General features: G+C 33.0%; 2 protein-coding genes across 2 annotated transcripts; both read left to right on the top strand.

Annotated features, from left to right (window-relative positions):
* Positions 1 to 10,362: 10,362 nt before the first annotated feature.
* On the top strand, positions 10,363 to 27,149 carry LOC132731784 (dynactin subunit 3-like). Its single transcript, XM_060718038.1, has 6 exons — positions 10,363 to 10,412; positions 22,468 to 22,552; positions 23,155 to 23,241; positions 24,524 to 24,607; positions 25,376 to 25,494; positions 26,575 to 27,149. The coding sequence occupies exons 3-6, from the start codon at positions 23,199 to 23,201 to the stop codon at positions 26,662 to 26,664; spliced, it is 336 nt and encodes a 111-aa protein (XP_060574021.1). The 5' UTR covers positions 10,363 to 10,412; positions 22,468 to 22,552; positions 23,155 to 23,198; the 3' UTR covers positions 26,665 to 27,149.
* Positions 27,150 to 41,722: 14,573 nt separating this feature from the next.
* Positions 41,723 to 47,418, top strand: LOC132731790 (iron-sulfur cluster co-chaperone protein HscB-like). The gene is made up of 2 exons (XM_060718048.1): positions 41,723 to 42,176; positions 43,251 to 47,418. Exons 1-2 carry the CDS (start codon positions 41,760 to 41,762, stop codon positions 43,632 to 43,634), a joined length of 801 nt encoding a protein of 266 aa, XP_060574031.1. The 5' UTR covers positions 41,723 to 41,759; the 3' UTR covers positions 43,635 to 47,418.
* Positions 47,419 to 50,587: the final 3,169 nt, after the last annotated feature.

Here is a 50,587-nt window from a genome sequence, read left to right as displayed (position 1 = left end):
ACCCTAATGTGAAAAAAAAATCTTTCCTGTTTCAGCGACATAGGACCTCAATTGTGTTGGTGCGCTGTAAAACCAACCAAACCAAAAGTTTTATTTCATTAATTACAAGCCTTATACATACAGATACTTAAAGAAACTTCACTGAGGTCCAAAAGCATAAAAACTTAAGATTTGAATTTCTGAAATGAATCAACATCAACTTGGGGCCACATAAACAAAAAAGATACACAAGAGATTTAAAGAAATTATTCTTAACATGAAATTGAAAATTTTATTCATGGTTCTATTAGAATCTAATTTTAGTTTAAAGCTGCATAAATATGCTTTTCAATATCCGGCTATTCTTATAGTTCACATAATTGCTCTGGGAAAAAACTTAGCAAATAATCTGAAAGTTTTTAACACCACAATTTATTTGTACAGACCCGTCATCAAATTGTACATAAATCTCGAAAATATATTTAAAGTCCCATGATGCCAAAATTGGAGTCCCTTTAAAGAATAAGGAGCAAATTGTATTAAAATATTATAAAAATCTTGGAATTTTAAACGGTGGGAGATCTTGTTTCATTCAGTATTAATAGATTACTATGATTTATAACAACAAAAACAACACAAATTGTCTTGTAAATAATTTTTATCACAGTGAATTATATGATTTAAATATTGTAATAAAATCTTTTTGAAAGGTTAATTTACTGTTATTTTTTAATTTCAATCTTATATGACTATGTAGAGATAATATAGCAAATTTAAACTTATAAATGTTTCCTTGAAAACAAAATACAATTAATTAAGAGCCTTGGATTTACAATTCTGCAATTTTGGGGCAAACAAAAATGGGTAAAATGTAGGAAATATTAGTATTTATGAATATGCCAGAACCTAACTTAATATCTGCAAATATAACAATACTGAAATTTATTGTATTGAAATTTAACATAGCAACACTGTGCTAACTAGAGTTAGTACAGTGTTATCATCCAATAAGTAAAATTTTAATTAGCAAAGCAACACAGTTCTAACTTGAGTTAGCTCTCTGTTGCATTTAAGTTATAATCACATTTGAGATAGATCAAGATACCAAGTGGTAAATTAAAAGCCAATAAAATTTACAAACATTTCTAATATTTTATTTACTGATGTATTTCATGCAATTAGACTAAAAAAAATGCAAAAAAGTTTCATTTTTGAAAAAAAATCAAGTTAGACCAGTGTTGCGTTCAGCCATCGATATATATAACTTGGCACAAATGTTCACTTTTGTGAGGCGGAATGTATGTGTGCAAAATTCTGCGGCCAAGGTCACACATAGGGGTCCAAGTTCAGATTAAAATCACTAGAAATGATAATATATCCAGATATTTTCCGGCATATTGTCCAGAGAATACCTTCCTATATGCAATATCTTTAACGCCCACATCTCTGTCAAAAAGCCTTCTGTGACGGGCGTATATTGCGACAATGTTGCCCTTGTTTGCATATTTATGACCCTTTTTCGACTTCTTCGTAAAGTTTTTGCATGTAAGCTGGTATCTCCATTACAGCTGATTAGGGTTTTTGTGCCTTTTTTTGCGACAATTTTTATGCATTTTCATAAAAATCAAGCAATGATTTACTCCATAAAACATCTTAGTAACAAGCCTTTGTACATTTTGGGACAATTTTATGTTTTCATAATTATATGTAAGCATTAATATACTCAATGAAAACCCATTGACATTTTTTTTTCAATAGTCGTCAGAGTTGCTGTCCACCAAACAGCTCTTGTTGTCAGAGTTATTAATTATTGTTATCTGGACTACTCTCTTATACCACTTATGCAATTTTCAATTAATTTTTTTTCAAGATTGAATGGAAACTCCAGTTCTTGCGCATATTACATGGGTTTTCCGGATTGAATGATTTTTGGCTGAGTCATAGCCCTTCTATAATAAAAGGTAGTTTCTTTGTGCTGCAGCTACACAAATTAAAGCTTGTTTGGACTACTTCTAAGAAACTACTTGTGCAATTTCACCAAAACTTTACAGTGAATGATCAATATCATGTCTAGTTGTGCATCTCATCAACAAGCGAAAAGTCGAAAAATTAACATGTTAAAATAGTGGGCAGAGAGAAAACACGCTTATTTAGCAGGGTGTGTAGAAGCAATAAATTTAATAGATAAAACTTTGCCCCGCGGGGGAAATTAAAAGAAATAAAACGGCGGGGGCGTGGAGCGAAAAACACACCTATTATGGCACCTGCTAATTACATGTTTTCGCTCCGCCGCCACCGCCATTTTAACTTGTTCAATCTCGATTTTCGCATGACAGGGTTGCGGTGCGAAAACACACTAACTAGCAGGGCTAGTTTTATCAATTTAACTTTGTACCGTCCGCCATTTTAACTTGTAAATGTTAGACTTTTCACTTGGCAGGGTCCTCGGGGTTAAAACACGTATAACCACAAATCAGCCACCATAGTTTTAAATGTTATCTGATTTATCTTGTAAAAAAATATAAAATAGCATGAAGTGAATAACAACTTTTTGTTATGTAATGCAATTAACATAATCAAGCAAACGATTTAAATTTTCCAATTAAAAAACTTAAGAATCTGCATTTAAAGGAACTTTCACTCAGAGGTTGAAAAGGCATAAAAACATAAAAAAAAATAATTCTTAAAATTAACAAGTAAAGCACTTAAATGGTAAATTCTGGCAAATGATAGCAAAGAAATATACATATACTTAGAATTTAATTGAAAATCGATTTTCTGTGCACATTTTAAGTTAGTCCTTCATCAAAATGTACAAACTATCTTAGGGGAAAAATGTTTCCAGTCCCTACATGTAAAAAACAACTCAGTTGAGTCCCTATAATTGTTGATATTAATTAATTACTATCAATTTGTTAAATTTTGTTAGTTTATTTACATGGAATGTCACCAACTTTATCGAAAAAAGATGTCATTACAGTAAGTGTCATAATTCAATTAACCTCTTATTTTTAAGTCCTCTTTGTTTCATGACCTTGGGATTGTCATGCAATGAATTTATAACTTCAAAACATTTTTGCCAAGAGTTTTCGCTGAAAAAAAAAAACATTAAAATTTTTCAGTGTGTGTGCCAATGGAAATGATTCCTTTAATATGATTATCTATATTTCATGTTAGCTTTTGACTTCAATGAGTAAACAGCTTACTTTTAAAGGCATTTTTCTTTTGATTCTTACAGATGGTCCATCCAACTGTAGAAATGCATCACCCTATTCAGTATTGATTGGCACCCCTGCTGTTTTGTAATATATCACATTTCCCAATATACAGCTTTTTTTACTTCAAATATATTTAGTGCCAGCCCCACTGTGTGCATAATTATAATCCAACTAATTATATGATTAGGGCTATATCCTACTGTTTTTATTAGGGGATTAAATGAGAACAGTAGATGATTTGTCTGCTATTTGACACATTAATCTATGTTTTAACAAGTGACTGATTCTAATCACAGTAATATCTGTATCTTTTGCACCTTAGCCCATCGTCTATCCAGTGTGTTTTTAGAATTTTTGTTAGTTCACTTTTAGTTGTTGTTTTCATCTAGTATTTTAGCTCACCTGAGCAACAAAATGCTCAAATTTTTAAGTTAATACTTTTATTTTCAATGAAACAATTTTTTTGTAAGTAGTTTGGTGCTTTAAAAATGTTTGATTGTATCAAATACATCTTTATAAATCACTGAAACATTTATATGTACAAAAATAGAGATATGTTAATATATAATGGTGGATCAAGAATTCAACATAAACCCATTGAAAAGAAAAATCGTGCAATTTTAGCCTGTAAAATGTCTGTTTCTTTCTTAGCAAAATACTTTCTATTAAAGTTTCTAGGCACAATTCCTAACTTTGTGTAAACATAAGAAAATGTAATGGCAATTGCAATATATTTTTGTAAAACAGCATGCAATACATATTATTTTTTTAAATATAACTTTTTACTGTGCAGCCACAGTAAATGACAATATGCAAAAGTACTTACCTATTATAGAATTATGTTCCAAAATCCAAGGAAGTTTTCTACACATGAACCCAGCCTGTCAATCACATAAATGAAAGTTAACAAGCACATTTTACAAAAAAAATATCTTGTGCAAATTTGTTTAATAATGCACATTTTCAATTTAACACAAAAACATTTAAACTGAACTTTCTTTACTGTAGAGATGTAGATATATCTCTGTACTAGTGCTGTTAGTCAGGATAAAGCACTTTATAAATATCTTTTCATTTCATGAATTTATCATGTCTGTTTGATTGGTTCCTTATTTAATAAGGCCCGCCTCCAGTGTTTTTTAAGGCATTATGACAGTGGTATATGACCACCAGAGACCCAACAAGTTTATTAGGGGTCTGTACTCTCAGTGCCTGAAAGGGCAGAGATACACATACACACAAGTTTATTATCAATAAACAAGCTAATGAGCCCCTTTTCTGTTGCTGTACTTTCAATTCCTTATCAGACAAAATGATTAAAAGAGATAAGAAGTTAATTCTGATGCAATTGTTACACAATTATAATAAAGTAAATTAATGTAAATTATTTTTTGATTTTTAAAATTTATGGAGTAAGGATATAGAACCTTCATATTTTCATAGAGCTAAATATGGTATATATACTATAATTTGTATGTATTCATAGAAAGCCAAAACAGCAGTTCATATAAAATGTACAGTTTAAAGTTTTGTAAAACTTTTTTGGTAAAAATTCATAAAATATGTCACACATAATGTTTTGTTTCTTTAAAGCTGCATGCAAAATGATGAGCAAAAGTGTTTCAGAAATTTAAACTTGACAAAAATATCTGGAGATTTTAAGAAAAGTAAAATCATTAAAAATTCAAGTAATAATTTACAATCTACATGTTATCTACAATTAAGGACTGAATTTGCAGTATGTATCACCATATTTCTTCCACAAGACTAACACAGGAAGGGGTTGGGTTTTGGGTCAATTTTTGGTAGTTTATATGGATTGCTACAAGTGCTGTTTGCAATGTGTAAATTATTTACTTAGTTCACTTCACATAATTTTGATTTAAAATACAAAAAAAGACAATCATGAAAATTAGCCATATAAATCTGGAGGCATACTGCTTTAAATTCATTTCTATGAAGGAGGCAGACATTAAAAAATTCAAGGAGTGTGAAATATATGAAGGCCTATAAAAATTTCTTTTTTTCTACAATGTTTTGTTCATGTCAATCATGTAAGAGTAGATTAAGGGTTCAAAGGTTGGTTTAAATCTTTAATTAGTAAAGTGTAATTGGAGCAAAACAGAACAGGACATTATCTATATGTGTTTTTTTTTCATAATAAATTTTAAGCTTATGAATAAGATAACTTCAAGAGATTTCTAAATTTTTGATTTTCAGATAATTTACTACAGATACTGATCCAAACAGTGAATAATTAAGTCACATAACCATACAAGATTATATTCAAGCATCATCTGCTTTCTTAAATATTTCAAGAAATATGCATACAAATTAATATACTGTTCTACCTTCCATTATCTTTACTTTTATGTTATCAATTGCATTAAGGAGTGAATTACTAGAAAGTGTCATCTGGGTACATTATAAATTTTTAATAATAAATTTTAATAGTTACATTTTGAACATACTGAAACTAAAGTTAAAGGTTTAAGAATTATCACATTATTCCCAGGAAAAATACAACAAGAAATAATTTAACTCACAGTTTTTAAAATTTAGATAGATTGGATGGACACACTTAAATTTATTAGTATAAGTAGCAAATGGTTATGCTTATAAGTTGAATCATTATCCTAACTAAATAAAATGTATCCAATGTAACAATTCTCTAAAATGCTGAATGAAATATTAGTACTTACCAATGAAGGGAGGCTCTGTAATCCAAATTTTAACTGTCCACTTCATTTAACAAAAAACAGCGACCATTTATTAATAAGTTCATCACAAATGTTTTTTAAAAATACAACTTACTGGCATGCAGCCCTAAATATGGATCAAATATTTAAAAATATTATAAGAATTAATTAGAATTAAAAAAAAAAGAAGAAAAAAAACATGAACAAATAACTTTAGCTTTCTTACTTAGAAATGAGAAATAAGCAACAAAAAATCTTAATATCCTTAACAAGTGCTTTATGAAATTGTGATAGATGATCACATTAAATCCTTTTTTTTAAAAAAATACATTATTTCTCAAATAATATAATCTTAATTATTTGAGAAAAAAATATTTTTTTTCTTCAGAAATAAACATTGATATTAATAAAAAAGTAAGAAAAAACCCTACAAACAAAATAGATGTCTTATTCTACAGCATATGAAGTACTTTATGAAATTGTGATTTATGATCTATGGTCACAAGAATTTCAATAAACAAGCGTAAGCCTTAGGCTATAATTCTCAAGTTAACGAGGCCCTTTGAAGTGGTGATATACTGATAATGATCTGTGATTTGATTATTAGTAAAATCTGGGAATCCTGCATTATAATTATATCTATATTATTTCCAAATAAAATATGATCTTTTTTCTAAAAATAATTTTATAACATTAGTCACAAAATATCAAGTTTTTGTTATCTTTCTCAATAAATAATTGGTACCCACTAAGGCCATTGCTCACTAATTACTCAGCTAACAAGCCCCTTTGGTGTGGTAATGTTAATGGATTATCGATTATAAGTAAAATTACATCTCCTTTTTTAATTCAAATAATATCTCTAGGTGAAATAAATAACAAAAAAGTCAAAATCTAATTTTAAAAATATCTGTAACATGATGAAAATTCACTGTATCCCACTGTAACCTTATGTAACCCTTGTATCCCTGTATCCCTTGTCATGTGGGGGTGAAAAATAATTGTGTTTTTGTGCCATATATGGAATTTAGGGCACCCGACGATATAAGAATTTAGTTTTGCCCCAACCCAGAATAAGAAAAAAAAAATTTCACCATCATTCTACTGGGGTCCTACATATATCCGGTCGGTCTATTCACAGGCACGAGTATCGGACCTGGGATGAAAAAATATGACCAGATTGATAATAAAACCTGTGTTCATCTTAAAAGTGTCAAAAACCAAAAAAAAAATGTAAATAATGACCCCCTTTAAAATATACTATAAGTTAAGAGAAGGCCGGAAACTCCAGATTCGAGCCTACGAGCAAGGGATTCATTTCCCGAGCCGTTGTGAAAACAATTGGCCAGACAATTAAAAAAGACCTTTATCACTATTTCACGTTTGTATTAAGCTTCCAAATGAGACCGACCCCAAGTCTCTAGCCCTTCCCGTTCATGAAATATCTATCGGGAAACGAGCGAATTCGTGCTAAAAATCCTTGGTAGACAGAATTGCGGCACAACGATTCGGTACGTAAACATAGACTAATACATGTTTGTCAGCCGAGTACGGGTCAAAATTACTTGAGTTTACTAAATAATATTACTAAATACATTAAAAGGGACCACTCACAACCGTCTGTAGCATCTGATACACGCGAAATCTAGTTTCAAACCTCTACTCGGTCTTTCGATTGCTTTCTACGCCATTAGGCATCCTTGTGCGAAACGTTTCGGTTTCGATGCTATTGGCCAATCTGTAGACTCCTTACAAAATAACGAACAGCTGATTGACAATGGCGTTGAAAAGAATCTAAATACCGTGGAAAGGTTTGAAATTCGAATTTTACGTGTATCAGATGCTACTGACGGGTGTGAGTGGTCCAACTTAATGTATTTAGTAATATTATTTAGTAAATTCAAGTGATTTTGACCCGTACTCAGCTGACAAACATGTATTAGTCTATGTTTACGTACCAAATCGTTGTGCCGCAATTCTGTCTACCAAGGATTTTTAGCACGAATTCGCTCGTTTCCTGATAGATATTTCATGAACGGGAAGGGCTAGAGACTTGGGGTCGGTCTCATTTGGAAGCTTAATACAAACGTGAAATAGTGATAAAAGTCGTTTTTAATTGTCCGGCCAATTGTTTTCACAACGGCTCGGGAAATGAATCCCTTGCTCGTAGGCTCGAATCTGGAGTTTCCGGCCTTCTCTTAACTTATAGTATGTTTTAAAGGGGGTCATTATTTACATTTTTTTTTTGGTTTTTGACACTTTTAAGATGAACACAGGTTTTACTATCAATCTGGTCATATTTTTTCATCCAAGGTCCGATACTCGTGCCTGTGGGTCTATTTACCCCAAGTCTACCCAAAGACACCCCAAGACTACCCCTTGATACCCCAAGATACGCCAAGACACCCCAGACCACCCCAAGACACTCAAAAACACTTTTACTGACATGTTAATATGGTCTCAATTTAACATTGTTTACATGAGGTAACTATGCGATTTCACATGTAAACATTGAATTATCTCCCTTCATTTATTTCCCTGTATTATTTAATGTAAGATTATAAATAATTTTTGTGCAAAAAAGTTTACAATAATGAAATAATGCCAATGTTACCAGGTTTTGGTGTAGTGCATGTTTAATTCTGCGACAATGTCATTCTATGAGTAGCCTGATTATTAAATTGATCATATTTTGTTTCATAAAATAATTTTTTTTATCTGTCCCGCATTTCATTAGATTAACATAGACTTATTGTTTCATTAAAGTTGATTTTAAAAAAGAAATATTTTTTTTATAAAGAGCTTATCAAAGAATATTTCACTGATGAAAAATGTCCATACATAATTGACCATATTTGATGTATTGATGACATGTAAATAATCAGTCGTCATATATAATAAAACTTACGCAATATATCAGTTTCTTGGGGTGTCTTGGGGTAGTCCTGGGACTGAATATGTGTATCTTTCTGTCCCAGGGTAGTCTTGGGGTAAATAGACCGACCCCAAAATATGATGTTTTTTATCTGTAACTTTTATTTAAAATAATAAAAAAGAATGGAATTTACCCAAATAATTTTGGGTTCTTAATACATGTAAACATTCCTTTATCAAACATGAAATTAAACATTTGACCATAGAAATGTGTCTTTAAAGTAGGGCATTATAAGAAAGACAACTCAATTTACCGGACATTGTGTTTAATAATTTTTTGAAGTTGTGAATTGAAATTAATCTTTAAATAATCAACAAGGAAACTACGACTATTGAATAGCAAGATTAAGATATTTGAAAAACCCAGTATATCACTAGAAATAGACACGGCAGCCATGCCTGTTACGGAGAGGCCAATATATAGGTTGTACAGTAATTGAAATTAACACTATTAACCCATTACACGATATACATGCCCTTTAACGCCTTCCCCCCCCCCTTTATTTGTTGTCTCAAATGGTGAAAAAATGCCTTATTTAGGCCCTCAACACTTGTTTTTGTTTGAGAAATGTTGTTTAAAAAAGTGACCACTTTTTCGGCGCGGCCCCCTATCCAAAAGATGCATCAGGGGGTTGCTGGAAGGGGAATGTGCCCCTTTCTGTTTGGGGGGGGGTTGAAGAGGGGGCAGCAGTCCCCCTCGTCGCCAAAAAATTTTTTGACTTGTGAAAAGCTAGCTAAAAATGACCCCAGATCGATCATAAGGTAACATGTAACCAACGCTGAAAAGCTATTTCATTAGCTTAATTAATTCAGCCTTTTTACAGCCAGTTTTTTCTATGGTCAAATAGAATGAATTATGTATTTAATTATATTTCATGAGTAATTTGATATAAAGTAAATGGACTGTAAATTCTGTAATTATTTAATTGTGATCTTTTGATGGTCTGTCTTTTCAATCAAATAAAACAAAAAACAGGTAAAAAGTTATTTTCCATTTATTGAAATCCATTTTTTGGCAGTCTAAATATTTGCAGTGTGTAATTACCTGTTTGACATCAATAAAGAATAAATAAGTAATGGTGCTGGTGTCAAAAATGGCCCGCCCCAATTTAGTTAATTAACTTATATCTACTATCTAGTGATTTACATGTAAGACTACTATGACCCTTTTGTTGCTAACAAATTGTTAAACTAAAAGAATGTCTTTAAAAGTTCCAAACTCAAATAAAATACTTTAAAAATGTAGTTTACAAGCACTATTGACTTAAGTTATTTTATTCATTCCAACATGCAGTAAAAAAGAAATACAGTGTTAATAATTTCACATCATATTTGAAAAAAAGTTTAGTCAGTTTGAGTGACCAGGATAGGAGAATTGCCTGTGCATGACAAAGTCTGAATGTGTATGACTGTCCATGAATGTGATAAATAATGTGATTTGTAAAAGAAAAGCTTGTTTAGTTTGATTGTAGTGCTTTAATTACAAATGTATTATGATCTGTATGTGTTATTTTGCATGCTACATGTATGTTATGATTTTATTTTTTGTCATGTTTGAATATAGGAGTCCAAATCCTGCCAGGTAAGTGTGCAGTGTAGCAAACTAATCCTTCTTATAAAGAAACCTTCAAAGTGCTTGTAGAATGATGTCTAGATTAAAAACAAAAACTACATAATAATTGATTGGCATTTAATTCTTTTATCAGCTCTCGTGATATATTTCCTTCTGAATAGAAGTCAGAGGTAACCTTTTGAGATAGTACATGTATTATGTATATTATGTGTTGTAACATATGGTACAATATAAATATAGACCACAAGAATGATCCATATATGACTAGAGATTTATATAATACATGTATGGTAATGTAGCATTTCCTGGTAGACATGTTCATAATTCAACAAATCACACTGTAAAAAATAAATAGCCTTCTGTTCTATTGACTTACATAGAAAAGCAACTTTAAAAACCTTTTCCATGTATACTTCAATGCATTTCACATAATCTTCTTGCCATCTACAAAAGTTATATAATCATATTCCTAGATTGAAAGTAAGCCCAACCTTTGGTGTCACCAACATGTATATTATAGACTTATATAGGCATGCACACAGGGCCAAAAAACCCTTCTTTGTAGAGGCTGAATATAGGCTGCTTCCCCAACCAAACTAGCCTCTTTTTTCCCCAGTTTGGTCCTCAAAATTCCCCAGTCTTGAAATTTCCCATAGAATTTAGAACAAAATTAAATGATGGTGTTGAATTAAGGTCTTTTACTGCCTTATTAGTATTTTCCACTGCTTTTTGCTTTTCTGTTTTGAAGAACTTGCTAAAAGTTTGTGTTAAATTTGAGACCCCTTTTCCCAAAGTAAGTCAAAATCACGCATATTTTCCCCAAGATAAAGGCTGATGCCCCTTCCCCAAAAATGGTGTTTTGGCCCTGGCACATTTCAAATTCAGTGTTTGAAAGCGCTCTGCGTAGAGCTTAGATATTTTGTATTTGGCGTTATAAATGGCCCTCTGCAAAAGATATAAGACCCTTAAGGCCTTAGGGTAAAAAATAGCATGGCCTGAATCAATGTATCCCATTGACCGTCTTCTTTATGGATGAATTATACAAGTATAACATTTGATTGTAATGGTATCAAGTTTCTACATTTACATGTATGGCCATTATTATCACCAGGCCTCTTTGTTAATTACTCTGAACAAATTTACATAGTAGCAGTCAATACCATGGATCACAGGTAAAGGGCCTAGAATGAAATTTTCTTTCAAATGAGATGTGTTTTGCACAAGACTCAAGTCCAAACCTTGAAAAGTCGTGGTCACATATTTATATGCCCAAATATTCTTCGGGATATACCGGTATTATGGTAATATTAGCATTGTCTATCAGACAAATGGTTTCCATAGGATATCAATGGTTGTGTTTTTTTGCAGGTAAGTATAAGTAAGTTATGTCAAAATTACAGGTCAAGTTAAATTTTCTTTGCAATCAATTAATTATAAGAAATTAGTGCTCTGTAAGGAAGGGGTAGGACTATTGAGCTATTTAGAACCATCATAGCTGGTTGAAATATTAACAAATTGGTACTTTTTAGAAACGACAAAAAATTGCAATATCCATATTAATACTAGACATTTATACAAGCATTTTAAGGTCCAAAGATACTAATTATCGCAATTAAGTTTAGACAGCTATATCGAACAAGATCATAGACATTGACAATGTAAAAGAAAATGAAGCAATACAAATATTGTATGTTTATACAGCTTTTTGTGCTTTTGTAATGTATGTATATGTGTCTTTTATTTTGAAAAATTTTGCTTCAGCGTGAAATCTCATATAAAAAAATCAAAATTTTAATAATAATATGCTTAAAAACAATTAACAGAAACTGCCAAATTTTCTTATCAGGTCAATGATATTACACTACTTACTCTTGTTCCATAAATCTGCATTAAAGGAAGTGATAAAAATGAACAAATATTGCTGGCTGTACCAAAACTTAATTGAATATTTTAGCATTTACTTGTTTGTTGTCCCATTTACTGCTGAATTCTTCTCACTGGGGAAAAAAATACAGTATTGATGCATATAGTTGTGGCTTTGTGTGTCCCACTTACAGTATTTCTGCACTAAAATTTTCAGAGGATATTTAAGGTATTAGGGTTTATTAACAAGTTGTCTATTTTTGCAACTCAAAATTTTGTTTGCACTATTATTATCATGCTTGAGTTCATAGGAAGGCTTATTTGCTTGGCTTCCAAGAGGAGGTGTGAATATTTGCACCATGTATTGGTTCAAAGTTTTTTTCCTTTAAGAACCCTTTTCTCTGTACTGTATTGCATGCTAATTAAACATTCAAACATTGTACTGAAGACTTGAAACTTTTTGCATGTTTTTGAGATCATAATTATAAATTACACTACTTTGCTTTGCTTTTGTACTGAGCCCTTTATGAACTAAGAAACTTTCTTGATATAATATGTGAGATGACAATCTTCAGAATATCAAATCACATGAAGCTTAACCAATGTTAACCAATGTTACAATTTAGGATAATAATAGATTAATTGTGGACATGTATTACAATATGTTATATACTAGTATTTTAAATAAAATTTTCCTCTTAGGGATTTCTATTTTATCAAGACTCTTGTTATACTTACTATCAAGCACTGAGTATAGTCAAACAAGCTGCCCATTACTGGCACTTTTTGTACATTTATTTATTCTTTCTTTCTTTTAGGATTTCAAATATTCAAATGATATAATGGCATTCGAATTTTCATTTTACAATGTTAAAATATATTTTCACCTTGCTTATTAAATGCATAATTATTCTGAATGAATAGATTGCAAAGTATACCTTCCTCATTGAAAAATTCTCCCTTTGTTTGATTCTTATTTGCTATTTTTGGGAGCATTTTGAAGGATGTCCATGTTTAAAATCTTTGTTGAAATACCTATGTTTACTTAGATATTAAAAGTATTGTAGTAAATCAAGAAAAATAAGTAGATCTGGGACTCCAAACAAGTTTTCTCCCACAGCTTTGACTCATTAATTCCCTCTGATGAAATCAGAAGTGGGATATTGAAATGGCGTTGTCTTCTTGACATTATGAGATTCATTGTTTTCAAAGTTGGTGGTCAAGTTTTTACAATGTAGGTCTAGTCAAAATGTCTGTCCATTTAGACCTTCAAGTTCATCCCAAACCTATGGATAGGGATGAATTAAAAGATGAAAATTGTAATCAAAAGAGTAGTATACTATTTTGAGCTTTTGTTAAGTGATTTGTATCATGCAGCCAGCAGCGGATATTTATTCATCAAAATTTTATATGCTTGCTTATTTTATGTTTATATAATACTAGTACATTATATACACTGTAGTTCACTAGATTTGCTACTCAAATTTACTAATACCTTCACTGTAGACCCTTGTATTCCATTTAATTTGCTCGAAAAAAATTGTGTTTGAATTTATTGTGAAAAACAGGTACTTAGGTTTTTATGCCCCTGTTTAATGGACACTTGATAGGATCATTTTCAAATCAATAACGAATTGAGAAGGAATAAGCTGTGGTTTATTCAATTTGGAAGGGACATTGTCCATAGCTAGTAGATGACCCCCATTGATTTTGATGTCAGTAGGTCAAAGGTCAAGGTCACAATGGGTTTGACCACTAAAAGCTTGTCTAGTCAATAGCTAGAAAATAAAATGACCTACAGTCTTAAGCTCTTGTGTGTAATTTGGTAATGACTAGAAGATAACCCCTTTTGATTCTGAGGTCAAGATCACCATCTAAGGCCTTAACCACTCAAAGCTTGTCCAAGCCATAACTAAAGATGGCTTAGGCCTACAGTCATTTGATATTGAGATGGCTCATGGCTATTAGATAATCCTGAGTGATTTTGTTGTTCTTGGCCTTGGCCTTTAGAAGCTTGTCTTATGAATAAACTCAGAAGATTTTGACCTGCATTTTTGAGATTTAGTGTGGAGGTTAGTCATGACAAGTAGATTACCCTATCTATTTTGAAATCAGTAGGTCAAAGATCAAGATCAAAGTGACATCAACAACTAAAAGTTTGTCTGACTAACAACTCTAGAACATTTTGTCCTACAGTCCAAAAGATTTAGTTTGTAGTCATGACCAGTAGATGTATCTGATTGTTTTGAGCTCATTTGGTTGATGGTCAAAAGGTCACAGTGGCATTATGTGGACAATCCATGTCATATTTAATGGTTTAAGAAAGAATAATGGTTTAAGAAAGAATAAGGTTAAGTTTTTAAAACTAAGTAGGGACATTGCACATAACCAGTAGAAGCTATATGGATTTTTAGGTCATTGGGTCAAAGGTCAAGGTTACAGTTACACACCTTATCAATAACTTTAGAAGTAGTAAGTCTTAAGTTTTTGAAACTTTGTGTTTGAGGCCATGAGATGAAGGTCATGGTAATACTAATCAGAGCAAGAGTTTTCTCAGTGATAAGTTTGTGGAACATATCAGTTATATATAACATATTAACACAACACTTGACTTTTATATGCATAAGTATGTGAATATGCCACTGTGACAGCAAACAAAGTAGAGACATAATTATGTGTCTTATGGATACATTTCTTGTTCTCTTCCTTCAATTTAGAGTTTCAAGTAGTAAAAATAACTAACAAATTATTAACTGCACGCATCTACGTGTTTCTGTTTGAAATTTGTTTTCACAGCATTACCTTAATATTTAACTCGTAGTATAGTCTGATTTTATTGACCTGTCATTATAGCACTCATTTAAATATTTTGATTCCACTTTGGTTCTGTCCATACAGTTTATGACAATAAATATGTAGTTTATATAACTAATGTTTAGAAAAGTCACACTATTTTAATGTATAGCTTGTCATCAAATCCAGAATAGCACAGTTGGTTAAGTGATTGCCTAATATATGAGAGGTCTGTGGTTCGATACCAGTACTTTGTCACCACAACCACGTGTCACCATCACCACCACGTGTCACCATCACCACCATGTGTCATCATGTGTCATCATCACGTGTCATCATGTGTCACCATCACGTGTCATCACGTGTCACCACCACGTGTCACCATCACCACCAGCCACCACCAGGTGCCACCACAACCACCACGTGTCACCATCACCACCACCACATGTTACCACCACCATCACATGTCACCACCACCACCAGTGTCACCACCACATGTCACCATCACCACCACGTGTCACCACAACCACCACATGTCAACACAACCACCACGTGTCACCACAACCACGTGTCACCATCATCACATGTGTCATCATCACGTGTCATCAGGTGTCACCATCACGTGTCACCACCATGTGTCACCATCACCCACCAGCCACCACCAGGTGCCATTATGTGTCACCATCACCACCACGTGTCACCATCACCACCACGTGTCACCACCACCATCACATGTCACCACCACCACGTGTCACCACCACATGTCACCATCCACCACCACATGTCACCACAACAACCACGTGACACCACCACCACCATGTGTCACCACCACCATGTGTCACCACACCACCACGTGTCACCACCACCACCACATGTCACCACCACCACGTGTCACCACCACATGTCACCATCACCACCACGTGTCACCACAACCACCACATGTCAACACAACCACCACATGTCACCACCACCATGTGTCACCATCACCACCACATGTCACCACTATCACAGGTCACCACCTCCACCACATGTCGCCACCTGCCACCACAACCACACGTGTCACCACCACCATCACGTGTCACCACCACCACCACCATGTGTCACCACCACCACCGCGTGTCATCACCACCACCACCACCACTTGTCACCACCACCACGTGCATCTATTTATAGAATTTTCTATTTATAGAATTGCGTGTTTCTATTTATAGAATTGCGTTTTTCTATTTTTATATATATATATAAATTAGTATATTTTTATATACAAAATATATAGACAAAACTGATTTGACAAGACAGACGATTAAATTTATAAAAAGGAAACGTTAAGATTTTGTTCAAACATTTCTTTGTTTGCTTTTAGAGAAAGTAAAAAGTCCAGCGTAGCCCCCGCCCGGTGGTGGTTATGTCCCTTTCACTTTGAAAATAATATGAAATTTTCAGTTTCCGTTCATTATCTCCTCTAGGGTATTACACATTCAACTCATATTTGACATATGGAACCATCAAAGAAATGCACACTGGTCAAGTTTGAATTTTGTCATGGTTTGATGATTTTTGGCAGAGTTATGCCCCTTTAACTTTGAAAAAAGGAAATTTTCAGTTCCCATTCATTATCTCCCCAACAGTTGTACATATTCAACTCAAATTAAAGATATGATAAGAATGCATTGGTCAATTTCGAATTTGGTCATGGTTTGATGATAGCTGACAGAGTTATCCCTCTTGAACTTTGAAAAAAAATCAGAAATTTTATGTTTCTGTTCATTATCTCCCCAATGGTTGTACACATTCAACTCAAATTTAACATATAGATACATCTTAGGAATAAGCAGTTTAAGTTTGAATTTGGTCGTGGTTCAATGACTTTGGTCAAACTTATCTTTCCTGAATGTTGGAAAAATTTTGAACTTTCAGTTTCAGCACTCATACTTTTGTGGAAATGTATGTAGCAATTATATTGGCAACAAATATGCAATGTGCAATTTTACGAAAGGTTATAAGACTGAATAATTAAGAATAGTGCCTTGAACATTGTATAAAAATGGTTTGTGTTGACATTGAAAAGTTTTAAGGGCTTTGAATTTAAAATGAAAAAAATAATTTGTGCAAACAAATTTGTAACTAAATATTATAACATCTGAAATTTTGGCTTCATGCGGGGGCATCCGTGGCATGATGACACATTTCTAATTTTTAACTATATTTAAATGAAATGGCCAAGTACTTGCAAAATTGTCAACACATTGTATTGTATTTAATGTCACTGAAATGACATTTATTGATTTTAATCCGAATGAATTTTAATATCTTAAACCATGTTATTTAGATTGACTATAGTCTTTACCAAAGTATTAGTGCAAAACAAATTAAAAACAAAAACAAAACAACATGAAAACAATCATAGTTTCAATAATGTTGAAACTATTTATAAATGAGAGAGAAAAAAAAACAAAAAAAAACGAGAAAAACATGGACATTTGGGGTCTCGATCTCAAGTACAGTAGGACATTTAGAAATTACAAGCCCGTAGTTTACACTTTAATTGCACTATAACTGTCAGTGTAACTTATTCACAGAAACAATTTAAATCAATCCCATCTTACTGTTATGTCTAGAAATTTACCCAAAATTTATGGAAGATTAATATATTGTGTGCATTGACAGGTTAATAAAAACAAACAATAGATTATGTTATTATATATATATATGGTATGTCTGTCTGCTTAGCTCAATGGTGAGAGCATCAGATTTGTAATCTAGAAGTTACTCAGGTTTGATCCTTAAGTGAGGCATAATTTCTCCATGACAATTGTTCACGGACATTGATTCTAATGGTCATTTGTCTTTAACTGCTGATTCAAAAATCATTTGGGATAAGTTGTCAGTCATTTGTGGAGATATCTGTAGTTACTGTTAGTTATCTAGGAAAGGTTGGATTGGTTTCTGTGCTAAATTCAGCATAAAAACCAAATCAATAAGTGACTCATTCTTTATATAGTAAACTTCACTTATAGTGACTACTGTTATAGTGAAATTCAAGTTATGAGAAACAAATAATTTTGAAAGAATTTTGCCCTTCTTTATTCATTTTGAAAAATATCTTTTAATATAGTACACATTGTTATACGGAAAAGCAGATAAAAGAAACTTACATTTTAGTCCTACAGAAAGTTGCCTCAGGTAACAATGAAATCTAAAACATTGTCACTCTGCTAACAGTGGTAAACATAACTTTATTGGTTGCTTATCAATAGCCCATCGGTGATATTGGGGACCGTTGCTTTTTGTAAACTATTTTCACTGCCTGTTTCTGGTTAATGTTTTGCATATTAAAACTACTGAAGGTATTTTCTTGAAACTTAATAAATCTGTTTAGATTTGGACGTCACTATCCAAGGCCCATAACCCAAGCCTGGATTTTGACTGAATTATAGCCCCTTGAACTTGGAAAATTCTTTAGTAAATTTCCTGCTTGCATCATCGATCTTGAAAACTACTGAAGGTATTTGCTTGAAATTAAATACATGTAGATATGTTTGGGATCATAACAAGAGTTCCATAATTCTTACGCAGATTTGGACTGAATTATAACCCTTTTTGAACTGAGAAAATTCTTTGTTAAACTGTTGCATGCACAATGAATATTCAAAACAACTGAAGGTATTCACTTAAAACTTAATACTTATCCACTGTATCTGAGTTGCAGGTCACTATCCAAGGCCCATATCGCTGACATGATTGTTGACTAAATTTTAGCCCTTTTTAAACATAGAAAATTCTTGGTTAAAGTTTTTTCATGCAAAATCAATCTTCATAACTATTAAAGATATTCCCATGAAACTTAATACATGTCTTTGGGATCACACTAAGAGGTCACTATCCAAGGTCCATAACTCTGACATGGATTATGCCTGAATTCATGCTCTTTGTAAATTTAGAAAATTTTCAGTTCAAGTTTTGCTTTCAGCATAAATCTTTAAAAAAACTACATATCATAGTATTCACTTGAAACTTGATTCATGCTTTTTGAATTACATTTCAAGGTCACTTTCCGAGACCAGTCACCTCTGGCATGAATTTTGAATAAAATAAGCGATTATAAGGTCCTTTGAGAACTTATCAAAATTTTTTGGTCAGTACTCAAAATGTTGTGCACATTAATTGTATTTTTGTGAATGAAATCTTCCTCTTTGTTAATAAACCAGGATCTTGTTGGAAATAGTTGAGTGCTGTCATAGTGTCAGCTCCTGTTCATGCTTAGTTTTTATCTGAAGCATAATTTCAGTATTATAATAGAGGTAGTTGGATTTCATTCAGAGGTGCAGTGCTGAAGAACCGAAAATGTCTTGCCTATTATTTAATTTTTGTGTTCTTTGACACACAGGGTTTTTAGCTCGACTTTTCTATGAAAAGGGGAGCTATCCTACTCGCCCCGGCGTCGGCGTCGGCGTTAGCGTTGGCGACACACCTTGGTTAAGTTTTTCGTACCACCCCACTTTATTTCAGAAGTATTACAAGTATGGCTTTGAAACTTACCATACTTGTTCACCATCATAACCTCCATCTACAGACAAGAGTACATAACTCTGTCAAGGTTTTTGACAGAATTATGGCCCTTTTTTGACTTAGAAAGTGTATTGAGCTTGGTTAAGTTTTTTGTACCACCTCACTTTATTTCAAAACCATTGGAGGTATTGCTTTGAAACTGACCATACTTTGTTTACCATCACGACCTTCATCAACAGACAAGAGGACATAACTCTGTCAAGGTTTTTGACAGAATTATGCCCCTTTTTGACTTAGAAAATACATTGAATATGGGTAAAATCCACTTATTGACTTAACCCTTTGAGATATTGCTTTGAAACTTTTAATGCTATTTCACATCATTACCCCCATCTGTACGCAAGAGAAGGTAACTCTGTCAAGGATTTGTTTTAAAAATTAAGGCCTTTTATCGACTTAGAATCTTGGTTAAGTTTTTAGTACCAGTCCACTTTTTGACTGAACTGTTTGAGATATTAATTTGAAAGTTGGAATACTTGTTTACCATCATGGTCCCAAAACATGGGCAGGAGAAGGTAATTCTGTTAAGGATTTTATTTGAATTATGGCCCTTTTTGACTTAGAAACTCAGTTAAGATTTTCATTCTTGTCCACTTGTTGACTTAACCATTTGAGATATTACTTTGGAAGTTGGAGTTCTTATGTGCCATCATGAGACCTATCTGTAAGCAAGAGAAGATAACTCTGTGAAAATGTTTCTTGATTTGTACTTAGAAATTCCTAGTTAAAGTCTTGTGTGCCCTTAACTGTCAAAGTTTTGTTTTATAGGCAAGCACTAAAAAAGTCGAGCGCGCTGTCCTTCTGACAGCTCTTGTTATTTAATCTGTTGGGTATTTTTTAATGACATTTTTGTATTTTAATAGATATAATTTTGATCCCTTTTATATGTCTTAACAGATGGTGCTAATGGTTTAATTTGTTGGTTATTTATTTTTAAAATTATGTTTTGGTTATTTTGGATCCCTCACCTATTTGGAGTTTAATGAGAATTGGGGTTTTTTTTGGTTAAAAGTTAATGATTATTAAGAAGTAATTTATCTATGTTAAGCACAATGAATTGCACATATTTGTAAGCTTTCGTGATAGTTTAATGCTTTTTGTCTACTATTTAAAGGTCGCATTGTGCTCAAAAATTCTGTGCTTTAATGGTCAGTGACTGTCCATCTCATACAGTTCATAATTGTTTCAAATGACATCTATGCTGAAAAAAATACAGATAAAAAGAATCCATTGATTTTTTAGCTCGACTTTTCTATGAAAAGGGGAGCTATCCTACTCGCCCCGGCGTCGGCGTCGGCGTTGGCGTCACACCTTGGTTAAGTTTTTCGTACCACCCCACTTTATTTCAGAAGTATTACAAGTATGGCTTTGAAACTTACCATACTTGTTCACCATCATAACCTCCATCTACAGACAAGAGTACATAACTCTGTCAAGGTTTTTGACAGAATTATGGCCCTTTTTTGACTTAGAAAGTGTATTGAGCTTGGTTAAGTTTTTTGTACCACCTCACTTTATTTCAAAACCATTGGAGGTATTGCTTTGAAACTGACCATACTTGTTTACCATCACGACCTTCATCAACAGACAAGAGGACATAACTCTGTCAAGGTTTTTGACAGAATTATGCCCCTTTTTGACTTAGAAAATACATTGAATATGGGTAAAATCCACTTATTGCCTTAACCCTTTGAGATATTGCTTTGAAACTTTTAATGCTATTTCACATCATTACCCCCATCTGTACGCAAGAGAAGGTAACTCTGTCAAGGATTTGTTTTAAAAATTAAGGCCTTTTATCGACTTAGAATTAAATTTATTTAAGGCTCAACTCAGTTTTTTTTTCTTTCTTACCAGCCCTCTTTTGACTTAAACATTTCAAACTTTGCTGCAGTGTTCAAGGGTATCACACAATTCAGTAAAATAATTCTTCACTAAATATCTTAATGCTCATGGCCATTGTTCACTTTAAAAATACAGAGATTCTTGTATTGCCTTTTACTGCAAAAACTTTTTTTATTGGCAAGCAATAAAAAAGTCGAGCGCGCTGTCTTACGGACAGCTCTTGTAATAAATTTTTATCACATGGATGATGCTTTTTTACATGTAATATAACCAATTTGTATATAACTTATATTATACATAAAAGGGCACATGTCCAACTAAGTTTGTGCTCTTTAATTTCAATGCTGTAAATTATCAGTCTCCTAGCATCTCACATTCATTATATTAAATTTTATTGAAATCATCTGTGGTCACTGACTTTACATAGACCTATTTAAGAAAAATAGTCTTCTATAGAACTAAATAGCTATAATATTTGGCATATAGCATTGACTTAGTTGGACCTCTACAAATATTTTACGAATCATTGAAACTGCACTATTACTTATATAGAATGTGGCCTAATTACTAAAATTCTTTATCCAAAACTTTACTTAATGACAAATTCTTCATTTAAAAGAATTATGACCCTTTCAGGCAGGTGATAGTTATAAGGTTCTGCTCTTGTTTCAATGTTGTCGCTACTCCTAAAATCCAAAGTTGATATGTGGGTTGTATATTATGTAGTTTATTTCAGTGTACTGATGTGCTTGCCAATGTACAGTCAAACCTTACAAAGAGCATCACTGGGGGTTGTATATTATGTAAATGAGTTTATTTCAGTGTACCGATGTGCTTGCCAATGTACAGTCAAACCTTACAAAGAGCATCACTGGGGGTTGTATATTATGTAAATGAGTTTATTTCAGTGTACTGATGTGCTTGCCAATGTACAGTCAAACCTTACAAAGAGCATCACTGGGGGTTGTATATTATGTAAATGAGTTTATTTCAGTGTACCGATGTGCTTGCCAATGTACAGTCAAACCTTACAAAGAGCATCACTGGGAAGAAGAAGATTAATAAAATATTTGATAGATGTAAGTTTTTATATTGTACAGACTTGTCACTTTAATATTATCTCATTTTAACATGATGTATTTACATATTTACATGACTAGCTAGCAAAATAAGAGAATGAAAGCAGAAAATCGGGGTTTGTTATAGTATCAAACTACTATGCCTAGAATTGAGATATGTGCCATATAACATGGTTAAGTTGATATCTACAAAAACTTTCTTCTGAAATTACACTGTCAAGAGGTAAGGTATTTTGTTTGAAGCATCACAGGGCTTGCGGTGCTAAACAAAAAAGTTCTTTAAATCATGCCCCTTGGGTCAAAACTGGCCCACCCTGGGGGTCAATTAGTTTATATAGACTTACATAAACAATAAAGTCTACTTGTGTGAGATTGCAAGAACAACTTAGATACTTGTCATGAAGCATTTTATAGCAGATATCTACAAATATTTTGAAGATTATTCAGCCTAGAGTCTTAGAGAAAAAAATGACAAACTAAATGTGACTTTAAAACTTGCTTTACATTTTTCCAATATGTTAGGTGAGCAATCCAAGGTCATCATGACCCTCTTGTTTTGTTGATGTTAAACATTTTTTGGCATTTTTGTATTAAAATTTCAGTATCAGAACTGAGAGAATGTTTGGATCCTGCCAAGGCAGATGAGATGACTTTATCTGAGGCTGCTAAAACGGAGATAATACTCGCTGGTAACTGCACTTATTTATTTTATATTAAAATATGTCCAACACACATATATTTTCAGTATTGTTCTTTGTGTCATTTAATGAAGGTATCCATCAAGTTGGTTCTAGTGTTTAGATATTTGACATGAAACGTAAACTATAAGGCCTTTACCAAGTTTGTTTAAATTTTAGCCATGGGGTCAAAATTGGACCTGCCCTTAGGGTTTTTAGGTTTTCCCTTTTTTGTATATGATAAGGTCTTTAAAAACATAAGTTTGTTAAAACAGAAATTAGCTTTTGGTGACATCTATACAACCATGCTTCAGATTATTTAATGAACCTCTACATGAATGCTCTTTAGGTGGTCCTATACAAATGCTAAAATGATTTCATGCTTACATGTAGTACAACAATAAGACTAAAATCATATCTCCTACCCCTTGAATGATTTTGAAAGAAACTAAATTAATAGAAATGCCCAGGTAATTAAATCTTGTCCATGTGGACTATATTCCTGGTGAGCAATTAAAGGCTATCATGGGCCTCTTGTTGGTTTATACAGAATTCATTTTAATTTGATTGTGTAGGAAGCTATTAGCTTAAGGACACACTTCCTAATCTGTTCCTGGAACCAACTAGTACTGAGCAATGTGTGTAAAGTTTCTTGCTCAAGGAAACAACGACTTGCCCCTGATCGGGTTTGAAATCGTGCACCTAGCAATCATTAGATTACTAGTCCAGCATGTTAACCACTCGGCCATGCCACCACTTGATGTGATTGATGTCTGTCATGCCAGATGCATTGTTATTCACAATTTCTTCAAATGACCACTAATTTACTTGTGAAATTTTGACCAAACTTAATAGGAATTTTATTGTAGATGGCCTTATCCAAACATATTGTAAAGAGTACATTGCATTGATGGGGGTATAAATTGCATTCAGCAGTTAGTCTTTTCATTTCAAGGTTTTTATCACTGGAAATTATATGACCATGACTTGAGTCCTAGTTTCCTCTTTAAAATGTTAATAATTAACTGTAAATTTTGGTTTTTAAAGTTGCTTTTTTTTACATGTAATATTGAGATTAGTAATTATCTATCTACCTACTTTTGACTTCTGTTTTTAAATTTGAACTAATGGTAAACTTAATATAAAAATATCAAAATTTCACTTTCATGACTTTGAATGTTACCCATGTTAACTTACTTGCTTTCTGCATTTTTTGCAATGCAAAATTCATGTTCTCAGGTGAGCCGTCTAGGACCATATTGGCTCTCTTGTAATATTACTTGTTCTGTTACAGAGGAAGATTTTCTTTTACAACAATCAGCAAGACTGGAAACATTGGGACAGCTACAGGATACACTTGACAGTGAACATATTAAAGGTGTTGTAGATCATGATTTATTCCATCTATCATGTCTATAGAGATTAAAGTTTTTGATATACTTGTAGACTTTGTCATCTAGCACTCTTTAGAATAAAGACAGGGAATATATTGATATATTACTTTGTAAAATGTCAGATGGAGCTTTATGTTCGTGGACTTCTTCATTTATGCTCTTGTAATTTACAGTAACTTAATTGTATCTAAATAATTTCCTTCAAAAGTTAAAAACGGGGTATGTCCATAAATTTCATAGACATATAGAATATGAAGAACATAATGCAAAACATACTTGTCACTACTCATATACAAGGTTTATAACTTGTGCATCAATATTTCAAGAATTATCTTTCTTTTATGCACCACAAAGCATTTCGGAGGATGTGTTTTCCCAATGGCTGCCTGTCCATAAGCAAGTTTGTGTTGTCTTTTTTTTGAACACATAGAAAGAGAAACTACTAGACAGATATGTTTATCATAATGATGTGCTGAGGCACAGGTTTAGGCTTCCTTAGATTAAGGTTAAGTCACACGTAGTCATTCAAAACTTTGTTTAAATGATCATACATGTACATTAAGGAGGGAATATTGTGTAATTACTGTTTATTTATGCATGCCCATTTATAATAAATTACATTTTTACTGAAACTGTTAAACATTTTCCACATGAATAGGCAAGTTATAAGGATGTCATAAAGTTAATTATGGCACTTTTGACATAGTGATAGAATTTGATTATCATGCGTGTATAATATACATATATTTCAGCTGTACCTAGCCTGACTGGCAAACTTCAAGATCTGAGTGAGTTAACTATTGAACAACAAGATCAGGCTGGTAAACTGTCCGAGGATATTGAGAATTTGCTATCCACTTACAATGCTATTGTATCCTTTATATTATATTTTATTTTGATGCTTCTAGAAGAATTCTGACATATAATGTTATAATGTTAATGTTATACCCCAGGTTGTCTGTCTATAAATAATTAAGTGTCAGCTCTCATGTCAACTCTCTCTTCAACTGATGGAAGGAAACAGATTCTACATGACTATTGACAATAATGAGATGATGACTTTGTGCAGCAGGGGTGTAAGATGAGATGATGTGCAGTAGGGGTGCAAGGGTATGGTGAAACCTGTATTGCCATTATTGCAATACAGGCAACCTATATTCCCGGTATGGGACCGTAGACCAATGTTATCTTACTTTGAGTCAAAATAAAAGTGGAAAAATTTACCTCGGGGAAAGAAAAATTCTAATTTTCAGGTCTTATGACACTAATTTGGCCTGGGTTTGATTTTATTTTTCCCTTGAGACATGCCAGATATGAAATAAATACAAAATATCAATAAAAATCAAGATACAAATGCAAAATTTCAGATCATCACATTTGCTCACTCCATTTTTCCAAAATAAATATTCTTATTCTGAAAAATAAATTCAAACTGGGCTAAGAATATGGTGATATATTTATGTTTTAGTATATCTTTATGTTTTAAATGTCCCAGCTGATCTATGTAAATAAATCTACTTTTAATGTTTCTAGGCTTTTGTATCTCAGTGAAATTATTTTAAATGACTGACCATCAAGGCCAACTATGAAATTTTAATTTTTTTTTGTACAAGAAAATGATGATTTCTTTGAGAATTCTGTACAACAATATTCTCTGTCAATTGGTTTTGATTCAGAAATAGCCATATTGGGAGCATGGACCCTGCTAGGGGTTGGCTTTGGGTTCAGTTTAAGTAACGTGACTATTTTGAGCAATATTGTACAAGAGGTTGGTTTGTTTATAATGAAACTCGGAGAGAATATATCTTGCAACATGGAAATGATGCTTATGTTTGCTTGTTTTGACTTATGTTACTTAAAAGTAATTTTTCATGTCAATATTACCATTATATAAGTATTTTCTTTTAATACAGTTATATATATGCTTGATTTCCTTGACTTGCCCTTTCAGATTACAGTACTATCCAAGCAGTTTGTTAAATGGGATGAGACAGTTACAAAAATTGAACAAGCAAGAAATTCACAGAAAGTTCTGAATTGATCAGACTGATGAAACTATTTATTTTGTCTTAAAAAATATGGTTTAATTGTATTTAGTGACTTCTTTTTATTCGCCCGAAAAGAAATTGCGATGCATATTGTCACGCACCTGGTCATCCATCTATCTGTACGTCCAAGCTTACATTTGGATACTTACTCTATAAAAGTTATGTGAATCATGCCTCTACAATAAAAAATGCCCACAACCTTGAGGTTATTCAGTATCATAAGGATAATTAATTGAGATAAAACATTTTTCAGACAAGTTTGTTAATTGAGAGTCTTCCCTACTTGAAAGATTCTTTTGTTACTCAAACAAGTTTTGATTGGGGCGTATTTAGCCTTTGTGGTGCTCTTATTTGGGATATTTTGGATTAAATTTGATTTATGATATTTTTCAAAAGTTAATAATTTTCATTGCCTTATAAATGTAAATAATTTAAAATTTATATTGTGGCTCTGCTCTAATGCTTGGGACCATTCTTTTTAGCTCACCTGAGCATGCTCAGGGTGAGCTTTTAGGATCGATGATTGTCCGACGTCCGTCCGTCCGTTCACATTTTGTTGTTAACACTCTAGCGGTCGCATTTTTGCCTCAATCATCATCAAACTTGGTCAGGATGCTTATCTAGTTGATAGCTCGGATGAGTTCGAACATGGGTTCATCTCGGATATGAAAAACTAGGTCACAAGAGCTAAAAATAGAAAAAAAACCTTGTTAACACTCTAGAGGTCACATTTTTTTGCCTCAATCATCATTAAAACTTGGTCAGGATGTTTGTCTAGGTGATAGCTCGGATGAGTTCGAACATGGGTCATCTCGGATGAAAAAAGTAGGTCACCGGAGCTAAAAATAGAAAAACCTTGTTAAACACTCTAGCAGTCACATTTTTGCCTCAATCATCATCAAACTTGGTCAGGATGCTTGTCTAGGTGATAGCTCGGATGAGTTCGAACATGGGTCATCTCGGATGAAAAAGTAGGTCACCGGAGCTAAAAATAGAAAAACCTTGTTAACACTCTAGCGGTGACATTTTTGCCTCAATCATCATCAAACTTTGTCAGGAAGCTTGTCTAACTGATAGCTCGGATGAGTTCGAATATGGGTCATCTCGGATGAAAAACTAGGTCACTGGAGCTAAAAATAGAAAAACCTTGTTAACACTCCAGCGGTTACAATTTTGCCTCAATCATCATCAAACTTTGTCAGGATGTTTTTCTAGGTGATAGCTCGGATGAGTTCGAACATGGCTTATCTCGGATGAAAAACTAGGTCACAAGAGCTAAAAATAGAAAAGCCTTGTTAACACTCTAGCGGTCACATTTTTGCATCAAGCATCATTAAACTTGGTCAGGATGTTTGTCTAGGTGATAGCTTGGATGAGTTCGAACATGGGTCATCTCAGATGAAAAAGTAGGTCACCGGAGCTAAAAATAGAAAAACCTTGTTAACACTCTAGCGGTCACATTTTTGCATCAATCATCATCAAACTTTGTCAGGAAGCTTGTCTAAGTGATAGCTCGGATGAGTTCGAACATGGGTCATCTCGGATGAAAAAGTTGGTCACTGGAGCTAAAAGTAGAAAAACCTTGTTAACACTCTAGCGGTCACATTTTTGCCTCAATCATCATCAAACTTTGGTCAGGATGCTTATCTAGTGATAGCTTGGATGAGTTCGAACATAGGTAATCCTGGATGAAAAAACTAGGTCACCTGAGCTAAAAATAGAAAAATCTTGTTTACACTCTAGAGGTCACAATTTTGCCTCAATCATCATCAAACTTGGTCAGGATGTTTTTCTAGGTGATAGCTTGGATGAGTTCGAACATTGGTCATCTCGGATGAAAAACTAGGTCACAGGAGCTAAAAAATAGAAAAATCTTGTTAACACTCTAGTGGCTACTGTTTTGATCCAAATATCCTGTAAATTGGTCTGAAAGTTGTTTTTGATGATTTCTAAGTCAAGTTCGAACATGGGTCATCTTGGATGAAAAAACTAGGTCACACCGCCAAATATGGAAAAACATTGTTAACATTCTAGTGGTCACATTTTCTACTCAATTATCATCAAACTTGGTCAGGATGCTTGTCTAGGTAATTGCTCGGATGAGTTTGAAATCGCATGTGAAACTAGGTCACCGGAGCTAAAAAATAGAAAAATCTTGTTAACACTCTAGTTGCTACTGTTTTGATCCAAGTATCCTGGAAATTGGTCTGAAAGTTTGTTTTGATGATTTCTAGGTCAAGTTTTAATATGGTTCACCTGGGTAATAAACTAGGTCACACTGCTCAAATATGGATAATCCTTGTTAACACTGTAGTGGTCACATTTTTGACTCACCTGTCATGAGACTTGGTCAGAATGCTTGTCTAGGTAATTGTTTGGATGAGTTTGATGGGTCAGGTGAGCGATCTAGGGCCATCATGGCCCTCTTTTTTAAAGATACATGTACATACATTTTGTGTACCAATCTTTTACAAGTTTGTTTGACTTTCCAGGTGGAAAGTTTCCACCAAAAATTGATGACAACAAATGATTATTATTTAAGTGTCTATTACTCCTGCTTTTTCTTCATATACATAAACAGTTGTGGCAGCAAAGTTATGTCCCCTCTTTACATGGTTACTGTTTACTTTAATATTTCTGAAACTAGTATAGGCATTAAGTTGAAACTGAAAATATGAATAAAGGGTCACCAATTAGATTAAAAGACCAAGTTTCACAGCCCTTTATAATATTGCTGTTGAAAATTTTTATGCCTTTTTTTACTTTGAAATCTTTTCTAGAATTTACATTTAAAGCCAGAATAGGTATCACTTGCAACTTAAAATACATTATAAATGGTCACAACTCACAAGCAAGATTATAAAGTTTCACAACTCTTTTATTGCTTTTTAGCTCACCTGAGCAATGCTCAGGGTGAGCTATTGTGATCGCCCTGTGTCCGTCGTGCGTCGTCGTGCGTCGTCAACTTTTCACATAAACAACATCTCCTCTGAAACCAATGACTGCACATCAACCAAACTTTACAGAAATGATCCTTGGGTGGTCCCCTTTCAAAGTTGTTCAAATGGTTCCGGTCTGTTGCATATGTAGGTCACAGGGCCAGAAAAGGATTTCAAAAAACACAAAATTAAAAAATCTTCTTGTCTGAAAGTACATGGGCCAGAGCTTTGATTTTTGGTATATGGTATCATCTATGGGTCCTCTACCAAAGTTGTTCAAATTTTGTCCCTAGTGTCAAAATTGGCCCCGCCCCGGGGGGTCATAGGTTTTCCTTATATATGTCTATAGGTAAATCTAAAAAAATCTTCTTCTCTGATTTGGCAAAGGCTACAGATTAGATATTTGGCATGAAACATTGTGTAGTAGACCTCTATCAAGATTGTTCAAATAATGGCCCTAGGGTCAAAATTGGCCCCGCCCCGGGGGGTCATTGATTTTCATTACATACATATAGTGAAAACTTGAAAAATCTTCTGGTCTGAAAGTAAATGGCCTAGAGCTTTGATATTTGGTCTATGGTATCATCTGAAGGTCCAATACCAAAGTTGTACAAATTTTGTCCCTAGTGTCAAAATTGGCCCCGCCCCGGGGGGTCATAGGTTTTTCTAATATGTATATAGTAAAACATAAAAAAATCTTCTTCTCTGAATTGGCAAAGGCTACAGGTAAGATATTTGGCATGAAACATTGTGTGGTAGACCTCTACCAAGATTGTTCAAATAATGGCCCTCGGGTCAAAATTGGCCCCGCCCTCGGGGGTCATTGATTTTCATTATATACATATAGTGAAAACTTGAAAAATCTTCTGGTCTGAAAGTAAATGGCCTAGAGCTTTGATATTTGGTCTATGGTATCATCTATAGGTCCAAAACCAAAGTTGTTCAAATTTTGTTCCTAGAATTAAAATCTGCCCCGCCCTGGGGGTCATTGATTTTCCCTATATGTATATAGTAAAAACTTAAAAAAATTTCTTTTAAAGAACCCAAAGAGCTAGAGCTAAGATATTTAGCATGAAACATCTTCTAATGGGTGTCTATCAAGTTTGTTCAAATAAAAGCCCTGGGGTCAAAATTGGCCCCGCCCCAGGGGGTCATTGATTTTCCCTATATGCATATAGTAAAAACTTAAAAAAAATTCTTTTAAAGAATGCAAAGAGCTAGAGCTAAGATATTTAGCATGAAACATGTTCTAATGGATGTCTACCATGTTTGTTCAAATAAGAGCCCTGGGGTCAAAATTGGCCCGTCCGGGGTCAGTCATTAGCTCGACTTTTTTTTTTTAAAATATATGCATATTATATATATACATACATATATATATATATACACATATATTTATATATATATGTGTATATATATATATATACATATGTAATTTATATATATATATATATATATATACAATATACATACATACATACATACATACATACATACATACATACATACATACATACATACATACATACATATATATATATATATATATATATATATACATACATACATACATACACACACACACACTTATATATATATATATATATATATATATATATATATATATATATATATATATATATATATTATATATACATAAAAAATCTTCTTTCAAAAAAACCCAATAAGCTAGACCTTAGATGTTTAGCATGAAATATCTTCTAATGGGTGTCAACCAAGTTTGTTCAAATAAAAGCCCTTGGGTTTAAACTGGCTCGCTCCGGGGGCCTATATACAGGTGAGCGACTTTGGGCCATCATGGCCCTCTTGTTGATATAGTTATGCTAGTTTTTAACTTGGGGAAATTATGAAATGTCCTGATGATATATTTACTTTAATGTTCAGAGGTATTCACTTGAAATGTTAATAAATTGAAAAAAAAAACTGAAAAAAAAACTTGTAGAATGTGTTTTTAAATTATGTGCAATAAACTTAAATCTAAGACTTGCTGTTTATGTGTGTATTATTTTTACCTAACCTACGCTCAAAGTGCATTAACATTCTAGTGGTCAACTTTGAATATGGATCATCTGGGGTAAGAAACTTGGCCACAAAGCCCAATTTTGGGAAATCTTGTTTACCTAATATAATATTTTCAGCCCAAATATTCTTGAATTTGTCACCACAGTTGTTTAAATGATTTCTATGTAAAGTTTGTACATGGGTCATGTGGGGTCAAAAACAAGGTGACACATCTCATATGGAAAACCTATTCTATCTTTGCACTGTTTCAAGAGCAGATATGAAGGTTATAATATCAGTTTAACATTTTGACAAATAAGCGCACAACATATTTCGTGAGTATCGTACTCATAACTGCAATGTCCCTGTAAACAAGAATATATTTTCGTCTTGCACAAAAATGTTTTTAGTATATTTCTTGCTGGGCCCTACAAACTATTTGTTTAAATATATTTATTTATACTCGATTGCGAAACACCTTTTTTCAACTTAAAATAATAACTTTAAAGTCCGCTTCCTGGAAATAATCAGTACTGGTGTCAAATGAGGAAACATAGTCGTGACCCGAGTTGGGCTTGAACCCACAATCCTTGGATTGAGAGGCAAACATCTTGGCCATTAGGCCACCACTACCAGGTGTCACTGTATCGTCTATACTTTGTGGTTCATCAGGATACATCAAATCTTGCTAGAGCTTTATAGTTCATATGCTGCAACCATGCAAAAAGCAAACGTTAGAATGCGTATTAGAATATTTCAAACAGTTTGTTCGAAACAATTTCAACGAAATCAATCGTCATTTCGAAAATGACCATGATGGTTTTAGGCATAATATATTGTTTAAGGAGCAAGTTGTAAAAGTAATAAATAGCTCCTCTCGTGCGCACCACAGTCGAATGATACATGTATATACATCGGATTGCAGCGTATGAAAATGTTAAAAAAATCGTTTTTCGTGATTAAAAAAAAAGAAGAAAAAACATTTTGAACAACATTTAACGACAGCATTAGAATTTGTCACTATCCAAACCATAGGACACGTATGTCCCCACTACCCACCTTTTACACAAAATTCCCTGAGTCAAGTTCTATAACTATGACAGCACTAATCAAGTTTACAAGTAAATCACAAATGCGCAACAACATAATGATATGCTGACCAACATTCTTGTAAGATTTCTTGACTCTGCTTCAAACATTTTAGCCACTTAGTCACACAAGTGACTTAGTCAAGGATAAAAACTCTGGCATAACTGTGAAATACACACGAAAAACTCACGTGCTCAACTATATATGAGCCGCGTCACGACAAAACCAACGTAATGCGTTTGCGACCAGCATGGATCCAGACCAGCCTGCGCATCCGCGCAGTCTGATCAGGATAACAAGTAGAGAAACTGATAGCGAACAGCATGGATCCTGATCAGACTGCGGGGATGCGCAGGCTGGTCTGGATCCATGCTGCCTGGTCGCAAACCCATTATGTTGGTTTTGTCATGACGCGGCTCTTATACGCTTACACACATTGATAAAGAAATGCATGACCCTAGCTCTATTTTTTTAACAATATGCATGACAAATTGAAAATTGCTGATTTTGACTAAGTAAGGGGCAATAACTCTGGCATTAATGCGGGAAATCGACAAGCGAAACCCAATGTGCTGACAAATACTCGATCATGTAAAGTTTTCGTGACCCTGGATCAAAAAGTGTTTGGGGTACATGCGATACAAGTATTAACTGCAAATTTGTACTAAGTGAAGAACATTTACTCTGGCATTACTCTAGGAATCGACAAGCTAAACCTCATGTGAACAACTACATTCATGTAAGTTTCATGACCATGTCCCTAGTTCAAATACTGTTGAACAATTTCCGATCTGACTAAGTCAAGGGCAATACCAAAATTTATTGACCCTAACCAAATTATTTATGGAGCTTCCGGGACGGGCAGGCGTATGTAGGCAGGCACAGGCGCACGGACAAGTAAAAAGTTAAATCCCCCCTCAGAGGGTGGGGGCTCAGAGTCGATATTTTATCATCAAATCAATTAATATTAAGGTCAAAATATTTGCAAATATTTTCGACCAAGCCAGTCACAGTAGCCATCTTACTGGTAAAATGATAAGTAATTCTGATTAACGATGTCGAGGATGATGTATCATTGGTGATAATGATGATGCTGATGTTATGGAAAGCCTTGACTGTCTTATGATTATAATCAAAGGGCTGCAGCTCTATTGTATTTTCTGATTTTTGCAATCTAAATCATACTGACTATCTGTATGTACTTTCCTGTATAAGTTTATTTTTATATACTATAATTCATCTTACGCAGCGACAGCGTTTTGATTTTCTTCTATAACAGTTTGAGATTGATACATATGGAATTTTGCATGAAAAAAAAATAGAATTGCCTCGACTAGGATTTGAACCATAGGCCTCTCACACCCTCAACGAGACCGCTTAATTACCTCTGCACCACGGCGAAGTTATACATATGTACCTTGAATAAAAACGAATACATTATGTAATTCTAAATTGAGAATTTCCATTTCGTGTTTGTAATCCTTATTAATTTCGAGGTATTTTGTTCACGATAAACCTGTTGTTTAACACTGATGGAAAATCTTCTCGCCAAAACAGTCCGACATGTATATATTCCACTACTCGACAGTCAGATTTATTTGTGTACTACGCTCTGGAGTATTCGGTAATCGACATAGCTAAAAATAGCATTTCATTGATTATCAAAGTGCTGCAGCACTGAATGCGACGGACATGCAACCGAAGAGACATTAAGGCTTTTTTTAGAAAACACAAAAGATATAACAGAAAAAAAATTGTTCCATACAAGTTCGAGATTTGTAGAGCAATATATTTTTTAAAAAAACTGTCAACTAAATATTTCTAAAATAAAACCATGCAAATAAACTTCAATCATAATACATAATGCATGTGAGAATGTTAATTAGAATTGCTTCGTGTTATATCATAGTGGGCATATAGACAATAAAATATAAGTCATTTGTATTTTTATTTCTCTTGGATATGTCTCATTAAAAATATTTTTGGTTAAAATCATCAGCAATTAATGGTGTATTTTTTTAGATTTTTTTTCATTTACGTCACTTAAGCACTACAGTGTTTAGTTGTCCCTTTCAATTTCACACTTTATTCCATTTTCAACTGGTTTGCTTTCTTACAATTGTATAGAATTTCTTAAAGTATTGCATGTACATATGTAAACAAAATAAGTATCCGCTGGTTTATTTACTCGTCCGAAAGTTAGCACAGGTGATGCAGAATCTATTTTTAGAATTGTGTTATCTTCTGGTCGAAGGCTATTATAATCACTCATATCGTGACCTAGAAAACTATGTAAACAAAACACAAGAATCGGAAGTAGAACTGATATTATAACTTCCTTCAATAAAGATTACCATGAAAGACTACATGGTGGTAAAGTGTTGAAAAACTCCCTTGTTACATGCATTATTTATAATACTAACCATTGTTCTGTAGTCTAATTTATTAATAACTGCTGGATATTCAGCTAAACCCGCAATATGAGTCACGAAAAGAGTTCTTCTTTTATTAATGCGCGGGTTATTCTAAAGTCACGAAAACCTTTTGATCTGTTAATAAAAATGTTTTGTTTAATGGGGAAATATTTATTTCCTGCTTATAATTTCTATGAATTATTGAGCTTACTCCTTAATTATAGCATAATTTGCTGTCCTACTTTTTCGACAGCGGTAAATCGTTTCAGCAGTTTTTTGCATAATTGCGCAATAATACTACGGGGCTACAGCGTTTTTACCAATCAAATACGTTTATATTTTAACTTGGATAACTTAATTTGAAATTGAAAAGGCTAAATATGGAAGTTTTTAAGATATCCCGACGAAGTATGGGAGTTTCATAGGATCAAATTCATGTACTATTTCGTGGGCTGTTATTCGGTTGAGGACACATTGCGCGATTGTAGCCGACGAAATCCCATGTGTAGATGACATAGCTCTGAACGCGCCTGAGGGCGCGTCCGTCGCAAAAATGATATTCATTATAATCCGAAGCTTTATGGAAATAGCCGAACATTTTTCATTGGGTAAAAAAGATATTCATCCGCGAAATTTGTGATTGTAACCTCATATTTCTGTTGACTAATCTAAACTTTTAATGCACTGTAATTCGTTAAATGCCTTCATTAAAAATTATTCTTTCTTTTAAATTGCTGGTTTTTAAGCAGTTTTGAGTGAGAACTACTTTGCGTTGTTAGGACTGTGAGGAAATTTTGTGATAGACCGTGGATGTTAGCTATGTATTTACTGATCTTACGATCAGAAAATACAAAAATGAACGTTGTTGTGTCACTCTTTCTTTATACAATGTGCATTCATAAATATATTATGTAGATGCATCCTTAAAAGAAGTCAACTGAACAATATATGATGTCAATGTGTCTTTATATGATGTCGACCAATCAATATACGATGTGCATTTATGAATATATGATGTGGTAGAATCATTATATAGTCAACTTATCAATATATTATGTCAATCTTTCATTATACGATGTGCATCTATTATTATACGATGTGCATTTATTAATATATTATCAGGGCTGGGAATCAAAACTGCGTCGTATCCTACAAAATGTAAACAAACGCCGCCATCTTGGAACGAAAAAGGTATGTTTTTGTTTATAACTCTTTTTGTTGGAAATGGCTGAAAACCAGATATATGTATTAACACGCTCCACTATTTTCCGCTTCGTTCGGTATATGTTGTTTGTACAACTATTTTGTAAAACAAAAGTTATAGCGAACTTGCAACTCGAAGCGGGCCAGAATTGTTATGAAATTTTGTGGATACGACGCAGTTCATATTGCTTTATCCATCGTTTTTCCTTCAAATCAATTATATACTAATTTTAGAGTTTACCATAAACTTCAAAATATAATTTTGCATCATGTACTAATTTAAGATTTCATTAAAAAGAAATGTTTATTTTCCTAGAAAATATTAATATGTACGAAATGATACGACGCAGTTAAAAATAAAATATGATACGACGCAGTTGTATTTTTGGCATTATTTTCAACAGGGATAATTTTGGCAATATATGTCTATTTTACCGAATAATCACTTGTGCTAGATAAGATAACTAAGATCATTCGCAGTTAATAGCAATGTTCTGATGCTTTTGATTATTTGGAAAGCATTGTGGCAATTCCAATTTACATTGCAGAAGCTACTTTTCAGTTAAACATGAACATGTTACTTTATTTATCATAATATCTGAAATAATTTCTTATATTTTCCTGTATGTTCAATATTATCCCTATTTTTTTGCAAAAATATAGAAGTCTATGAACTTGAATCACAAAATTCATTTTGGCTAGCTACGCTCTTAGTAAACTGTGGATCTGCATGTTCTAGGTGATGACTGCTTTTTGTGGTTTTATTTCAAACTTTCACTCTACACTTTAGTTTACTGGGGGTAAAGACCTTAGGTGCGAATTTGTGCATAATTTCAGGCAAAATGTACACATGCAGAGAACCATTAGCTTACGAAAGAATCAGAAGTCCCTAGTGGTTTCAAATTCACAGCAGTTAAGTGCAAGTGATTTGAAGTCAGTAAACATAAACAGCTCGGCCTCGGTCGAACACAATTCTCTGATTTTTTTCCAACAAATTTGTTAACCATGGTCTTAAATGTCAGCCGTACAAGTAAGCAGTTTTTTAATAAACTTCTGACATGAAGTTTGAAGATTACAAGTATCTAAATTAATTATAAAGAGAATAACATTTGAATTTCTTGTTAAAATGAAATATTTCCTTTTTCACTTTTTTTTTCACTTTTTACTTTGATATTTCGTTTAAAAAAGAATGTGTCAGTGGCGTGAATAGCAGAGAATCTTTCAATGTAAACAGGGGGTAATACTCTTTGAAGACATTTTCCGGAAAAAAAAGTTTTATGTGACAGGCATTTCATTATCATATAAAAATCGCACTTTAGTATAAAGTATGTTAAGATGCCTTCTCTTTAGTCTGTGGAAAATTCAGTGCGATAATCTGAATCCCGGCTTTAATTTAATATAGGAAAACTTCTTCAACACTTTTTAAACATCATGTCGTGCAAATATCTGTATCAAATTTATCTGTGCAAAGCGTAAAATACCTTTGCAAAACGGACACCTTACAAAATAATTTTTTGTTTCATCTTTTGTAACCAAAATTAGAAAATTTAAAGTTTTTTAATGAAGAAGAATGACACTATAGTGCGAATCTAGAAAATACATTCCGTAGACCTGTTCTCATCGTCGATAAAGAAATGCAAAATACGACAAAATCAGCGGTAAGTTCCACGGCACTGAACATAAAAATGATTGCAGTACTTGCAAAAAATATATCGTAGCTTAACCATTTATAATATAATTTTAAAATAGTTCAGAATAAATGACCATTTTTCCTGATCATGTATTAAAAGAGGAATAATACTTTATTTCAAATACCGATTTAAGTTTCAAATAATAAAGCTCATCTGTTCTCATCGATTATTAAGAAAAATTAATTCAATAAAATCGGCGCATAAAAGACATAAATAATAACGGAATTGTCGCAGATTGTCGCAAATTGTTGTAAATTATACAAAGGAACCATGAAATTTGCGCATATGAAAAATGTACCCCAATTAGTTTTGAACTCATGGGAACAAGTTTATAGGCATACTAAGGCAGCACTTAAACACGTACGTTGTAATATGGCTGTGCGATCACGTGTTTCAATGTATTTGATACACCTTTTTCGGAATTTGTAGATGCTCATGACAGGTGCTAAAAATACGACCGAAAAATGAAGCCTTAATAGAATTTTCCATTTTCGTGTGAACACTGATTGACTTCTGCTCTCGACTTAAGTTATATTGGTCACTTGTGCGCATTCATAATGATAAAAAAATTCGCAAACAAGAAATGTTGTTGGACTTTTAGCATACTTGAACCAATATGCAGCCTGCAATGAAAATACAACTGCGTCGTATCATATTTTATTTTCAACTGCGTCGTATCATTTCGTATAAATTATTGTTTTCTTGGAAAATAAACATTTCTTTTTAATGAAATCTTAGTACATGATGCAAAATTATATTTTTAGTTTATGGTGAATTCCGAAATAGAATAAGTGATTTGAAGGAATACGATCGATAAAGCAATATGAACTGCGTCGTATCCACAAAATTTCATAACAATTCTGGCTCGCTTCGAGTTGCAAGTTCGCTATAACTTTTGTTATACAAAATAGTTGTACAAACAACATATACCGAACGAAGCGGAAAATAGTGGAGCGTGTTAATACATATATTTGGTTTTCCGTCATTTCCAACAAAAAGAGTTATAAACAAAAACATACTTTTTTCGTTCCAAGATGGCGGCGTTTGTTTACATTTTGTAGGATACGACGCAGTTTTGATTCCCAGCCCTGATTATGTGGTTGCATCATTATATACAGTCAACTTATCAATATATTATGTGAATCTTTCATTATACGATGTGCATCTATTGTTATACGACCGCTGCTTTATATGAAGTGCAAACATCATTATATGGTGTGCTTCTGTCATTATACTGATGGGGTTAAATTTACCGGGTTATATCTCACTATGCACCGTTCGTGGCAACAGCGGGAAAACTCAAAGTAAATTATATCATATAGTGGTAAGCTGACTCTATATAAAGACAATTCTACATAATGTAGTGTTGTTTTGACTCTATATAAGAATGATTCCACATAATATATTCGTAATTGCACATCATATAATGAAAGACTGGCATCATATAAGGACAAATTCACATCATATATTGTTAAGTTGACTCTATATAAGGATGGTTCCACATAATATATTCATTAATGCACATCGTATAATGAAAGACTGACATCATATTTATTGTAATATAAATCCGTGGTTAGACTGATTACAACAGGCATTGTTTTCTTTTGCACCATACTTTTAAAGAAACTTAATTACATATCTACTTACAAATATGTTTTATTTGAAGGAAGACTGTTCACTTTCTCTTTTATTAATAAAATGTTATTTTATTATACTTGAAAGTCGAAATCCAAAATACCAGTTAGATAAATGCATTGGTCTCAATAGATTAGTGAGTTGATTATTTATATATATTTTTTTCGAATTTCTTCAAATGTATAAACCCCACATGTAAATATCTCTCGTCAATCATCGTTTCTGGGGAAGAAAGAAAAGAAAAATAAATGCAGTAATTTCAGGACGAATAATGCGGTGTCCACATTTTACTATTGTTCAAGTTGTACGGTGCACGTGGAAACATGAAAATCATATATACAAAAAACAGGTTATAAAAATGGTGTAACTTGTTCAAACGATCATAATGTACATATCTTTATTGCATTTCGATGAGTCATATGAACTAAACGTACTAGAAAGTTTGACGTTGCGCGGAAAAGTTGTGGTAAACGCCTTATCACCGTGTATTTTGGCAGTAATTTTGATAATTTATTCGTTAGATTACATTAGAAAGTCTACAGCGTATGCACTACGGACTTTTCGTATTCTTCAAGTAAAATTCTGAAAATTATGTATAGAAAAGCTATTACAGTACTTTTCGTAAACATAACGAATTGAACGGGAAAAAAATGAAACGGATTGTAAAATCCATCACGGACTTTAATTGACATAATATAAATCCGTGAATCCATACTTGTCTTTCAGTGTCAGGCATAACGATAAAAACGAATTTAATTCCATTTTTAAATTAATAAAAAAGACTTTTATTACACCACTTCAGTAATTCAGTTAATATCTTTAATGATTTACTTCTTCATATTACTACTTAATTAGGATAAACATTGTTTTCTTTTTAAATTCCGTCGCGCCAAATAAAAATCTCCGTTGCGCAGACAAAATGTCCATTTCGCCGGCACACAATCCTTTACAACATCAACATTGCAGCTATTTGATTATTTGATATACGATTAAGGTTTTTATATCTTTCTTTTTTTTAAACATTGGTGTTAATTAATTTCATATATTAGTACATACGTTGTGCCGATTTTCCAAAATTATCTCCGTTGCGCCATGAAATTTCCATTTCGCCAGGCATATATAATCCTTCAGTGTAAACATATACAATTTATGAAACATTTTAAAACATGCTTACTTTATAGTATAGTGCTAAACAATCATTTTAGATGCTCAATTATAACATATTGACTTTAAAAAAAGGCGTTGTGTCGGTTTGTTCTAAACAATATCTCGCCATGAAATTTCCATTTCGCCAGGCATATAACCCTTCAGTGCAATTAAACATATACAATTTATGAAACATTTTAAAACATACTTACTAAATAGTGCCAAACAATCATTTTAGATGCTTAAATATAGCACATTGACTTTAAAAAAGGCGTTGTGCCGGTTTTTCTAAAAAAATATCTCCGTTGCGCCCGTTGCGTCCGTTGCGCCAAAAAATCTCCGTTGCGTATTTTAGTGGTACCCGTATTACCTTATTTTTCTCCATGGTGCATATATAATGTTCTCACTGGCCTCTCCTGCACCCTCTCGTGCATCAACACATAAATCGACGTACATACATTTTGTAATATTTAGTATTATTCGGTGAATAACTGGATTTCAAAATTTATCTGTTGGTAGATTAATATAACCTTAATGGACACGAATCAAGACATGTCGATCTGGGATCCGTACTCTCAGTGCCGGCAGTGCTTACTCATCGGTAGAAATCTTACTTGAATCAAAGCTACCGTGTGACTCCGATACCTAAATTGTCACGTGGGTTAAATTGGCCACCAAATTCCCCATTTACTTTCAAAAGTCTTAAGTACTTTAAGATATTGCATTTAACTTGATGGTAAAACCGATTTGAAAACCCCAGAAAAGAAATGTTATCTATCAAAAGTATAACTAAACTTAAGCAAAATACATCTTAATCACATGAATTCTCACAGTAAATAATATAATATATTTGTTTAATTTAAGGTGGGGCGAATCGTCCCCACCGCAAAGCGAATCGGTATGGGACGAATCGTTAAAAGGGTGAATTTATTGGTCACATGATCAAAATATGGCGGCGCCCTTAGGTTCGACACTGACAAAAATTGGAACACGGTTTTGTTGTCGGTTTCTTGATTTTAGGACACTAAACAGTGTAAAAGTTACTCAGATCGGAACTAATTTACACAATTATGCATTCAAGAACTATTTTCGTGAAAACATCAGGCAAAGAAAAGTTATTTTTGGAAGATATTTGTGTACTTTACACAGAGACAGAAAGTGTTGGAAATGTGGAACCCCAACCGATGAAGAAAAAGAGCTTTTCTTTTGTAATTGTGGTGTAGTACAGAGTGTTCCGTCAGATCTTACATATTTTAAAGTTATGAACTGTGAAGAGAAATTTGATATAGACATTAAAAGTCTTGCTTCTTTGTACAAAAATTTACAAAGCCGACTTCATCCAGACAAATTTGGTCAATGTTCAAAAGTAAGTATTTTTACTAATAGCCTATGCTGTTATTGAATTGATAACAATCGCCCCATAACAACTGGCACCAATTAAGTTATGATTTGCCCCAGATTAGTGACAATTCGGCCCACTTTAAAACAATAATTTAAAACTAGCTTAAGCCAGGTCTTCAGAGTAACCGTTTATATACTATGACATGACGTGAACGCTGAAGACAACCCCGTAGGGAAAGTCCACCAATAATCGTGCCAGGAATCTGACACGCTGGTATTCATTCATCGGACATGCCATGAAGTAAAGTGAAGCATACCTAGATAAAACTATATATAATCTGTTGATAAGCCAAGGATGGACAAATAAAAATCTTATACAGAACATAAACTACCTAATAGTTTCTGACAGGTAAAAATTTCGGCACTTGGCCGCCATTGTGCCAAAATGTTTGACCACGTGATTACGAGATTGACCTTTACGAACCCATGTGCTTCCAATATTTTTATAAATAACTTTTTTAAAGATACTGAAAAAGGTGATTTACTGACTTAATAATTGTATTCAATAAAATCATATTTAAGTACTAATAAATTAATGAAAATAAATAAAAACATTATCTTGAATAAAAATATCGAAATCATGTCAACAAAGATGTTCTATATAGTACACGACTCTATTCTAATCGGTTCCCGTGAATGACGTCATACGAGGTCTTGCGTGGCACCTAAATGTCATGGCCGACTGTAGTTGGCGTAAATGATGTTTTACTGTTAAATAGGCAATTTTAATGACGGTATTGATATTTTGATACTTTAATCATTTTATTACATTGTTATTCATAGGGTGAGAATAAGCCTCAGAGTCAGACCAGGACTTAATGGGCTGAGTGCCTGTTTCATTGCATTTTTGATAAAACTTTGCAAGAATGACTATTGGGGAAGGCAGTAATTAAAATTGTTTAAATTTGCTGAACAGACAGAACTATAATATTTTTCTCTGTCAGTTGTACTGGCATAAGCAATTTATGCCTTTTGGAAAATGTAAATAAAAATTGTGATGTTTCTTTATCCTAATGCCTGTATTATGTTTAATTTTCAGGAGGAGCAAGCATTAGCAGAATATCAGTCTGCTTTTGTCAACAAGGCGTATAATACACTTCTGAAACCCCTTTCAAGAGGACAGTACTTACTGGAGATACATGGTGACCCAATAGAAGAAGCTAACAGTGCTGTAGATCCGAATTTCCTAATGGAGGTAATGGAGATTAATGAAGACATTTCAGAAGCTGTAGGAAATGATAAAGCTTTAAACCAGCTTGATGATATAAACAATGCAAGAATGGAAAAATGTATTGAAAATGTGTCAAGTGCCTTTGCTGCCAATGATATTCCTAAAGCAAAAGAATTTTTGATTAAATTAAAATATTTTTCTAACATTGACGGAAAAATTAAAGAAATATACAGAAGAAATATGGATCAATAAATCTGAATCTCTGCTTGGTACATGAATATCTAGATCTTACTCTTTTCCAAGCATACAAAATTTTGTTTAGTGCATTTGTTAATTAATTATTCAACTAATTATCAAATTTTGTTTCCTAAATCCATTATACATGTATATTAATGTGGCTTGTAACTTTTAAATTAAATACTCTCCTATCTTCATTGAAATTGAAAAAGAGACTTTTATTTAAAACAGGTAAACAGTTAGCAAGTACATATGTGTGCATTGTATATTTATTAGAATTAATAAAGTGTTACTATGATAATCAAGACTCTGTCACAAAAACATTATTTTACTTTCCAGTCATCTTTAAGTGTCAATTATATGAAATTTCACAATTAACCATCATTGTCAGATGGACTTTCTCCAGCTTCCATTTATGAAACAGTCCATATTTATCATGACAATTTGAACAGATGTGTAGGATGGCAATAGGCTTATCATTTTCCATTCTAGCTACTAGAATAGTAGCATAATTTCTTTCTTTAGTCAACAGTATTATTTTACCTAGTATACTGCAGTTACTTGTATTTGAAACTGCTTTAGAAATTATAAGAAGCATTTTTTCATTCTCAGTCATTGCTACAGTGATTGCTATATTTAAAACTAATAATATTATACTGAAAATATTAGAGAGAAACCAAGTCATACAGGATTGAATTTTGTTATGTAGAGGAACATTGTGTATCATGTTTGTACAAATTATACTACTGAGTCAAAACTGACCAAATTCAGCACTGAATAGTGTAAACCTTTAAGAAAATAATTTTGTTAAGAACCCACTTCACATCATTTTGGTATGTACATGTAGCATAATGTAATAGTTCTATACAAATAATTTCAAATTTTTGCCATGCAGTCAATAAATGGCCACACTCTGGGTTCAAAAGTTTAATTCTTTCATTTGTCCATCAGACACTTCAGGCCAAGACACTACATTTCTATACAAGTAAAATGTTGATACAATGCAGCATTGTCCTCTAACTAGTTTGTTTATCCCCTTCCACGTAGCCAAGAATAGCCAAAGGGGGATTATAAGAATGGCCTCCGTCTGTCAGACTGCCGCTCTCACGGGACATAATGTGGCTAGAGGAACAATAGGTAACTGATGTAATTCATTCCAATAATGCTTTTATGTGGCTCTTTTCTTTTGTGTGGCTAAAAAGAACAATAGAGAAAACAATAGAGTAGCCACATCATTACTGTCACGTTAGAACGTCCGTCCGTCTGTCCGTACGTAACACTTTCGTGTCCGCTCCATAACTTTTACACCGCTGAAAAGTTTTTGAAATAACTTGGCACAAGTGATCACCATAATGAGGCGATGTGCAGAGCACAAGAATTGGGTTGCTACCCCCAAGGTCAAGGTCACACTTAAAGGTCAAATGTTAAAAAGTCTTCATTTCATAATAAAATGTCTACATTTCGTGTCCACTCCATAAATTTTTTAACCGCTGAACATTTTTTAAATAACTTGGCACAAGTGATCACCATAATGAGATGATGTGCATAGGGCAAGAATTGGGTTGCTACCCCCAAGGTCAAGGTCAAACTAAAAGGTCAAACATTAAAAGTCTTCATTTCATAATAAAATCTCTACATTTCGTGTCCACTTAATAACTTTAATTGCTGAACATTTTTGGAAATATTTTGGCACTTGGATCACCATATAGAGACGACATGCAGAGCACAAGAAATAGGTTGCTATCCAAAAGGTCAAGGTCACACTTTAAGGTCAGATGTGAAAAAGTCTACATTTCGTGTCCGCTCCAGAACTTTTTAACCACTGAAATTTTTAAAAAATAACTTGGCACAATTGATCACCATCATACAAACATGTGCAGAGCGCAATAATTGCGTTGCTTCCCCCAAGGTCAAGGTCACACTAAAAGGTCAAATGTATAAAAGTCTATATTTCATGTTCCCTCCATAACTTTTAAATACCCCCAGGGTCAAGGTTATATGTTCTCTATAACTTTTTAACTTTATGGAAGATTTTAGAATAATCACCATTGTGAGACTATGTGCTTATGATATGCAGGGTACAACATCAAGGTCATGGTTGGTAAAAGGTCAAGAAGTACACATTCATGTTCACTGCGGAAGGGGATTTAGCTGTCCTTCAGACTGCCTTGTTAAAATAATTTTATTTGAGTCAAAGTTGACCCCAATTGTTTTATTACCTGACAATGAATAAAGACTGGAACTTGGAAAGAGGGCAGCTACTGTGTCTTGATGACTGATTTTGTATCTTATTGGACTCATCAGATTTATCTTTTTTATTTCCCCCTGAAAGAAAAGGTGGCTAGTCTCTGTCAGTCTGTCCTTGACCAGCCATAAATTCTTCCCATATTTTTGTGTGAAGTATTGTGTATTTGAGATATGACCATGGATTCATAGATCTTATTCTAAAGGAGTGCAGTGCACAAGAAAAATAACTCTTAATAATAAAATCTTTTATAATTTTTTGAGTTATTGCCATTTGTTATTTCTCATGCTTAATTTTTGTGCATGCATAACTAGAAAATTGTTTGAGATATCAACTTAAAACTTTATAGGTGGATATATCTCATTGTTCAAATTGTTGGGAAATGCACAGTACAAGAACAATAACTCTACCATTAATTTCATAATTTTCGTGTAATTGCCTTTTGTAATTTTTCATGATACTGTTTTGTTCAGACAATTCCTCAAAACAGTATTTGAGATATCAACATGAAACTTCATTGGTGGATAGATTTCAATGTGGAGAATGCAGTACATAAGACGGGTTACTCTACCCTTCTTGTTCATAATTTTAGCTCCACTTTTTGAAGTTAAATTGTGGAGCTATTGTCATGACCCTTTGGTTGGCCTTGGCAACCTTGTTGATTACCTTTTTTTTAAGGTCCATTTTCTCAGACACTATAAAAGGTTTTTTATTGTCATGAAATGACATCATTTCAAAAGGGCAGATAAGCTTAAAATTGTCCTTTGCAAAGTTGTTTCGATTTTTCAACTTAGATTTTCAGCCCAGGTTAACCTTTTTGTCTATTTTCTCAGAGACTATTAAAAGATTTTCACCTCAAACTTGAAATACATGACTGTTCCCTCTCAAAATATAAAACCATTTCAGAAGGGCAGATAATCCTAAATTCATTTTTGCAAAGTAATACCCCTTTAGTCGTTTTTGAATTTGAATTTCTTGGTCAACTTTTTGTTAAGGTACATTTTTACATCAAAGGTACTCACTTTAAACTTAGAGAACCAGTTCACTATCAAATTTGAAATGAATTTGTAGGGGTAGATAGTCCTGAAAGTCTCTTTTTTTATTATTCCCCCTTGTTTGACTTAAAATATTTGTCTTTTTCTCAAAAACTGTTGAAGGTATTCACTTCAATGTTGACTGTTATGGGCAGGTAAATCTGATAAGTATGTTTTCAGAGTTATGCCACCGCTATGTTGCTTTTATTTTACTATCCAGCACTGAGAAAAAGTGGAACGCCCTGTCTAGGGACAAGTCTTGTTTTAACTATAGCCCTTTAACTCAAAATATGTGTGAGATATCATTGAGGAATACAAAAGATAACTCTACACTTCATAATTTGAGAGTTATTGCTCACAAAGCAGGACTTATTTAAAAATAGGTTTTTCATCATTTTGGAATGAACATAAGTTATATCATAGATGTCTTCCCTTGTTTTCTGTGTAATATAACCATCATGTATTTCTTTATTTTACACACATGTAATATAACTTTGTCCAAATAAAATTGAAAACAGATTGTTTTGGTTCAATTTGTTATGTGATAAAAAGAATCCCATATTCGTTGCCATTTGATATACATCTTAATGAAACTCCCAGATGCTGGCTAAATAACATTTTCCTGATCTTGTTAAATAATATGAAGATATTATACATTGTCGAGTATAATACTGATTTATATTGGATGAATATGCATCTGTCAAACCTATATTTAACAACCATTTTTTGGTTGACTTTAATTTTTTTTTAGAAAAATATTGTTACAGGCATGCAGCCATTCCCGTTGCCCTACTTGTTTCCTACCACAAACTTTAACCTTGATCATAACTTTTTAAGTTCTCATACTTGGCCACAACAAGACCCTCAAGTAGACCAGAAAAAACTTGACCTTCATTCAAAAAAGACCTTTACCTTCAAGGTTAAATGTCTAAATATTGCTTGTTTTTTGCAGGTCTTTGCTATTAGTGACATAACTTTGTTATTTTTGAATGGATTGTCTTCAAATTTGAACATAATAATCTTTTAGACCTTCAAGTTAACCAGACACACTGTGACCTTTACTCATAAATGACCTTAAGCTTGACCTTGAAGGACAAATTATTGAAATTTTCATATTCTTTGCTGTAACTGACTATAACTTTGTTATTAATGAATGGATTGACTTCATATTAAGACACAACATCTTTTAGAATAAGACCTTCATGTACATCAAACTCAAATTGACCTTGGCTTTTTTATGACATTGACCTTGAAGGTTAAATGATTGAATTTTCACTGATTTTTGCTATATTGGACTGAAGCTTGGTTATTAATAAATGGATTATCTTTATACTTTGACAAAACTATGGAAAGGATTCATACTTGGACAAAACAACAAGTGTAACTAGACAGACCTATAATGTGAAAAAAGGAAAAACTTATCTACTTTCGTCATATTAAACATGTTACTGTGTAAACGTACTCTTGTAGTTCTACAGCTGGAAACGCTTTTCCTTAAACTCCTTTTTTCTGTATTCGAGTTTTACTTTTCAGTTGTATAATCTCAGATACGTGCAAACTTGCAAATGTATTGTATGCAATGGACGATACGAACTTGTAAATGTGCTGTTGTTTTCCATGTTAGGTCAGTTGTTAAAATCTATATGTAAACTTGTTTTACAAACGTTAGTGCCTTTAATCAAAAGATTGGTTTAAGAGGCATATTATTAGCTGTGCACAGAAACAAAATTAATGGTAGGCATACAAGTTTGCATTTTCAAAAGTAATTTTTAAAAGGAACACTTTCCATGTCTGGAATTTTGGCAATGAACGCCCTCCATACATAAATTATTGTGCCAAAGTATGCAGATAATTCATTTAACACTTACAAAGTTATAGCCAATTAAAGCAGAAAATTAAGATAATTTAACCTTCAATGTCAAGGTCATTTACGAGTCAATGACAAATTGGGTTTGATTTATTTTAAGACATTGTCCTTCAGGTAAATGTGCTCAAATATGAAGTCATTCCATTCATAAATAACAAAATTATTACAAATTAATTATAGAAAAAAATCAAGCAAAATTCAAATACAATGGTCAACGTCATTACTGAGTGAAGGTCATAATCAAATTTGTCTTCATGAAGGTCTTGTCCTATGGATTGTTTAATTCAAGATTGAAGACAATCCATTCATAAATAACAACATTGTTTCTTGGGTGAAGGGCTTCCAAAGTTGGTTCAAGAATTTGGTTCCTTGCCATGGCAGCCGAAAGGAAAAATAGGAAAAAATAAAAGGTTTTTCTCTAGAACCAAAGCGCCTGGAGCATCAAGCAATCAAGATTGTTCAAATAATGGCCCTGGGTAATGTGTTTTTCTTATATGTATATACATATACATGTAGTAAAAATTTGAAAACCCTTTTCTTCAAATTTACAATGGCTTAATCTTAGATATTTAGCAAGAAAATTTGTCTAGTGAACCTCTATTGAGGTTTATTCAAGTTATAACTTTGTAATACATTTTTTTTGTATTTTCTGATCGAAGATCAGCAAATACAATGCTGACATTCAATCTCTGACACAGCGGTTAACGACAAACCTAACAACAAGTAGTTTTCAAAACAGCTTAAAGCTAGCGATTTAAAAGAAAGAAATATTTTTATTTTGTTACAAGTATCCAACAAATTACAACGCATTCAAAGTTTAAAAGTAACGTTGGCTTATAGAATTGTCAATAAATGCACAATCACAAATTAAGCGGATGAATATGATTTTAATCAATGAAAATGCTATTTTTAGCGAATATCTTACTGTGTCGGCGAGAAGATTTTCGCTAAATTATTTACATCAATTTTAAACAACAGGTTTATCGTGAACAAAATACCTCCAAATTAATTAATAAGGATTACAAACCCGAAATGCAACTTAGAATTACTTGATTTTATTCAGGCATTGTTCGTATAACTTCACCGTGGTGCAGGGGTAACGCGCTCGAGGACTGGGGTTCAAATCCCAGTCGAGGCAACTATTTTTTTTATATTTTTTAAGTATCTTTGTTAAGGAAGTAGCCACGATATGCAAGGATAAAGTGTGGCTGTCATAAAAAATGAACATAAATGATTGTTTGATGCAACTCTAGTTATGCGAAATTCCGTATGTATCAAACACTGGTGCCCTGCAAGATGAATAATAGTATACATAAAAATAAACTTATACAGGACAATACATACAGATATACATTACGATTTAGATTGCAAAGACCAGACAATACCACTGAGCTTGCAGCTCTTTGATTTATCAAGTAAGAATCCTTTTATATTGAATCAATTATACTTGGGCCTTTGTATCTGAACATTAGACACATCTTCACAGTCTTGAGATGCTGAAATATGACGTTGACCCCTAGACACTACTGCATTATTGCACGATTTATTTGAATAGAAACAAGTACTTGGACACAAGAACCATTTCTACATTCATATAGACATTATGTGTAATTTGTGTATGTATGAGAGACCGGAACGCGATACAGTTAAATGCAATGTCGCAGCTTTGTGTGGAGGGATGCCATGTGAAAATACGACACATTTAACATTTCAAATTTATTGATTTCGCCTGGCACGGCGAAAATAAAAGACTCGACAAATTAATGAGGAAAAGCCCCAAATGTAGCATGTGTACAGATTCATACTGGAACAAAACAACACT

This window comes from Ruditapes philippinarum, unplaced genomic scaffold (genome assembly GCF_026571515.1).
Source record: "Ruditapes philippinarum isolate M1 unplaced genomic scaffold, ASM2657151v2 ctg63_1_1_1_1, whole genome shotgun sequence".
NCBI classification, from domain to species: domain Eukaryota; kingdom Metazoa; phylum Mollusca; class Bivalvia; order Venerida; family Veneridae; genus Ruditapes; species Ruditapes philippinarum.
The sequence above is the reverse complement of the archived record's forward strand: the minus strand, read 5'-3'. Positions and strand labels throughout refer to the sequence as shown.

What these genes read in the sequence shown, in the direction of transcription:
- LOC132731784 (XM_060718038.1), top strand. Translation starts at nt 23,199, where the DNA reads ATGACTTTATCTGAGGCTGCTAAAACGGAGATAATACTCGCTG. An exon ending in TGACAGTGAACATATTAAAG is followed by an intron (nt 24,608 to 25,375) that starts GTGTTGTAGATC and finishes CATATATTTCAG; the next exon opens with CTGTACCTAGCCTGACTGGC. An exon ending in TATCCACTTACAATGCTATT is followed by an intron (nt 25,495 to 26,574) that starts GTATCCTTTATA and finishes TTGCCCTTTCAG; the next exon opens with ATTACAGTACTATCCAAGCA.
- LOC132731790 (XM_060718048.1), top strand. Translation starts at nt 41,760, where the DNA reads ATGGCGGCGCCCTTAGGTTCGACACTGACAAAAATTGGAACACGGTTT. An exon ending in AATTTGGTCAATGTTCAAAA is followed by an intron (nt 42,177 to 43,250) that starts GTAAGTATTTTT and finishes TTTAATTTTCAG; the next exon opens with GAGGAGCAAGCATTAGCAGA.